At 42.6% G+C, this 72,089-nt stretch overlaps 1 protein-coding gene and 1 non-coding gene across 2 annotated transcripts; both read right to left on the bottom strand.

Annotated features, from left to right (window-relative positions):
* Positions 1-47,457: 47,457 nt before the first annotated feature.
* On the bottom strand, positions 47,458-47,512 carry LOC123724162 (U7 small nuclear RNA). The gene has a single exon (XR_006756842.1). It is a non-coding gene; the product is annotated as a U7 small nuclear RNA (small nuclear RNA).
* Positions 47,513-59,535: 12,023 nt separating this feature from the next.
* On the bottom strand, positions 59,536-61,716 carry LOC106611785 (small integral membrane protein 19). The gene is made up of 3 exons (XM_014212367.3): positions 61,456-61,716; positions 61,149-61,273; positions 59,536-60,301 (listed from the first exon to the last, which is right to left on the bottom strand). Exons 1-3 carry the CDS (start codon positions 61,584-61,586, stop codon positions 60,237-60,239), a joined length of 321 nt encoding a protein of 106 aa, XP_014067842.1. The 5' UTR covers positions 61,587-61,716; the 3' UTR covers positions 59,536-60,236.
* Between the last annotated feature and the right edge of the window lie 10,373 nt (positions 61,717-72,089).

Here is a 72,089-nt window from a genome sequence, read left to right as displayed (position 1 = left end):
AGAAAGGATGAAGAGGGACTAACATCAGAAGAAAGGATGAAGAGGGACTAACATCAGAAGAAAGGATGAAGAGGGACTAACATCAGAAGAAAGGATGAAGAGGGACTAACATCAGAAGAAAGGATGAAGAGGGGATAACATCAGAAGAAAGGATGAAGAGGGGCTAACATCAGAAGAAAGGATGGAGAAACATGCACATTCTTAGTTTCATATTTTTTGTACTGTATTGAGAGAAAAATAGATTGAAACAATATAACACCAGAGTAAAATAATGAGGCAAAGGCTGATTCCCATCTCATTTAATCAGCAACTGGAAGGTGTGAATTTAACTACGCTCTATAAACAGCAGCACATACAGAGCATTTCATTACAGTTTTGAAGCCTGAGTATATGGGCAAAAGGAGTATTTGTTCTAATATAATCCTGTTTCACTGAAGGAGGTTTTAGAGCGTAGAAATTGTGGAAATAATTGAGATTCTGAAGCAAGAGAGTAAAAGAGAGGGAAAGAGGGAGAAAGGTGGAGAGAGAGATAATTATAGAGCCAAATTGATCATCTGTATTACGGTGCCACTAAGTTGTGTAGCAGGTAGTCAGGCGGAGAGACAGGCTGGCAGGCAGGCGGGCAGGCAGGCAGGCTAGTGGGCTGGGAGATGAGTTTGGAGTGCCACTGGTCCAACTGATTTGCTGCTTGCCTTCAGCGCCCAGTCTGGGCAGACCAATCGCCCCCGAGTTTGCCCAACCAAGCTATCTATGTTTTTTCTCTCCCTCTCTGTATATATCTCTCTATATATCTCTCTCTCCCACTCTCTATATATCTCTTTAGAAAACCTAAAGACAGACGAACAGGGAGGGACACAGAGAATGATAGACAGTGACAGAATAGGAGAGAGTGATAGGGAGAGAGACAGAGAAAGAGTGCCTTGTATTTAGCTCCGTGCCTGATAAGTGAGGTGGACCCTGTACCCATGGTGCCTCAGTCCTGCTACAGGTCCATTACCCATCCTCCTTATCTCCCAGGGATCATCTGCACCTCCCACACCTGCCCCTTCCCTCTTCCGCTGTCCACAGGTTGAAATTAATTTCCTATGATGGAGCGGCTGAAAAGGCCATATTGTGATAGTGACAAAACTGAAGCGGCACCACATCTCCCACAGACATGCCTACTGCCACCCATGGCTACAAGCGGTTAACACTAAAAGAACAGTTCAGGGCCTCGCTACTAGGGACACGAGAGCATTCAGATAAACACAGCCAGAGAGAGCGAGAGCGACAGACAGACAGACAGACAGACAGACAGACAGACAGACAGACAGACAGACAGACAGACAGACAGACAGACAGACAGACAGACAGACAGACAGACAGACAGACAGACAGACTCCTCTATGCACTCGATATGTCCGATTTTAAAATAGCTTTTCGGTGAAAGCACATTTTGCAATATTCTAAGTAGATAGCCCGGCATCACAGGGCTAGCTATTTAGACACCCAGCAAGTTTAGCACTCACCAAAGTCAGATTTACTATAAGAAAAATGTTATTACCTTTGCTGTTCTTCGTCAGAATGCACTTCCAGGACTTCTACTTCAATAACAAATGTTGGTTTGGTCCCAAATAATCCATTGTTATATCCAAATAGCGCCGTTTTGTTCGTGTGTTCAAGACACTATCCGAAAGGGTAAATAAGGGTGACGAGCATGGCGCAATTCGTGACAACAAAATTCTAAATATTCCATTACCGTACTTCGAAGCATGTCAACCGCTGTTTAAAATCAATTTTTATGTAATTTTTCTCATAAAAAAAAGCGATAATATTCCGACCGGGAATCTGCGTTTAGGTAAACAGACGAAAGAAAATAAAGCATGGGGTCGACTCGGGCACGCGCCTAAGCCCATAGTACTCTGATCGGCCACTTGCCAAACGCGATAATGTGTTTCAGCCAGAGCCTGCCTCGATATCATTCAGCTTTTTCCCGGGCTCTGAGAGCCTATGGGAGCCGTAGGAAGTGTCACGTTATAGCAAAGATCCTCAGTCTTCAATAAAAAGAGCCAAGATGAACAACAACTTGTCAGACAGGCCACTTCCTGCATGGAATCTTCTCAGGTTTTGGCCTGCCATATGAGTTCTGTTATACTCACAGACACCATTCAAACAGTTTTAGAAACTTTAGGGTGTTTTCTATCCAAAGCCAATAATTATATGCATACTCTAGTTACTGGGCAGGAGTAGTAACCAGATTAAATCGGGTACGTTTTTTATCCGGCCGTGTCAATACTGCCCCCTAGCCCTAACAGGTTTAAGGCGGGCCGTATTCCATTCATTCAGGCTGTGGCTCTGGAAACATAAGGTGGACCGTTGATCCGTGGAACACATATTGTTGATGCTCTCACACACTGGTGTGGCTACTGACCGTGCAGATGGGTGAGCGTTCACGGTCGCCGAGTGTGGTGACCGTGGAGATGAATGTTCACAGTCTGTGAACGCGTTCCCTCTTTAAGGGTCTCGTTTCCCTCCCCGGCTGCCAAGCTGTGATCAGTGTCACTAAGATCAGTGACTACAGTAGCAAAGTGTGCCGCCCCACATCGTCACACAAAACGCCGCAGGAGACACAACCACCACACAACCATCGACCATTGCTTGCTAAGATTTGACCAAACAGAAAGAAGAGAAGGAATGAGACTTTTCCCCCCTCGAGGCCTTTTCAGATCTCATTTAACATTCGGTGTCATAATCAATGTGCTCCTTCACCTCAATAACATAATGGGAACATAAAGGCATTCATTCCTGCACTTAGGTTTTGCTGTTTGAGGCAAATGTGTTTAATAAGGCTCTGCCCATTACGATGCATATGGTTCATCCAACCATCCCGTTCTCCATCACGCAGACATAGTGGTTTCCCCGAGTGAAGGTTATGAAGTCAGACGGCGTCAGGTCACATCCTGTTAGCGATGCATCTTCCGGGAAACGGCACCTTGTGTAGATTGTGCTGTTAGCGCGTGTTTAAAGGGACTCATGAACACACCGACTACAGTAATCAGACTATGTTGAGAAGTAACATTGGATCACATTAATTGGACTATGACAAAGGCATGTTATCCAAGGCCATGTAAGCAGTGCACTTCAGCTTGGACTGTCCACCGAGATGTGAAGACATTTCACTCACAACCGGTTGAACATCCAGACAAAATCACTGAGAACTACACTGTACATGATTAGCTTCAATGGTCTAGTGTCCACATAAGGCTGAAGACTCCTAATCAGATCAGTCAGACTGGACTAGGTAGGTGTTAGATTCATGCTACTAGTGTGTTCTGTTCTGTGCTGTGTGTGTGTGTGGAGGGTCTTGCCTATAACTTGATTTGTTGCTGTGTGCTGACGATTTGCTACAGATTGAGATGGCTTTGACTAAATTCCACTCCTAGAGAGTGGAGGGCTGACGCATTTGGCAGGGACATTTAATTTAGCAGCTCCGACGCTTAACGGATGACACACATATGCATGCATGCCAACACGCACAGATAAATAAATGGCAGTGGTCCCTCTCTTTCCCTCTCTCCTTGTCCCTTGCTTTCTTCATTCCTCTTCTCCCTCTCTGCTCCTCTTCCTCTTATGTTTTCATCAGATTGTGTCTTCTCTCATCCCCTTGTTTGTCCAATGCTCCTTGAGAGAAAGATAGTTAGAGAAAGAAAGAGCATAGAAACATGAAGGAAGGAAAATCACAATATTCTATCCCCCCCGGGGATCCTGCTTCAGCCCCTTTGCCCCCCCCCAAATTCCCCTCACTGTCCCCCAGCCCCTGCGTTTCCTGCTTCGGCCCCCTAGCCCCCCAACTGCCTGGTTAAGTCTATCTTCCCTAAGCTCTCTTCATTAGTGACCGTCCAGGGGGGAGGTACACTAACAGTAACAACAGGACATGTAAATAACATATTTAAACACTGCCATTTCTTCTCCTCTTGTGGATGAACAGGCACAAAGGGAGGAGTCTCTCCCTCTGTCGTTCTTCATCTCCTCCTTTCATCTTTCCTTCTCATCTCTCCACATTTAAGCAAAAGGGCTTTGATTTGCTTTAAGGAGGGATTTTTTCTGTCTGTTTTGTGTTTTTGGCACCACAGTTGTGCTGGCACTGTGTGGATAGGGGCTCATTAGTTGCATGAAGTATACATATGTTGTAGTCTAGGTCTGGAGTACACCTATGGCACTGTTGATGGTTAAATCGATAAACACACTGAGTCAGCATGATTTAAAGTGATGAAAGTAAGAGTTTTTAATATGCTAATTTCCGCCATTCAGAACACACGCACACAAAGGCTTCATGCCCATAAGGGGTAGAGTGCACATGCCGCCTCAGATTTGTCCAGTTTAAAAAATAAATAAATACAAAATTGTTGTTGTTTCTCTGTAATACTATTAGCCATCTAGAAATTGAATGAAGTTGGCTTTAGCCCAGATAGGTTCCCAATCTTCCAACATCACAACTAGCAACCAAGAAGCCATTCTCCTTCTTGGTCAAATAGCCCTTAAATCAAATCGTATTGGTCGCATACACAGATTTAGCAGATGTTATTGCAGGTGTAGTAAAATGCTTGTGTTCCTAGCTCCAACAGTGCAGTAATATCTAACAATCCGCAACAATAGACACAAATCTAAAAGTAAAGAGTGGAACGCATTAAGGAAGGAAAGAAATCCCACAAATTAACAAGGCACACCTGTTCATTTAAAAGTATTTGAGGTGACTAGCTCATGAATCTGGTTGAGAGAATGCCAAGAGTGTGCAAAGCTGTCATCAAGGCAAAGGGTGGCTACTTTGAATAATCGCTTTGTTTAACACTGTTTTGGTTACTACATGATTTCATATGTGTTATTTCATAGTGTTGATGTCTTCACTATTATTCTACAAAAAAAAACAAAAAAAAATACCCTGGAATGAGTAGGTGTGTACAAACTTAACTGCAACTGTATATATATATATATATATGTACCCAGAGAAAGGGCAACGTCATGACAACTGTAAATACTATCCATGTACTGTCCATAACGTCTATACATCTTATCACACACACACACACACACACACATACATACATACATACATACATACATACATACATACATACATACATACATACATACATACATACATACATACATACATACATACATACATACATACATACATACATACATACATACATGGGTGACAGTGACAGTGACAGTACGTGGGTGTGTGTGTGTGTGTGTGTGTGTGTGTGTGATAAGATGTATAGACGTTATGGACAGTACATGGATAGTATTTACAGTTGTCATGATGTTGCCCTTTCTCTGGGTACAGAGAACACAGTTGAACCCCCTCCCTCTGCACCAGGCCTTTTCTATGCACCATCCCCCGACCTCTATACTTCTGACACTGCTATGGTGAGCGGGGTCGTAAATTTCTAAAGGAGAATGTCCTGCCGCATGGCCCAATTTTGAGACAGAGAGGGGTTTCATAGAGAGACAAAGGAATTCTTCCAACTCACAGAATTGGGGAACCGAACGACATTTATGTTCTGGAGAAGGTATAAAAGATCGGTGAAGAATCCAGCTACGAACTGGTCCGCTTGGTACAATTTTGTGATACTCATTAGAGACAATAGTGCCATATTACCATACTAAGGTTTATATAATAGCCTCAGCTATGGGACTTGCATCTAAATGGTTGTATACAATGATTTAACCTGTTAGAGCTAGGGGGCAGTATTGACACGGCCGGATAAAAAACGTACCCGATTTAATCTGGTTACTACTCCTGCCCAGTAACTAGAATATGCATATAATTATTGGCTTTGGATAGAAAACACCCTAAAGTTTCTAAAACTGTTTGAATGGTGTCTGTGAGTATAACAGAACTCATATGGCAGGCCAAAACCTGAGACGATTCTGAACAGGAAGTGGCCTGTCTGACAAGTTGTTGTTCATCTTGACTCTTTTTATTGAAGACTGAGGATCTTTGCTGTAACGTGACACTTCCTACGGCTCCCATAGGCTCTCGGAGCCCGGGAAAAAGCTGAAGGATATCGAGGCAGCCCCAGGCTGAAACACATTATCACGTTTGGATAGTGGCTGGTCAGAGTTCTCTGAGACTCAGGCTCGTGCACGAGGGCACGAGATGTTTTTATTTTCTCTCTCTTTGTACGTATACACGCTTTCCCGGTCGGAATATTATCGCTTTTTTACGAGAAAAATGGCATAATAATTGATTTTAAACAGCGGTTGACATGCTTCGAAGTACGGTAATGGAATATTTAGATTTTTTTTGTCACGAATTGCGCCATGCTCGTCACCCTTATTTACCCTTTCGGATAGTGTCTTGAACGCACGAACAAAACGGCGCTATTTGGATATAACAATGGATTATTTGGGACCAAACCAACATTTGTTATTGAAGTAGAAGTCCTGGGAGTGCATTCTGACGAAGAACAGCAAAGGTAATAACATTTTTCTTACAGTAAATCTGACTTTGGTGAGTGCTAAACTTGCTGGGTGTCTAAATAGCTAGCCCTGTGATGCCGGGCTATCTACTTAGAATATTGCAAAATGTGCTTTCACCGAAAAGCTATTTTAAAATCGGACATAGCGAGTGCATAGAGGGGTTCTGTATCTATAAATCTTAAAATAATTGTTATGTTTTTTGTGAACGTTTATCGTGAGTAATTTAGTAAATTCACCGGCAGTGCTCGGTCGGAATGCTAGTCACATGCTAGTCACATGCTAATGTAAAAAGCTGGTTTTTGATATAAATATGAACTTGATTGAACAAAACATGCATGTATTGTATAACATAATGTCCTAGGGTTGTCATCTGATGAAGATCATCAAAGGTTAGTGCTGCATTTAGCTGTGGTTTGGGTTTATGTGACATTATATGCTAGCTTGAAAAATGGGTGTCTGATTATTTCTGGCTGGGTACTCTGCTGACATAATCTAATGTTTTGCTTTCGTTGTAAAGCCTTTTTGAAATCGAACAGTGTGGTTAGATTAACGAGAGTCTTGTCTTTAAAATGGTGTAAAATAGTCATATGTTTGAAAAATTGAAGTTTTTGCATTTTTGAGGTATTTGAATAACGCGCCACGGGATTACACTGGCTGTTGAGTAGGTGGGACGCAAGCCTAGCCCATAGAGGGTTAATAAGATTAAAGCTATTTGGAATATGTTGAGAGGCTATGTACTGATGTTAATGTGATAGAATTGTATTTCTGTTCAAAGCTTAACTCAGTCATTGGCACGCCCCCAGGGACACAGACAGGACAAGGCGTCACGTGACAGTTTTTCTACGTTCAGTATATAAGCCCACCCAGGGTTACTTTCAGCAGACCACCTTACCTCAGAAGAGAAGAGCAGACCAGCTTACCTCAGAAGAGAGAGCAGACCAGCTTACCTCAGAAGAGAGAGCCATGGTTTGACCATGCCTTCCTCTACTGAAGTTTAACCATACCACGTGGTTAAACTTTTAGACAATCGATACCGACAGAATAATAACAAGTCTTTGATATTAATTAATAGTCTGCAGCTAGAAATTGGATATCATCGAACGCGAAGACCGACGAAACATCCATTCTATGACGACATTAATGAATGTCGCTTTGAAAGAACCGTTCTAACCGAAGAGAGAGAACGCGGACAAAAACTCTCCAACAAGACAAAAACTCTCCAACAAGGATCCCGACGACACACTGGGCGTAAATATATATTGATTGCAATTGTTCCCGAATGTGCAAAGGATTAGCATATCAATTGTTAATATTTATCAACTCTGTCGGGTCTTCTCAGCTGACCCCCCCTTGTTGGTTTAACAAGCCGCCATGCCGGTTTAGCCCACTAGGGCACATTACTCTACCAATTCTTTGTGACGATAATTACTGTTTGTATACTTTCTGTGAATTACTTTGTTTAGTAAATAAATGATTTTAAGACAGTTGATGTATGGATGATTTAGTAAAGGCTGGGTTCATGCAGATACAACAATTTACGACGTTTGGAATGAGACTGGACGCGAGGTAAAATACACCATTTAAACCAGAAGATAATCGGCCTATACTATAATACAATATAATGTTATAATATAAGAAAGTTATATTAGGAAAATTATAACTTTGTAATCTGAATATTTTCCTTGGTGCCCCGATCTCCTAGTTAATTACAGTTAAACGATTAATCAGTTTAATCGCTTAATAATAATAATAACAGGGAGTTATTTTGATAAACATGTCTTCAGTTTAATGGTGCCCAAAGACACGACACAGTGCATTCGGAAAGAATTCAGACCCCTTGACATTTTCCACATTTTGTAATGTTACAGCCTTATTCTAAAAGGGATTGAATGAAATGTTTCCTCATCAATCTACACACAATAATGACAAAGCGTAAACAGTTTTTTTGACATTTTTGCAAATGTATAAAAATAAACTGAAATATTACATTTCCGTAAGTATTCAGACCCTTTACTCTGAGACGCACATATCTGGGGAAGGGTACCAAAACATTTCTGCAGCATTGAGGGTCCGCAAGAACACAGTGGCCTCAATCATTCTTAGATGGAAGTAGTTTGGAACCACCAAGACTCCTCCTAGAGTTTCTGGTCTGATGAAACCAAGAATGAACTCTTTGGCCTGAATGCCAAGCATCACATCTAGAGGAAACCTGTCACCATCCCTGCGGTGAAGCATGGTGGTGGCAGCATCATGTGGTAGGGATGTTTTTCAGCGTCAGAGACTGGGAGACTAGTCAGGACTGAGGGAAAGATGAACGGTGCAAAGTACAGAGATCCTTGATGAATGCCTGCTCCAGAGCTCTCAGGACCTCTGACTGGGGCGAAGGTTCACCTTCCAACAGGACAACAACCCTAAGCACACAGCCAAGACAATGCAGGAGTGGCTTTGGAACAAGTCTCTGAATCTGAATGTCCTCGAGTGGCCAAGCCAGAGCCTAGACATTGAACATCTCTGGAGAGACCTGAAAATAGCTGTGCAGTGACACTCTCCATCTAAACTGACAGAGCTTGAGAGGAACTGCAGAGAAGAATGTGAGAAAGTCCCCAAATACAGGTGTGGCAAGCTTGTTACATCATACCCAAGAAGACTCGAGGCTGTATTTGCTGCCAAAGGTGCTTCAACAAAGTACTGAGTGAAGGGTCTGAATACTTATGAAAATGTGATATTTCCGGTTTTTATTTTTAAGACTTGCTAAAATAAACAATAAAAACTGTTTTTGCTTTGTCATTATGGTGTATTGTGTGTTTATTGATGAGGGGGGGGAAAAACATTTAATACATTTTAGAATAAGGTTGAAATGTAACAAAATGTGGAAAAAGTCAAGGGGTCTGAATACTTTCCGAATGTACTGTATCTGAAAACTACATGTACAGCAATAGTTGAATAGGATCGCCTTGACTAGAATAAAGTTCAAATTCGAGTTGATTTTGATTTGGTCGAGTTGCCAACTAATGTGAATTCAACAAAACATTTCAACCATGTCATTGGATTTAGGTTAAAAGTTGGGTGAAAAAAGGCTAAATTCCCTGACAATTAGTTTCCCACGTTGATTCATTGTCATCACATTGAATTTGTTGGTTGAAATGACATTAAAATAACGCTGATTCAACCAGTTTTTGCCCAGTGGGAAGTTGGAGTAGCTAGCTTGTCTAACTATCTTAGCTGGCATTCCTTCTGGCAAAATTGGTAGACTTTAGAAAAGAAAGCACTAAGTAAATGTTCTGAATAAGACTTACATTCCTTTCAATCTTTTATCCAGATTTTTGCATAGATGCAGAGAAGCATATTTAGCTTGTTTAAAACAATAACCACCAGTAAGGAGGAGGGGTCCAACTCAAGGTGTCATTAAAAAAAAATGCACACCCCAAAGGCTTGGCTTGACAATCTCCTAATGTCATTAAATGTTTTGGTGTTTTATAACAGATCTCTCTTTCCTCTTTCATAAAATGGCCGCTGCACAATTTGGATTGATTGATTGAAAGATTTTATTTGTCAGCTAAAATAAAATAAATAGACACAGTTCAAAGATTTTTAAAAGTCATGGACTAATTTCCATTGTGGTTCCTATTTTTTTACATAAATACATATATACACTTTTCAGAGATAAAGACACATTACAGAGATACAGACAAAAAAAAGGTTATACTGTTCACACGTTAGCCAGCTTTTTACATTCTTTTTAAAAGTGGCTATGGTTGGTACTGCTTTGAGTTGCTGTGGTAGTTTGTTCCACTCAACAGCACCGGTAGACTATATAAAAAAATGTGTTTTTTCCAGATAGAATATACAGAGATTGGAGTCTCTGGCTCTGGTACTATGCTGGTGGACATCTCTAACAAATGACAAATAGCTGGATAGGTACCTGGGGTTTGAGTCTGATAATTCTATGGACCAGACCAAGTTGAATTAATACTACTCTTTTTTTCCACAGATGCTCAACCTCCAGATGAGTATGAGGGGGGAGTTTTAGTACAAGCTTGTTTTGGCCGGTGTTTAGCTTATTCTTTAGATGCTTGGGTCTGCTGGTGAACCATGATGTGCAGGCATGATCAAAGTAACACTGGACTAGCACACTTGTCAGTCTTTAGGGCGTCTACAGCTAGCTTTTCATCCAATTGGCGAGAGATTGTATTCTAAAATCGGCAGAAAACCTTTTTGTGAGTTGTGTTTCCATCAAATTGACTTGTTACATAGTGCACATACAATTACTTTTGCAGTTAAATTCCCATGTACCGAATACAAAACCAAATTTTTAAAAAATACACATTTCCTCAGCATTTTCAACTCAAGGCCTACTGATGGTTTTGTCACAATTTTTTTTTGAGAAGGCATAGCGAATGTGCCCGCTCTGGTTTTGGCACGTGCACTCTAGCCAACAGCTTGCAGTTACAGTGCAGTATGTCCTACATGATGAGATTATTATGCTCAAAAGTGTAAGATTATCTTTATCTGTCAAACGGCAGCCAAGCATCGATCATCACGTCACCAGAATCAGACCTCAGTGTTTATTGAAAGGAGCATCAAGCTCACCAACGTGCAGTTTCACCACCCTGTAAAGTTCATCGTAACTTATTTCATCTGTCGCCTACTAAACTGTATGCTTTCCCATGATGCCGTCATTTTTTATCCAACATGTACTTTACCCGCAAAAGGTTTGATGGAAAACCTGGTTAATGTTAAGCCATTTTTAGGATGCTGGAATTATATTTTAGACAAACGTGCACATGGCTACAAGAGACTTCTGAAGTAGCCTAATCAGGTTAAAACATTGTGACTGGTTGTATTTATGCCGCTTATAAAAAGGCAACACATTTTAATATTTCAATGACAAATAATGAAGCTATATTGAAGCTACTGCTACTGTGCCTTTCTAGACCTTATAAACCGTCGAGAGTAGACCCACAACTGATCCAAATAAAATGGCAGGGCTTTCAAATCACAGGGCTTTTGCGTTGTTATTCAAATGACATTTTAATTGCAGCCTAGAGTATAATTCTGTCCTCACTTGATAACAACAATACAATTATTTATTGCATTGAGGCGTTGTAGTCCTGGTAGGATAATTGTATCGTCCCTAAACAAGATCAATAGGGGAGATTTCTTAGATGTGTGTTTCATGTCCTCACTGTTCTTTCATGTGCAGTGATGCACCTGGCCTCTCCGCTGTCTATCAGCTCCTCCTATTTGTTCTTGTGGATTCATATTTAACATCGACGCCGCTTTGAATGCTTTGAATTTTATATGTGGTATAATTGCTAGTTAGCCTGTTGCAGAGCTGGACAAACAATCCACCTACCACTAATGTCACTATAAATGGTGGATAGAGGGCAGGATAGACCGTTAGACTGGTAGACTATATTGACCTGTGGTACAGTAACACATGGAAAAGCATAGTGCATAAGGAAGTACCAAAACACCTTGATATAAAGGAGGTGCATGCAAGCAGATGAGGAAATTTGGCCAGAATGGAAAACATTATATAGCAAAACCTGCAAAAGAGCAAAAGTTAACCAGGAGAAAAATTCACTACCTTCCCCTGTGCCGGGTTGGCAGGTAGTCTAGCTGTTAAGAAGGTTAGGTTCGTATCCCTGAACCAGCAAGGTGGGAAAATCTGCTGTTCTTAACCCCCAACGACAACTGCTCCTCGGGCGCGGTAGATGTTGATTAAGGCAGCCTGCACCTCTCTTATTCAGAGGGGTTGGGTTAAATGTGGAAGACACATTTCAGTTGTGCAACTAACTAGCTTTTCCCTTCCCAATAAAAAAAACACACAACCCTCCCCAAAATAAAACAGTACATTTTGATCTGTCCCTTAGAGAAAAACAGACATATTATTGACATAGAGTTAACCTGTCTGGGAACGTGGGATGCTTGCGTCCCACCCTAGTCAACAGCCAGTGGAATCGCGTCGCGCGAAATACAAAACCTCATAAATGCTATAACTTCAATTTCTCAAACATATGACTATTTTACACCATTTTATAGATACACCTCTCCTGAATCAAACCACGTTGTCCGATTTCAAAAAGGCTTTACAGCAAAAGCAAAACATTAGATTATGTTAGGAGAGTACCCTGCCAAAACAAATCACACTGCCATTTTCAAAGCAACTAGCATGCATCACAAATACCCAAAACACAGCTAAATGCAGCACTAACATTTGACAATACATGCATTTTTTTGTTCGATAAAGTTCATATTTATATATAAAAACAACATTTTACATCGGCGCGTGACGTTGAGAAAATATTTTCCCTCAAATGCTTCCGGTGAATCAGCGCTACAATTTACAAAATTACTATTCGAAAACATTGTTAAAATGTAATATTGTCATTCAAAGAATTATAGATTAACATCTCGTGAATGCAACCGCATTGCCAGATTTAAAAATAACGTTACTGGGAAATCACACTTTGCAATAAACGACGTGGTATGCTCAGAAAAATAGGCTAGGCGATACATGTTAGCGCCATCTTGGAACCATCTAAAATCAAATATACTATTGTAAATATTCCCTTACCTTTGATTATCTTCATCAGAAGGCACTTCCAGGAATCCCAGGTCCACAACAAATGTAGTTTTGTTCGAAAAAGTTAATAATTTATGACCCAATAGTTCCTTCTTCTTAGTGCGTTCCGAAGGCTACTCATAATGTACTGAAGCGCGCGGGACTTGTCGTCGCGAATGTGCAAAAAATATATATTTACGTTCGTTCAAACATGTCAAACGTTGTATAACATAAATCTTTAGGGCCTTTTTCAACCAGAGCTTCAATAATATTCAAGGCGGACGATTGCATTGTCTTACTAAACGTTTTGGAACAAAAGGGTTCCCATGGGCGCCCGCGTCATAGTAGTAATGGCCCTCCCCCTGTGACCAACTTCCCAAGGCTCTCTTTGGGTCAGTTTCTACCATAGAAGACTCAAACCACTTTGTAAAGACTGTTGACATCTAGTGGAAGCCTTAGGAAGTGCTAAATGATTAATAAGTCCCTGTGTGTTTCAATGGCAAAGGCTTGAAGTGATTCCACACATCAGATTTCCACTTCCTGTTAGGATTTGTCTCAGGGTTTTGACTGCCATATGAGTTCTGTTATACTCACAGACACCATTCAAACGGTTTTAGAAACTTTAGAGTGTTTTCTATCCAAATATACCAATAGTAACCAGATAAAAAACGTACCCGATTTAATCCGGCCGTGCAAATACTGCCCCCTATCCCCAACAGGTTAACCTGTTAGGGCTAGGGGGCAGCATTGACACGGCTGGATAAAAAACATACCCGATTTAATCTGGTTACCACTCCTACTCAGTAACTAGAATATGCATATACTTATTACATATGGATAGAAAACACCCTAAATTTTCTAAAACTGTTTGAATGGTGTCTGTGAGTATAACAGAACTCAAATGGCAGGTCAAAACCTGAGAGATTCCTTTACAGGAAGTGGCCTGTCTGACCATTTCTGGAACTTCTTTGCCATCTCTATCATTTACTAAGGATCTCTGCTCTAACGTGACACTTCCCACGTCTTCCATAGGCTCTCAGAGCCCGGGAAAAAAGAGAATGTCGTCATTCCAGCCCCAGGCTGAAACACATTATCGCCTTTCTCAAGTGGCCCATCAAGAGACACTAGCTTATGCGCGTGACCCCGACCGCCCCCGCCTTTGGGATTTTTTCCTCTGTTTGCCGAAAAGGAGATTCCCTGTCGGAATATTATCGCTTTTCTACGAGAAAAATGACGTAAAAATTGATTTTAAACAGCGGTTGACATGCTTCGACGTACGGCAATGGAATACTTTGAATTTTATTGTCAGGAATTGCGCCAAGCGCGCGACACTTCTTTACTATTTCGGATAGTGTCTGGAACGCACGAACAAAACGCCGCTATTCGGATATAACGATGGATTATTTTGGACCAAACCAACATTTGTTATTGAAGTAGCTGTCCTGGGTGTGCATTCTGACGAAGACAACAAAAGGTAATGACATTTTTATAATAGTAAATATGATTATGGTGAGTGCTAAACTTGCCGGGTGTCTAAATAGCGAGCCCGTGATGCCTGGGCTATGTACTTAGAATATTGCAAAATGTGCTTTCACCAAAAAGCTATTTTAAAATCGGACATATCGAGTGCATAGAGGAGGTCTGTATCTATAATTCTTAAAATAATTGTTATGCTTTTTGTGAACGTTTATCGTGAGTAATTTAGTAAAATGTTAGCGAATTCCCCGGAAGTTTGCGGGGGGTATGCTAGTTCTGAACGTCACATGCTAATGTAAAAAGCTGGTTTTTGATATAAATATGAACTTGATTGAACAAAACATGCATGTATTGTATAACATAATGTCCTAGGGTTGTCATCTGATGAAGATCATCAAAGGTGAGTGCTGCATTTAGCTGTCTTCTGGGTTTTGGTGACATTATATGCTGGCTTGAAAAATGGGTGTCTGATTATTTCTGGCTTGGTACTCTGCTGACATAATCTAATGTTTTGCTTTCGTTGTAAAGCCTTTTTGAAATCGGACAGTGTGGTTAGATTAACGAGAGTCTTATCTTTAAATGGCTGTAAAATAGTCATATGTTTGAGAAATTGAAGTAATAGGATTTTTAAGATTTTGAAAATCGCGCCACAGGCTGCAAGTGGCTGTTACGTAGGTGGGACGAATTCGTCCCGCCGGTCCCATAGAGGTTAAGCATAATGATTATGGCTCTAGATTGCAGGTAAAAGTAACTTCCAGACAGGGGCTATGCCCCCAGCCATCCTCACGTACTTTGTGCCCCCTCAGATGTTTATGGGTGCATGACGCCCCTGCACGCACATACACACAAACCAGATCACAAGCACTCCTCACCAGAATGAAGTGGACCATAACACGAAGAAGCTGAAGGCTGATTAGACTGTATCGTATTGGGAAGCCAGAAATATCTCTTTCTTTTTTCTCTTTCATTTCTGTTTGATGACAGCAGGGAGAGAGCATAGTACACTTGTAACGACTGGAGTATCATCTAAAACTTTTATCAAAACGCCCACACTTCAATTACCATGAAGCCTTCTCTCACCGTGTGCTCATGTGTGTATGTGCTCATGTGTGTATCATCCACTATTTTAGAAATATTTTCAGTGACCTGGTCAATGAGTGTTTCCATGGCGACTCTATCAGTGATGTCATCGGTGGTGTATCACAGCAGCTCGTCACCTCGTTGACACATTTGGCCTTGGAGCTCCCAGCATTCATCATGTCAAACAAAAGCAGTTCTCTCTCAAGCACCGGTCACGGCCCAATACAACAGAGGCCATCACTCTCTGTGGGTGTAGCAACTTCATGGTAAAGGACCTGAGGTCAAAACACTATTTGAATAATGTTTTTTAAACCTCCATCTCTCCCTCTCTGCAACAAAAGAATGAGTGGTGCACCTGGAAGGTTGAGTGTTCTTTGGAGAATGAAAGCTCCCACTCAGAGATTTGTCACACTATCCAGCATTATGCGTTTTATGGAAATTAGTGATTTCAACTGGAGTATTTTTGTGATTTATGCTCTTTGAAGGGGGTCTGTGGGAATGTCAGAAAATACTGTACACCCCATTACAGCCTTCAAACCACCAGGGAGAGATTTTGCAATTACAACTGTATCACAAAACTCCTTTCGACCCAACATGCAGTGCAGTGCGTACGTTTAACAAGAAAGAGAGACATTTTCGTTCAAGTCCAATTCTTCTCGAGTGTTCCAGAAAGTAGAACAAATTGTTACATTCTTGGTAGTTGCGTTCTTAGCTTGGCCTTTGTTTCGTGCACCTTGGAAGAACTGAGAGGTAAAGAAAGATTACTCCCTCGTTTCTCGTTCAGTCTATCATTCACAAAGGTACATGTACAAACTTACATCCAAGACCCCCCTCCTAGACCTTGACTATTTCAGATCTCTACACAAGCAATCCCGCCAAAAAAATGGGCTATAAATGACTTCTCCATACTTTGTGAAAATGTCAGTCTGACAACCTCTAGCACTCTGTTTCGCACCTCCTCACAAAGATTGCAGCGTAGCTAACAGTTGGTATTATTGTTGAGTTTATTATTAACAACTATGTGGCTCTAGACATATTTACATTTGACATTCCAACAACACATGATATTTCGCAGGTTGACATTTATTGGGATGACTCATGTACTGGAGGCAGCACTGCAGAGTGATCACTAGCTGGCAGAGCCACAAAGAATTCAAATCGGATTTTAAATGTAACCCTAACCACACTGCTAACCATAATGTCTAACCTTAAATGAAGTCCAAAAGTTATTCTTTGTTTTCATGAATTTTAACCATGTAGCCAACTATAACTTTGCAGCTGGCCCATCTAGCAGAAACTGCTCAGTTCTGCCTCCAGGGCAAGACTCATGACAATAAATGTCAACCTGCTGATATTTCAGCAAAACACCAGACCAAACTCTCCAGTGGACGCATGAAGGTCCCAACTCTGGACATAAAGCTACTCTTTTCACAGGCTCAACCATCGAGCTCTCCTCCTCCCCAACGCTCCTCCTCCAACTCTCCTCTGCCCACTCTCAAATTAATCACTTTTTAAATAGACCACTGGAGAAAAGATAAGAGTGCAAATGCTATTCCATGTAACAGGTAAGTTATGACTTTCTGTCACAATTTTAGGAGAAAATTATTAAAACCCAAGACAGATGGCTTCTTTCATGTAAAAATATGCAGATAAATGTATTTTTATGTTACCATATATTAAGGTGCCAGAGATTACGTCAGAGAGAGCGTTTCTCAGAGGCTAGCCTAGCTCGGGCTCCGGCTCTGACGCTGGCTGGGTCTGTCGGCATGCCTTAATAAAATAATTACCTGTCCAGTAGCCAACAAATAATTAGGTGGCTACCGCCACTGCGACAGAGGGAGGGAGAGAGAGAAGGGGGGAGAGGGAAAGAGGTAGAGAGAAGATGCCAGGGTAAAGGACTCAATCCACACCTATGAGTCAGACCATCTCCAGTCTCTCTCTTTCTTTCTCCATGTCTGTCAGCAAAAGGGGAAGGGTCAATATGGTCGCTGTAATCAGATCATCTTAATTTAATGAAATGTAATCGTTAGCCTGGAACCCGTTGGCAGAATTATGTCATTTCCCCTCTTAAAGTGTCCTGTAATTAGGTACCGTTGAATTACGGATGGCACCAGGGTGGTATTACGCTTTCTTCAGAGATTGTTGAGTGTGTGTGTGGGAGTGTGTGTGTGTGTGTGTGTGTGCATTTCAAAATCTCCAAGCCGACTACGTGAAAAAAAGTCTGTCATGTTGCCCTTGAGCAAGGCACTTAACCCCAATTGCTCTGGATAAGTGCATCTGCTAAATTACTTAAATGTAAAATGTAAATGTGTGTGTGTGTGTGTGTGTGTGTGTGTGTGTGTGTGTGTTCGCTCACGCGTACTTGGGTCCGTCCTCAAGGCAGTCCATCACAAACATGCACCTGTTTCCTTTCACTAATCAACTAAAAACAACACTGTTGAAAGAGTCAGACTTTCCACTAATTCATTCATCACTTCATATTTTTACGATCTATAGTGTCTAGCTATCAAGACAGTTTTCATCTTTTCATACCAATAATTTTGTGTTCTTTTTGTTACTATTATTTGAGAACACACAGCCCAGGTGGGAGTAAGATGACTAGTGAGGGAGCAGCATTCCTCACTCTGATTTCATTAAGCTGTTCAACACAAACACTCCAAAGACTGAGAGAGAAAACGTCAGAAACAACTCAAGGATCCCAATTAAGAAGCACACCCATGCACGCCCTCACACTCGCACATGCACACTGACGGAATGGCAGAGTCATAAACTCAGAGTTTTTGCAACGGGGACATGTTCAAAGTGGGACTGTGCAGCCTGACTTTTTTTTCAATTTTTTTACTTTTTTTTAAAGAGGCAGTGCTCGGCAGAGCTGAACACCAAGCAGGCTCTTTCAGAGAGTTGTGTCACCCTGCTCTTTCACATTCAGCCACACAGCCCATGAGTCAGGAGAACAAAGAGGTAGAGACAGAGGGAGAAATGGAAAGAGCGGGATTTAAATGAAGACAGACAGATAGTGTGTTGGGAAGGACGGGGTGTGCGTGTGTGTGTGTGTGTGTGCGCGTGGTGTGTGCGCGTGACTGTGCGTATGTGTGTGTGGCTGTGCATGTGTGTCTGATAGAAAATAGATAATGACAGTTGCATTAATTAGCCCCTACTTTAGGGAGAGGGACAGAAATTAAAAAGAGGAGAGAAAAGAGGAGAGAAATAAAAGGATTTTTAAACGAGGGCACCTCATGCCTGTGAGAGGAGCGTCGCAACAAGGGCACACTAAAATTACCCCACACAAAAACTGACTTCAAGGAGAACATTTCAAACAACCTTTCAACTAGCTCTCACAGTCTCACATCAGAATTAGACATTCATCCATATTTCTTGAAGCGTTTAAATTTAGGCATTAACTCCGAAATCTTAAGGTTAGGCATTAACTCCGAATGGTTAAGGTAAGGGTTAAGGTTTGGGATATGCTTAAACCAAAAAAATCTAAAACATTATTATTTATTATTACGTAAATTTTGTGATATCCAATTGCGATCTTGTCTCATCGCTGCAACTCCCCAACGGGCTTGGGAGAGGCGAAGGTCGAGTCGTGTCCTCCGAACCATGACCCGCCAAACCGCGCTTCTTAACACCCGCCCGCTTAACCCGGAAGCCAGTCACACCAATGTGTCGGAGGAAACACCATTCAACTGACGACCGAAGTCAGCCTGCAGGCGCCCGGCCCACCACAAGGAGTCGCTAGAGCGCAATGAGCCAAGTAAAGTCCCCTATGTGGATATGTACTTCTCCCTCCGAACACACACCATACTTTACAGTCAGTTCATACCCAACATTAACATAGTATCTACTCTGAGTATATAAAACATTATGAACACTTGCTCTTTCCATGACATAGACTGACCAGGTGAATCCAGGTGAAAGCTATGATCGCTTATTGAGGTCACTTGTTAAATCCACTTCATATCAGTGTAGATGAAGGGGAGGAGACCGGTTAAAAAAAATGTAAGCCTTGAGACAATTGAGACATGGATTGTGTATGTGTGTCACACAGCGGGTGAATGGGCCAGACATAAAATGTAAGTGCCTTTGAACAGGGTATGGTAGTAGGTGCCAGGCACACTGGTTTGTGTCAAGAACTGCACCGCTGCTGGGTTTTTCATGCTCAACAATTTCCTATGTGTATCAAGAATGGTCCACCAGCCAAAGGACATCCAGCCAACTTGACACAACTGTGGGAAGCATTGGAGTCAACATGGTCCAGCATCCCTGTGGAACGCTTTCGACACCTTGTAAAGTCCATGCCCTGACTAATTGAGGCTGTTCTGGAGGGCAAAATGGGTGGGGCTGTTCCTAATGTTTGGCATTATATTAGGAAGGTGTTCATAATGTTTGGTATACTCAGTGTATAGCTTCAAGGTTGCACATTCAGATGTATGGTATCTATCAGAAACCCATTCAAATAAGATCCCTTGTTCTACTGGAGAGATAAGAGAAAGAACTGATTACAGCGGCATCTCTCTCTCCCTCTATTTCTCGTTCACGCTCTTTCACCCCCCTGTATTTCTCCCTCTTTTCTTCCTTCACCCTCTCTCTCTCTCATTCTACTATCAGCCATTTCATGCATGAGACCAGATAGTGATATTAATTGCTATCCGTGAGCTTTGGCAGAGTGCACAGTTTAACGTTTAAATGTAATCATTTTTCCAACAGACCCGGGGATGACAGCGAGCAACCCGCTTGCATATTTCTGCTTCTTCATTTCCCGGGGGGAACAAAAGGACAGACAAAGGGTCAAAGGTGGGTCAAGGGTGAGGCTGCATAAAAGGAAGAAAAAGGAACCACCTGACTCTCGGTGTTCTAAATGACACACCAGGGCTTCCCTACGTGACACGTACACACTCCTGAAACACAGCCGTATGTATGGAACGTTTAAACGTTAAAAGAGCTATTTGTACTGCATCAGGTCGAACAACATTATTAAGAGGTTGTCACTCACGTTGCGCTTGAAGCACAGCAGTTAGCTAGCCTTCGACCTCAAGAAGAACCCTACTATCGAACTTGATGTTCGGAAGGTGTAAATCAAAATCAAATTCAAATCAAAATCAATGTGCAATGTGTTAACTGCTGATTGACAGCCCGTGAGGTCAGGCACATACAGTAGGCAGAGCATTTAGCTGTGTACTGCGCTGTGCTGTTTACTGTGTGTCACGCCCTGACCAGGTGAACTCTTCTATTTTGGGTCAGGGTGTGGCATTTCTATAGTTTATTTTCTATGTTTTTGGTATAGCCTTGCTTTGGGGCGTATTTCTATGTTGGGTTCTGTCGATTCCCAATCAGAGACAGCTGTCACTAGTTGCCTCTGATTGGGGAATCATATTTAAGTTCCTTTTCCCCCCACGATGTTTGTGGGTTGTTGTCTCTTTTTGTTGGAGCAGTAGCGATACGTTTATTCTCTGTTTTGACCGTGTTATTTCAGTCTGTAATAAATAACATGAGTTCGCTCCCAACTGCGCCTTGGTCCACTTCTTCCTTCCTGCACGACGATTGTTACAGAACAACCCACCAAACCAGGACCAAGCAGCGGGAGGAAAAGTAGCGCGAGAGATGGGCTCGCGAGGGAAAGGAGTTCTGGACCTGGGAGGAGATCATGTCGGGGAAAGGACCCTGGTGGAAGGATTCCCAGGTCGAGGAGGTGATGCCAGCCGGTGGAAGGAGTCGCAGGCGGCGGTCGAGGAGGCCCGGAAGACACCCCCAAGAATTGTTTTTGGGGGGGGCTAATGGGGTGGTCCGGAAGGGCAGAGGAAGAGCCCAGACCACTGCTCTCGTGGGGGATAACGGCGAAGGAGGAGGCAGAGATGTGGCAGGTCCTGGAGGTCCTGCGTAGGGACAGCGTGGAGGAAGAGCCTTGGGTGGCAGAGGTGCGCACGGTATCGCCAGTGCGCCTGCACAGCCCAGTGCGCTCTGTGCCAGCGCCCCACATTTGCCGGGCTAGGGGGAGTGTTCAGCGAGGACGTGTTGTGCCGGCTCAGCGCTCCTGGCCTCCGGTGCCCCCTCTCGGTCCGATGTATCCTGCGCCGAGGACGCGCACTGTGTCTCCGGTACGGCTGCACAGCCCAGTGCGTTCTGTGCCAGCGCTCCACACTTGCCAGGCTAAGGTGGGTGTTGAGCCAGAACGGGTGATGTCAGCTGTGCACTCCAGACCTCCAGTGCGCCTCCTCGGTCCAGGATATCCGGCGCCGCTTATGCGCACTGTGTCGCCGGTGTGCGGTCACAGTCCAGTCCGGCCCGTCCCTGCTCCCCGCACCAGGTTAGTGGTGCGTGTCCTCAGTCCTGTCCGGCCCATCACTGCTCCCCGCACCAAGCCAGTGGTGCGTGTCCCCAGTCCTGTCCGGCCCATCCCTGCTCCCCGCACCAGGTTAGTGGTGCGCGTCCCCAGTCCAGTCCGGCCCGTCCCTGCTCCCCGCACCAAGCCAGTGGTGTGTGGCCCCAGTCCAGTCCGGCCCGTCCCTGCTCCCCGCACCAGGTTAGTGGTGCGTGTCCCCAGTCCTGTCCGCCCCATCCCTGCTCCCCGCACCAGGTTAGTGGTGCACGTCCCCAGTCCAGTCCGGCCCGTCCCTGCTCCCCGCACCAGGTTAGTGGTGCGTGTCCCCAGTCCTGTCCGGCCCATCCCTGCTCCCCGCACCAGGTTAGTGGTGCGCGTCCCCAGTCCAGTCCGGCCCGTCCCTGCTCCCCGCACCAAGCCAGTGGTGTGTGGCCCCAGTCCAGTCCGGCCCGTCCCTGCTCCCCGCACCAGGTTAGTGGTGCGTGTCCCCAGTCCTGTCTGGCCCGTCCCTGCTCCCCGCACCAGGTTAGTGGTGCATGTCCACAGTCCTGTCCGGCCCATCCCGGCTCCCCGCACCAAGCCGGTGGTGCGTGTCCCCAGTCCAGTCCGGCCCGTCCCTGCTCCCCGCACCAGGTTGGTGGTGCGTGTCCCCAGGCCAGTCCGGCCCGTCCCTGCTCCCCGCACCAGGTTGGTGGTGCGTGTCCCCGGTCCTGTCCGGCCCGTCCCTGTTCCCCGCACCAGGCCCACGGCGCGTGTCCACAGTCCGGCACGGCCTGTGTCCGGTCCACCGGTGACCAGTCCTGTTCCGGTCGGCGGCTCCGCTCCGGAGCCTGAGCATGCCGCTCCACCGTGGTCCAGTCCGGGCCAGAGGGGTAGGGCTAGGGTGGAGGCAGGGGGAGAAACACGCCCGGGGCCAGAGCCTCCACCGAGGGTGAGGCGCCCACCCGGGTCCCCCCCCCTAATAGACTTTAGGTTGGTGCGCCGGGAGTACGCACCGTTGGAGGGGGGGTACTGTCACGCCCTGACCAGGTGAACTCTTCTATTTTGGGTCAGGGTGTGGCATTTCTATAGTTTATTTTCTATGTTTTTGGTATAGCCTTGCTTTGGGGCGTATTTCTATGTTGGGTTCTGTCGATTCCCAATCAGAGACAGCTGTCACTAGTTGCCTCTGATTGGGGAATCATATTTAAGTTCCTTTTCCCCCCACGATGTTTGTGGGTTGTTGTCTCTTTTTGTTGGAGCAGTAGCGATACGTTTATTCTCTGTTTTGACCGTGTTATTTCAGTCTATAATAAATAACATGAGTTCGCTCCCAGCTGCGCCTTGGTCCACTTCTTCCTTCCTGCACGACGATCGTTACACTGTGTTACAATTCAATTGGTGCGTGCCGCACTGTGTGCTAACCGCTCCGTTGCTATCCTGGAAAATAACTTTGTTTTACTTGGATGAGAGCTCTCTCTCTCTCTAACGTACAGGTTCATCTGTGTCTTCTGATAGTTCACCTCTGTAAACAAGTCCGTTTTGTTTCTCTGTCATCTGGTAATCATATGGAAGCTCCTGTAGTTTGATGTTTTATTCTCAGAGAGAATGAGAAATCAATGGCACCCTTAGGCAGACCCGCACATGCATACTGGTAAATATACAAACACACTCCTGTGAAGTTAAAGGTAGATTCGTGTAGATCATGGGATTAATCCCATAATCTGAACACCATGTCCCCTGGATTTAGCTAGAGGATTATCAATTAACTATCTGTCTGTACTCGTGTGTGTGTGTGTGTGTGTGTGTGTGTGTGTGTGTGTGTGTGTGTGTGTGTGTGTGTGTGTGTGTGTGTGTGTGTGTGTGTGTGTGATCCTGTGTGTATGTGGGTTTGTGTCTGTCCGTGCATGTTTGTGTGCGCTTGTACTTGTGTGTGTGTGTGTGTGTGTGTGTGTGTGTGTGTGTGTGTGTGTGTGATCCTGTGTGTATGTGGGTTTGTGTTTGTCCGTGCATGTTTGTGTGCGCTTGTACTTATATATGTGTGTGTGTGTGTGTGTGTGTGTGTGTGTGATCCTGTGTGTATGTGGGTTTGTGTTTGTCCGTGCATGTTTGTGTGCGCTTGTACTTATGTGTGTGTGGTGTGTGTGTGTGTGTGTGTGTGTGTGTGTGTGTGTGTGTGTGTGTTTGTGTTTGTCCGTGCATGTTTGTGTGCGCTTGTACTTATGTATGTGTGTGTGTGTGTGTGTGTGTGTGTGTGTGTGTGTGTGTGTGTGTGTGTGTGTGTGTGTGTGATCCTGTGTGTGATCCTGTGTGTATGTGGGTTTGTGTTTGTCCGTGCATGTTTGTGTGCGCTTGTACTTGTGTGTGTGTGTGTGTGATCCTGTGTGTATGTGGGTTTGTGTTTGTCCGTGCATGTTTGTGTGCGCTTGTACTTATATATGTGTGTGTGTGTGTGTGTGTGTGTGTGTGTGTGTGTGTGTGTGTGTGTGTGTGTGTGTGATCCTGTGTGTATGTGGGTTTGTGTTTGTCCGTGCATGTTTGTGTGCGCTTGTACTTATGTGTGTGCGTGTGTGTGTGTGTGTGTGTGTGTGTGTGTGTGTGTGTGTGTGTGTGTGCGTGATCCTGTGTGTATGTGGGTTTGTGTTTGTCCGTGCATGTTTGTGTGCGCTTGTACTTATGTGTGTGTGTGTGTGTGTGTGTGTGTGTGTGTGTGTGTGTGTGTGTGTGTGTGTGTGTGTGTGTGTGTGTGTGTGTGTGTGCGTTTACCCCGTTCTTGTTCGCCTCATTACAGCCCTACATTAGCCAGGTCTTAGGCGATCCTATCAGTACCCCACGCCCCCAGACACACCACCATCAAATTAGCCAGTGTGTGTTAGCTAATGGGCTAGAGATGGCTGGTTGGATAGGGAGGGAAGGAGTGCCGCTGATAATCGCTTCTAGGGGGTGAAACACTTTGTACACCTTGCCTGTTGGCACCCTCCCAGTACTCTATGAAAACGTGCCCTCCTCAACTCAGCCATCCATTTTATTTTACCTCCACCTGAGAGGTCCAGGGGGTCCGGTCATAAAACACTCTGATCCATATCTGGGATGAGCCTGCTGTAAAGTTAGCTTGTTGTCTGATATCAGTACATGTGTTGGGTGCTTTAAAAGTGTTTTCTATTTTGTGCGTGTGTGGAGGGTCATTTTGGGTCTCTCTCCTCAGGCAAGATAATACGTTTGGGAGAGAACCAGAGAAAGACTCAGCCTATATGTAATCACTGAGACGGTTCTGTATTGTTCCCTGTGTTCTTCCTCAGAGAAGGAAATGTTTTGAGGCTTTAAAAAGTCATGAAGGGAATGGAAAAGATCATCCTTCTGTCATCCACATCTTTAAATATCGTCTGAGCGTTAGATGTCCTGAAGATGTTTACGATCCATAAAGCAGTGTGACTGGCTCACTGTGAGTCTTGTGCACACGTAAACAAACACACACATAGCTCGCCCCCTCCCACCCCCCATTTCCCTGTACAACAAATCAAATCAAATGATATTTTGTCACATTTTGAATACAACAGGTGTAGACCTTACAGGGAAATGCTTACTTTCAAGCCCTTAACCAACAATGCAGTTTTAAGAAAATACAAAAGAATTTAAAAAAAGAGAGAAGAATAACAAATAATTAAAGAGCAGCAGTAAATAACAATAGCATGGCTATATACAGGAGGTACCGGTACAGTGTCAATGTCAATATGCAGGGGCACTGATGTCGAGGTAATTGAGGTAATATGTACATGTAGCTAGAGTTATTAAAGTGACTATGCATAGATAATAACAGATAGTAGCAAAGGGGGGGGGGGGGGTAGAAGCTATTTTAGGAGCCTCTTGGAACTAGACTTGGCGCTCCGGTACTGCTTGCCATGAGGACTTGTGAGACTTGTGAGGCATCTTGCTGTGCTACTATCTCTAACCAGAATAGAAAGAGGAGTGGGAGGCCCCGGTGCACAACTGAGCAAGAGCACAAGTACATTAGAGTGTCTAGTTTGAGAAACAGACGCCTCACAAGTCCTCAACTGGCAGCTTCATTAAATAGTACCCGCAAAACGCCAGTCTCAACGTCAACAGTGAAGAGGCGACTCCGGGATAACTCAAACTAGACACTCTAATGTACTTGTCCTCTTGCTCAGTTGTGCACCGGGGCCTCCCACTCCTCTTTCTATTCTGGTTAGAGATAGTTTGCGCTGTTCTGTGAAGGCAGTAGTACACAGCGTTGTACGAGATCTTCAGTTTCTTGGCAATTTCTCGCATGGAATAGCCTTCATTTCTCAGAACAAGAGTAGACTGACAAGTTTCAGAAGAAAGTTATTTGTTTCCGGTCATTTTGACCCTGTAATCTAACCCACAAATGCTAGGCTCCAGATACTCAACAAGTCTAAAGAAGGTCAGTTTTATTTCTTCTTTTATCAGGACAACAGTTTTCAGCTGTGCTAACATAATTGCAAAGGGTTTTCTAATGATCAATTAGCCTTTTTAAAATGATAAACTTGGATTAGCTAACACAACGTGCCATTGGAACACAGGAGTGATGGTTGCTGATAATGGGCCTCTGTACACCTATGTAGATATTCCATAAAAAATCAGCAGTTTTCAGCTACATTTATTAATTTGATGTTATTTTAATGGACCAAAAATGTTATTTTCTTTCAAAAACAAGGACATTTCTAAGTGACCAGAAACTGTTGAAGGGTAGTGTAGTCCAGTCTTTGCTAGCAAAGCAGTCCTGTAGTTTAGCATCTGCTTCATCTGACCACTTTTTTATAGACCGCGTCACTGGTGCTTCCTGCATTAATTCTTGCTTGTAAGCAGGAATCAGGAGGATAGAATTATGGTCAGATTTACCAAATGGAGGGCAAGGGAGAGCTTTGTACGTGTCTCTGTGTGTGGAGTAAAGGTGGTCTAGAATTTTTTTTCTTCTGGTTGCACATTTAACATGCTGATAGAAATTAGGTAAAACTGATTTAAGATTCCCTGCATTAACGTCCCCGGCCACTAGGAGCACCGCCTCTGGATGAGCATTTTCCTGTTTGCTTATGGCGGTATACAGCTCATTGAGGGCAGTTTTGGTGCCAGCATCTGTCTGTGGTGGTATGTGGACAGCTACGAAAAATACAGATGAAAACTCTCTAGGTAGATAGTGTGGTCTACAGCTTATCATGAGATACTCTACCTCAGGTGAGCAAAACCTTGAGACTTCCTTAGACATCGTGCACCAGCTGTTTTTCACATATATGCATAGGCCCCCACCCCGTGTCTTACCAGAGGCTGCTGGTCTGTCTTGCCGATGGAGTGTATAACCTGCCAGCTGTATGTTCTTAATGTCGTCGTTCAGCCACGACTCGGTGAAACATAAGATATTACAGTTTTTAACCTGTTGGGGCTAGGGGGCAGTATTTTCACGGCTGGATAAAAAAACGTCATGTTGGGTACCCTCGTTCCAAAACGTTTTAAAAGAGAATGCATTCGTCCACCTTGAATATTATTCATGTTCTGGTTAAAAAAGGCCCTAATGATTTATGCTATACAACGTTTGACATGTTTGAACGAACGAAAATATATTTTTTCCCCTCGTTCATGACGAGAAGTCCGGCTGGCTTAGATCATGTGCTAACAACACAGATCTTTTTGGATATAAATGATGAGGTTTTTTGAACAAAACTACATTCGTTATGGACCTGTGATACCTGGAAGTGACATCTGATGAAGAGAATCAAAGGTAATGGATTATTTACATAGTATTTTCGATTTTAGATCTCCCCAACATGACGTCTAGTCTGTATCGCAACGCGTATTTTTCTGGGCGCAGTGCTCAGATTATTGCAAAGTGTGATTTCCCAGTAAGGTTATTTTTAAATCTGGCAAGTTGATTGCGTTCAAGAGATGTAAATCTATAATTCTTTAAATGACAATATAATATTTTACCAATGTTTTCTAATTTTAATTATTTAATTTGTGGTGCTGACTTGACTGCCGGTTATTGGAGGGAAACGATTTCCTCAACATCAATGCCATAGTAAAACGCTGTTTTTGGATATAAATATGAACTTGATAGAACTAAAAATGCATGCATTGTCTAACATAATGTCCTAGGAGTGTCATCTGATGGAGATTGTAAAAGGTTAGTGCATCATTTTAGCTGGTTTTATGGTTTTGGTGACCCTGTCTTTGAATTGACAAAACATTACACACAGCTATTGTCAATGTACTCTCCTAACATAATCTAACTTTATGCTTTCGCCGTAAAACCTTTTTGAAATCGGACAACGTGGTTAGATTAAGGAGATGTTTATCTTTCAAAGGGTGTAAGATAGTTGTATGTTTGAAAAATTTGAATTTTGACATTTATTTGGTTTCAAATTTGCCGCTCTTGAAATGCACCTGCTGTTGATGGAGTGCACCACGGGGGGGACGCTAGCGTCCCACCTAGCCCATAGAGGTTAATGTCCCGTTGGTAGGATATACGTGCTTTCAGCTCATCCCATACATTTTCCAGCGATTGAACATTAGCTAGCAGGATGGAAGGCAAGGACAGATTAGCCACTCTCCACTTGATCCTCACAAGGCACCCTGATCTTTTTCCACTAAATCTAATTTTCCATCTCTAGCGAATCACGGGCATCTGGGCCTGGTCGGGTGTCCTGTAGTATATCCCTCTCGTCCGACTCATTGAAAAATAACTATTCATCCAATTTGAGGTGAGCAATCGCAGTTCTGATGTCCAGAAGCTCCTTTCGGTCATAAGAGACAGTAGCAGCAACATTATGTACAAAACAAGTTACGAACAACGCAAAAAAACAAACAAAATAGCATGGTTGGTTAAGAGCCAATAAGACAGCAGCCCTCCCCTCCGGCGCCATCGAGAGCATCCTGAGCACCCCCTGTTGGTGCGTCTGACTGTGACTGTTTTATCTCTGTGTCATCTGGTTGGGCGATTTCTGTTGTTGTTTTAATTTGTTTTTTTGTTTGTTTGTTTGTTTATCTGTTTTTCTGTCTGATTTAAACTTCTTATGTTGAAAAGTGAAAATAAAGTGCTCAGTTCAGATGAGAGTGACTTTCTGTACTCACCAGTCATGTGCATGAAGAGTTGCTGTGTTGTTCATCGATGTTTCACTAGCTGGGTCTTTGGCTATGGGGACCATGGTTGGGCCGTGGACACAAAGCTGTAAAACTACTAGACTACACCATCTTGGGAGAACATATTCCCTTCCTGTCTTACACTCCATTACATTCAACACTATCTGACTGAGAATGCCATTATTAGCAAACACAGCCAATTCAGAATTCCATCATGCTTTGCATGGTGGTAATAAGCCTGATTAGGAATGTCACATAATCTGCCTGTGTTAGCTTAATAACGACTAAGTGACTTCTATTTCCTCCCGGTCCATACCCCAACACCACAACCTCAGCCCTATACCCCCATCCCTATCTCCAGCCTCAGCTCCCCTCAGTCCCATCAGAGAGAAATCAACACTTAAATAAATTAACTTCCATTCCCCGCCAGCACTATTACACAGAGCAGAGCAGGATGGGTTAAGCGAATTGGTTTTACTAGCTAACATTCTTTAAATTGCTTCAGCTAATGTCCGACGAAATTAGCAAGGCCAATGTGAAGGAGATACACTCACTTTCTCCATTCAATTCAATTGAAAGGGCTTTTTTGGCATGGGAAACATACACTTACTGTTCTATTGAACTATAGAACGGGCAAAATAAGTGGCCTAAGCGACGTGGAGCGTGGTATGATCGTCAGTTCCAGTATCTCAGAAACGCCCTGCCTCCTGGGATTTTCACACGTGACAGTGTCTAGGGTTTACCGAGAATGGTGCGACGAACAAAAAACATCCAGTCAACGCCATTCCTGTGGGCGAAAACCACTCGTTGATGAGAGGTCAAAAGGAGAGTGGCAAGAATCGTGCAAGCTGACATGCAAATAGCGGCGCAGTACAACAGCAGTGTGCAGAACGGAATCTCAGAATGCACAACTCGCCGGTCCTGGTCACAGACAGGCTATTTGCAGCAGACGACCACACTGGGTTCCACTCTTATCAGCTAAAAACAAGAAGAAGCGGCTCCAGTGGGAACACCATCACCAACACAGGACAATTGAGGAGTGGAAAAACATTGTCTGGTCCGACGAACCCAGGTTCCCTGTTGCGTCATGCTGATGGCAGAGTCAGGATTTGGCGTAAGCAGCATGAGTCCATGGATCCATCCTGCCTGGTGTCAACGGTACAGGCTGGTGGCTGTGGTATAATGGTGTGGGGAATGTTTTCCTGGCACACATTAGGTCCCTTGATATCAATTGATCAATGTGTCCATGCCCTGAAGAATTCAGTCTGTTCTGGATGCAAACGGGGGTACTAGATGGGTGTACCTAATAAACTGGCCACTAAGTGTATATTTACATTTACAAAGCAAGTAAAGATCTCTCTCTCATTCATACCAGCTGTATTTCTGCCTGCTTGAATAGCAATAGCTCAGATACACATGAAACATGAAATGACCCCAGGAATCGAAAGAACATCGCTAAGGGATATACAATATCACTTTCAAAATGGGTTAATCTTTCCTTTAACGCCAACCCTGTTATGTGAACTGAACTGTGGTTTTAATATGGTGAAACTATTTATTTTTAAAATATTTTTTCTAAAGAAACATTTAACGTCTAATAGTCAAATCATTGTGTAAAGGCAGTGAGCTGGTTCTACTCTTTTTGGCCATTTTCTGCTGTTTTGTGATGGGGGAAAAAAATGGGTTCGAGCATAACACGTCAACCTTGTTACCCATAGATATTCAGGCTAGAATTTATTTTACAATATTGTTTTTTTGAAGCTTGCATTCAATTGCCCCTCCCTGTTGCACACAATAAGATTCCAGTTCCCCTGCCACAAGGGGATTTATGGGATTTATGAAATCATCAACCCTGTTACGGTCAACCCTGTTAAGGTCAACCCTGTCAAGGTCAACCCTGTTACTTTATTGTTACTTTATTTGTCACTTAACAGGTACTTAACTTAGTAATTATTTTTATTTTTTACCTCTTGAGATGGGAAAACATGTTTTTTTATTATTTTAAACATGTGCTCTTTTTAATTTTTTTATTTCACCTTTATTTAACCAGGTAGGCTAGTTGAGAACAAGTTCTCATTAACAAATGCGACCTGGCCAAGATAAAGCAAAGCAGTCCGACACAAACAACAACAAAGTTACACATGGAATAAACAAACATACAGTCAATAACACAATAGAGAAAAAGTCTATATACAGTGTGTGCAAATGAGGTAAGATAAGGGAGGTAGAAAATAAATAGGCAATAGTGGCGAAATAATTACAATTTAGCAATTAAACACAGGAGTGATAGATGTGCAAAAGATGAATGTGCAAGTAGAGATACTGGGGTGCAAAGGAGCAACAAAAAAAAAATAAAAAAAATAACAGTATGGGAATGAGGCAGTTGGATGGGCTATTTACAGATGGGCTATGTACATTTTACATTTTTACATTTTAGTCATTTAGCAGACGCTCTTATCCAGAGCGACTTACAGTAGTGAATGCATACATTTCATTTCATGCATTTTTTATATTTTTTAATTTTTTTTGTACTGGCCCCCCGTGGGAATCGAACCCACAACCCTGGCGTTGCACACACCATGCTGGCGTTGCAAACACCATGCTCTACCAACTGAGCCACAGGGAAGACCATGTACAGGTGCAGTGATCTGTGAGCTGCTCTGACAGCTGGTGCTTAAAGTTAGTGAGGGAGATATGGGTCGGAGATATTGGTCTCCAGCTTCAGTGATTTCTGCAATTTGTTCCAGTCATTGGCAGCAGAGAACTGTAAGGAAAGGCGGCCAAAGGAGGAATTGGCTTTGGAGGTGACCAGTGAAATATACCTGCTGGAGCGCGTGCTACAGGTGGGTGCTGCTATGGTGACCAGTGAGCTGAGATAAGGCGGGGCTTTACCTAGCAAAGACTTATAGATGACCTGGAACCAGTGGGTTTGGCGATGAATGTGAAGCGAGGGCCAGCCAACGAGAGCATACAGGTCACAGTGGTGGGTAGTATATGGGGCTTTGGTGACAAAACGGATGGCACTGTGATAGACTGCATCCAATTTGCTGAGTAGAGTGTTGGAGGCTATTTTGTAAATGACATCGCCGAAGTCAAGGATCGGCAGGATAGTCAGTTTTACGAGGGTATGTTTGGCAGCATTAATGAAGGATGCTTTGTTGCGAAATAGGAAGCCGATTCTAGATTTAATTTTGGATAGGAGATGCTTAATGTGAGTTTGGAAGGAGAGTTTACTGTCTAACCAGACACCTAGGTTTTTGTAGTTGTCCACATATTCTAAGTCAGAACCGTCCAGAGTAGTGATGCTGGACAGGCGGGCAGGTGCGGGCAGTGATCAGTTGAAGAGCATGCATTTAGTTTTACTTGCATTTAAGAGCAGTTGGAGGCCACGGAAGGAGAGTTGTATGGCATTGAAGCTTGTCTGGAGGTTAGTTAACCTCCCTTGAAATCGGACAATGTGGTTAGATTAACGAGAGTCTTGTCTTTAACCTCCCTGGGCAAGGTGGGACGCTTGCACCATTTTAAAGACAAGACTCTCGTTAATCTAACCACACTGTCCGATTTCAAAAAGGCTTTACAGCGAAAGCAAAACATTAGATTATGTCAGGAGAGTACCCTGCCAAAAATAATCACACAGCCATTTTCAAAGCAAGCCTATATGTCACAAAAACCAAAACCACAGCTAAATGCAGCACTAACCTTTCATGATCTTCATCAGATGACATTCCTAGGACATTATGTTATACAATACATGCATGTTTTGTTCAATCAAGTTCATATTTATATCAAAAAACAGCTTTTTACATTAGCCTGTTGATGTTCAGAACTAGCATACTTCACCGCAAACTTCCGGTGAATTTACTTAATTACTCATGATTAACGTTCACAAAATACATAACAATTATTTTAAGAATTATAGATACAGAACTCCTATATGCAATTGCGGTGTCAGATTTTAAAATAGCTTTTCGGGGAAAGCACATTTTGCAATATTCTGAGTAGATAGCCCGGCCATCACGGCTGCCTAATTTGACACCCACCAAGTTTGGCCCTCACCAAACTCAGATTTACTATAAGAAAAATTGGATTACCTTTGCTGTTCTTCATCAGAATGCACTCCCAGGACTTCTACTTCAACAACAAATGTTGTTTTGGTTCGAAATAATCCATAGTTATATTGAAATAGCTCCGTTTTGTTCATGCGTTCAGGTAACTATCCGAAGGGTGACGCGCGAGCGCATTTCATGACCAAAAAATTCAAAATATTCCATTACCGTACTTCGAAGCATGTCAAACACTGTTTAACCTCTTGGGGCTAGGTGGGACGCTAGCGTGCCACCCGTGGTGCACTCCATCAACAGCAGGTGCATTTCAAGAGCGGCAAATTTGAATCCAAATAAATGTCAAAATTCAAATTTTTCAAAAATACAACTATGTTACACCATTTGAAAGATAAACATCTCCTTAATCTAACCACGTTTTACGATTTCAAAAAGGTTTTACGGCGAAAGCATAAATTTAGAGTATGTTAGGACAGTACATTTACAAGAGTTGTGTGTAATGTTTTGTCAAGTCAAAGACAGGGTCACCAAAACCATAAAACCAGCTAAAATGATACACTAACCTTTTACAATCTCCATCAGATGACACTCCTAGGACATTATGTTAGACAATGCATGCATTTTTAGTTCTATCAAGTTGATATTTATATCCAAAAACAGCGTTTTACTATGGCATTGATGTTGAGGAAATCGTTTCCCTCCAATAACCGGCAGTCAAGTCAGCGTCACAAATTAAATAATTAAAATTAGAAAACATTGGTAAAATATTATATTGTCATTTAAAGAATTATAGATTTACATCTTTTGAACGCAATCAACTTGCCAGATTTAAAAATAACCTTACTGGGAAATCACACTTTGCAATAATCTGAGCACTGCGCCCAGAAAAATACGCGTTGCGATACAGACTAGACGTCATGTTGGGGAGATCTAAAATCGAAAATACTATGTAAATAATCCATTACCTTTGATTCTCTTCATCAGATGTCACTTCCAGGTATCACAGGTCCATAACGAATGTAGTTTTGTTCAAAAAAGCTCATCATTTATGTCCAAAAATCTCCGTCTCGTTAGCACATGATGTAAGCCAGCCGGACTTCTCGTCATGAACGAGGGGAAAAAATATATTTCCGTTCGTTCAAACATGTCAAACGTTGTATAGCATAAATCATTAGGGCCTTTTTTAACCAGAACATGAATAATATTCAAGGTGGACGAATGCATACTCTTTTATAACGTATTGGAACGAGGGTACCCAACATCAACTCGCGCGCAAGGTGTCTAATGGGCCATCATCGTTCCATGGCTCTTGTTCGGTCAGATCTCCCTCCAGAAGACTCAAAACACTTTGTAAAGGCTGGTGACATCTAGTGGAAGCAATAGGAAGTGCCAAAATATTCCCAAACCCCTGTGTTTTTCAATGGGATAGGTTTAAAGTCAATACAACACATCAGGTATCCACTTCCTGTCAGAAAATGTCTCAGGGTTTTGCCTGCCAAATGAGTTCTGTTATACTCACAGACACCATTCAAACAGTTTTGGAAACTTTAGAGTGTTTTCTATCCATATATAATAAGTATATGCATATTGTAGTTACTGGGTAGGATTAGTAACCAGATTAAATCGGGTAAAAAAAATTTATCCAGACGTGCAAATGCTGCCCCCTAGACCCAACAGGTTAAAATCAACTTTTAAGTGATTTTTCTCGTAAAATAGCGATAATATTCCAACCGGGCGACGTTGTATTCGTTCAAAGACTGACACGGAGCCTAGCCTCAGTGCAGTGGGCAGCTGGGAAGAGGTGCTCTTATTCCCCATGGACTTTACAGTGTCCCAGAACTTTTGGAGTTTGTGCTGCAGGATGCAAATTTCTGTTTGAAAAAGCTAGCCTTTGCTTTCCTAACTGCCTGTGTATATTGGTTCCTAACTTCCCTGAAAAGTTGCATATCACGGGGGCTGTTCGATGCTAATGCAGAACGCCACAGGATGTTTTTGTGTTGGTTAAGGGCAGTCAGGTCTGGAGTGAACCACGGGCTATCTCTGTTCCTGGTTCTAAAGTTTTTGAATGCGGCATGCTTATTTAAGATTGTGAGGAAAGCACTTTTAAAGAATAACCAGGCATCTTCTACTGACAGAATGAGGTCAATATCCTTCCAGGATACCCGGGCCAGGTCGATTAGAAAGGCCTGCTCGCTGAAGTGTTTTAGGGAGCGTTTGACAGTGATGAGGGGTGGTCGTTTGACCTTCGACCCATTACGGATGCTGGCAATGAGGCAGTGATCGCTGAGATCCTGGTTGAAGACAGCAGAGGTGTATTTGGAGGGCAGGTTGGTTAGGATAATATCTATGAGGGTGCCTGTGTTTACGGATTTGGGGTTGTACCTGGTAGGTTTATTGATCATTTGTGTGAGATTGAGGGCATCAAGCTTAGATTGTAGGATGGCTGGGGTGTTATGCATGTCCCAGTTTAGGTCAGTTAGGTGAGCACAAGCTCTGAAGATAGATGGGGGGCAATCAATTCACATATGGTGTCCAGGGCACAGCTGGGGGCAGAAGATGGTCTATTGCAAGCGGCAATGGTGAGAGACTTGTTTCTGGAAAGGTGGATTTTTAAAAGTAGAAGCTCAAATTGTTTGGGCACAGACCTGGATTGTAAGACAGAACTCTGCAGGCTACCTCTGCAGTAGATTGCAACTCCGCCCCCTTTGGCAGTTCTATCTTGTCGGGAAATGTTATAGTTAGGGATGGACATTTTAGGGTTTTTGGTGGCCTTTCTAAGCCAGGATTCAGACACAGCTAGGACATCCGGGTTGGCAGATTGTGCTAAATAATCACTAACCAAAACAGCAATGGACAAGGCATATTGACATTAGGGAGAGGCATGCGTAGCTGAGTGATCATAGGGTCCAATGAGTAGCTGGACGGGCTGAAGACACGGCGATTCAGATAGCTAGTGGGCCGGGGCTAGCAGAAGGGCCTTAGAGGGACGTCGCGACGGAAGAAGTCTGTTGTTGTAGCTTATTGGTGCTTGCTTCGGGACAGGGACGTTAGCCAGGAGAAGCCAAATCGGATAGCAGCTAGCTAGCTGCGGTGATCCAGGTGAAGAGGTTCAGAGCTTGCGGTAGGAATCCGGTGATATGGAGAAAAAGGAGTCCGATAAGCTCTGGGTTGAAACACGCTGTACAGACTGGCAGGAGTTGTCCTGGCTAAAAGTTAGCTGATGACCGCTAGCAGTGGCTAGCTGACTACTAGTTAGTAGGTAGTTAGCTGGCTAGCTTTTGTTGGGGGTTCTGGTTCTGAGGTAAAGAAAATAGCAGATCCATACCACATTGGGTGAGGCAGGTTGCAGGAGAGTATGCTGAAGTTGTGGTTAAGAAAATATATATATATTGGCGGAATGACCCATTTGACAGCAGCGAATTCAAGGGTTTAGTACTAAGTAAATCAGGCAGTTTTATCTCTGAAGGGAAAACACACATTTCTTTGACCAGGAGATAGGTCTGATAATTGGAATTAAATGAAAGGAAGTGGAGAGGAGATACAAACTGTGGAATGATATCTGTATCTGATTTTTTTAACAAACTGTGGATAATGAAACATATTCTCAGTTATTGTTTGAACTGAGACTGCATCAAGGCCTTGCGGTCTAAAATGCTGAAATAAACCATTCAAATGTATTTACTCTTTACCTGTGCAATGTTATCGGCAAACCACTCATGTTTTGAGTGGCTATTCAAACTCGGGATAATCAAAACTAGAAGAGATAGATGGATATTATGAGAGGGACTATAATGATGGTGTACTGTTATAATATTCTCATAATTTCCTTCAATCTAGCAATCCATCAATCTACTCAGTCCCCCCTCTTTAATCTCTCTTTTCAACACCCTATCTCTGTCATCCCATCTCCATCTGCTCCTTTGTCTTTGTGTCCCTCCCAGCATTTTTATATTCAAATGTCTGTTTCTGTCCGTTGCTATAGAAGTTGCGTTCAAAAGCGCCGCTAATATAGAAGTTTCCAGACCGTTTGAAGATTTGCCCTTGTCATTACTGAAGGACCTCTATCTTCTCTGTGAAGATTCCCTCCAGAAGCCTTTCTCTGATGTGATAGGAAGGCTCCTCTCTCGTTTAAGGTCGACTCCTTTGCCACACACCAAAGACTGAGGCTGTCTCCCAAACGGCACCCTATTCCCTTTGTAGCGCACTACTTTTGACCAGAGCCCAATGTGCACTCGTCAAATCTAGTGCGCTAAGGGAATACGGTTCCATTTGGGACACAGCCTGACTCTCAAGCTTTGTTCCAGCTATCAGCCTCTCAACTACTGTGCCCAATCTCACCTGGATTGTTTTTAATGTTCTTTCCTCCACAATCTATGAGAGAGAGAAAGTATTTATGTGTCGAGTGTTTTTTGAGATGGTGGGTAGGGAGGGGTGTACATACTATAAAACACTTTTAATTAGATCCGTTTTTTAAGCCAAAAGAGGTGGGTGAGATTGTCACCTCCCTTGTTGCTTTTTGAAAGCAGTTGTTTGTGTTGCAATAAAACGTAGTGTAATAATGTAACGACCTCATAAAGAGGCTGCCTCTGTCTGCTGGAGCTGTTTATAGTGCAAGATTTCCCACTGCTCCTCTCTCTCTCTCTCACTCTCTCTCATTGTGGTGCCCCCTCTTTCTCTCTCCCTCCTTCCCTGCATTTTAATATTATCATTATTATCCCCCCCTCACCCCCTCTTCCCAGGGGAGTTGGCAGTTTAATGGTAAGCACCAATTATACTCTCCAAGATTACAGGGCCAAAATGGTGCTCTTATAGCACCCTTAACGTGGTTAACATACACACACGCATGCGCACACACACACTTACTTACAAACACACACACACACAGCTGCACTGCCCATTGAAGGCCAAAGCGTTCTCCAGAGAAACTGGATTGTGTTTTACTTTAGTATATTCAGGCCATGGGTTGACTGTCTGTTGGTGTGAAGCCAAATTCCATTGTTCACTCTGTATTCTGTTTACATTACAAAACAACCTCCAGTTCAAGCCCAGTTTTAAAGCTTGAGGTGGACAGAGAGGTTCTCTACAGTGTGAAAGGAGATCATTGGTTTTAGTTGTTGTGAATCTCAGAAAAGCGGCTCTCATGTCCACCCCCTCGGTGAGAAACCCACTTGTTGTGGCCCTCACAGCTAGAGAGCAAGGCCAACTGATACAGCCAGTGAACCAAGCCTTGCTTTGAGGAACTGCAGTTAGCAAGCATTAAAATGGGTAATATTGTCCCCTTCACAGTGTCATGTTTACACGCTGAATGGTTGGCCAAATGATCACTGCAGCAGATTGCTGTGTTGAGAACATCACAACAACACGCTGCCTGAGGGGAAGGAGATACAGAAGCAATGTACCATCCATCTTTCTATTCCACAGTCTATCCATCTACCCATCCATCCCACTCCTCCGCAGTCTATCCATCCAGTCATCTATTCTTGAATTCCTAAATCCATCCGTACAGTTGCCCATTCTTTTCCCCCTACAATCAACCCATTCCTTGACCATCCGTCCATATATCCATCAATACATCCATCCATGCATTTATAGGAATCCTAGCTCTCTCAAATCTCTCCAGGCCCAATATTATGCTGTTCATATCATTAACAAGATGCTGAAAGAATATAATATTAGGTATCACTTATCCACACACAGGCACACACATTCATCTGTAATTCCCTCTCATCCCTGCACCCCAGTTCCTTTTAAAAATACATAGAATATTTTGAACTTCTCTTATCTCCTTTTATTCTCAAATGAGGCCTTTTCTTTTTGGGTTATCATTGGATTTCATCACCACCACACTTTCAGTGGAGCAGCCTTATTGAGGTGCTACACTGCCCTCCTTTGGTCTGATTGAGAACTACACTTGTTTGTATGCGTAGGTGCAGGCCCATAGTAAGTGGGTCCGTATGTGCAGGGCGATATGTGCAGAGATGTTCACTAATCTTTGAGGTAGAGTCCAAGTCAAGTCTCAAGTCTTTTAGGGCCAAGTCTAAGTCAAGTCTCATGTCCCTTTTGGCAATGGCTTCCTGCCTGCTGTGGGTTAGGTCTATAGACCTTGTCAATTATTTGAAGAGACTCCCTTGTTCATTAGTCCGTACTTGTATTCAAGAAAGCACATCAGGCGCTATTTAAATCAAAATACATTTCCTTTTAAAATGTAGACTGTTTACATTAATACTAATAGTAATTGTACCAGATATGAAAAAAAGCAAACACAACATTTTAAAGTGCATGGTGTTTTGTGGAAGACATTGTCTATATTTTACATCATTCTGTCACACAAACAGAAAATCTGTTGGTGACGGAAGATAAATGACAAGTATGAATGTAAGCCCCTAAAGAAGATCTGGTGTAACCAATTACCTTCAGAAGTCACATAATTAGTTAAATAAAGTCCACCTGTGTGCCATATAAGTGTCAAATGATCTGTCACATGATATCAGTATATATACACACCTGTTCTGAATGGCCCCAGCGTCTGCAACACCACTAAGCAAGGGGCACCACCAAGCAAGCGGCACAATGAAGACCATGGAGCTCTCCAAACAGGTCAGGGACAAAGTTGTGGAGAAGTACAGATCAGGGTTGGGTTATAAAATAATATTTGAAAACTTTGAACATCCCACAGAGCAACATTAAATCCATTATTAAAAAATTGAAAGAATATGGCACCACAACAAACTTGCCAAGAGAGGGACGCCCACCAAAACTCACAGACCAGGCAAAGGATGGCATTAATCAGAGGCAACAAAGAGACCAAAGATAACCCTGAAGGAGCTGCAAAGCTCCACAGCGGAGATTGGAGTATCTGCACCGCTGGTCGAAGCGGCCTTTCAGACGATGGACAAGAGTGCAGACACGGCACCCCTATCTAGAGGAAGCACCGATCCTTGGTCCTGAATCCTATGATGTACTCAATCATGTCACTTGCCACAGTGTTCACTGAGAAAAATTGAAGAAATTGTTTTTTTTCCCCCTTTTTAATAATGCCACCTAGACCAGTCCAATAACCTATTTTTAAAATAAGTCAAAACTGAATAGTTGCTCTTTAAGTTTACTAAGAAAGTTCACTAGGTCAACAGTCAATGTGAAACCATGTCCCCTTAAAAAACAAACAAAAAATAAACAGACATTTCCTACATTATTTTTTGGACAATTTCATGAATTTAAAGTTAGTTGCCAAACACTGTCATAATTATATAATTTACAGCATATTATTTAAATATGACATGATTTCACATACTATGATAAACGATAGCTAACTTGTGCCCGTCCTAACAAGCTTAAGTTAAGATAAACGATAGCTTGACTTTTGCTTGCGTCTTAATGTTCCGATTGATATAGAAATAGCATACACAATGTCCACTTAATCAAATATGACGAAGTGCAAATATGAGTAACCACAATCCTCCTATTGAAATAGGTAGGTCCTCGTCTGCATATTTTTTTCTAGAATGCTTTTCAGCCCTCTGTATTAAACTACTTTCTCTGAGTTACAATGCCACCTGTTCCATCTTATCTGACAGAATGCACAACAAAAACTTATCCCAGTACTGAATTGTTCACGAGTCTCTCATCTAGAGTCCAAGTCAAGTCTCAAGTCAATTGATCACGAGTCTAAGTCAAGTCGCAAGTCATTTTCTTTGCGACTTAAGTGCGACTCGAGTCCAAGTCTCAGACTCGAGTTTCCATCTCTGGATATGTGTGTGTTGATGTATCTGTGTTTGTCTCCAATCCCAAGATGTTGGAGTTCTGTGATTTCTGCACCAGCACTGAAGCACTTTGAAAAAGTAATGGCTGGACTACATTCTGTACATGCATGAGCTTTTTTCCCATACTCCTCTGGGCTTCAAAAGGTCCAATGCATTCATTTCTATCTCAATATTAAATCCTTTCTGGGTAACAATTAAGAACTTTACTGTGACTGTATTTATTTTTTATTTTAATTGAAAACACACACACACACACACACACACACACACACACACACACACACACACACACACACCACACACACACACACACACACACACACATACATATACATATAATATATAAATAATATAAATCTTCCTAGCAAAGGGCAATTTCTCACCAGTAATTTTGCTAGCACTCTCTGGGAGTGGTCTGAGTTGGGAAGGGAAAACTGAAAGTTAGCTGTTATTGGCAGAGGTTTGGAACTCTCTTATTGGTCTATTAACTAATTTACCACATGGTGATGTCACCATGGAAGGCCAAAACAGGTTGAAATGCAGGCAGTCTTTTCAAACAGCTTACACTAAAAGGGCATTATTCCAATTTTCACAGTTTCACAGTATTATTCTAACCTCATAGAGTGGAAATATATATAAAACACAGGAAAATCCCATTTTTGACTGCCCTGGGCCGTTAACTGGGCCCCCTGTGTTTATGTGATGACATTAGCAGCCGGTCATAAGGGAACTTGGCTGTCCTCTCTGTCCCTCTGTTTGATTTTCTTTCTCCCTCCCGGTCCCATAGCTCCCTCTCTCTTTCACCCTCCTCCACTCTCTCCCTCTTAATCTCTCTCTACCTCTACCTTCCTCCCATTCCTTCATGGATACGGTTGGCTCAGGTGACCTTGACGATGGGAAATTGCGCTGAAACCAGAGAACGGAAAAGTCATTTTTTTCCACCCAGAATTCTGCTGACAGTTCATCTGTGAATGGGCTGTGGAGTCTGAAGCAAGGAAAATACAGTGTCACAGTTAAGCAGACAGATCTGGAGAGAGAGGAGGGTAAAAGAGAGAGAGAGGGGGTGAAAGCGAGAGGGGGTGAAAGAGAGCAAGAGCAAGAGAGAGGTCTTTGATGTTGCTGTGCCTCTGAAATGGTCTACCTCCAGGTGCCTTCAGCAGCATCCAAATGGGAATCCAAGACTGGCAATATGACACACTCTCTCTCTCTCTCTCTCTCACACACACACACTAGATGCACATAGACGCATGCATACACCCCTACACATGCATGTATAAAGCCTTGTGTCACTGTAATTGGTGGCACACATGCATCTGTGTGTGTGTGTGTGTGTGTGTGTGTGTGTGTGTGTGTGTGTGTGTGTTTGTTTATGTAAAGTATGTCATTAGAGTGGCCGGTATGAGTGGTAGAATGACAGAGCCATATGTTCCTGACATCCACAGTCTTGTTCTGACTGGGCCACCTGCGGTGTGGAACACAGATATATGAAATAGGCTTATTAGACATAGCACACTTTTTTCAGCTCAAATCTGGGCTTTAGCCCCCACACTGACAGGACTGCTCATTACACACACATGCATACTGGTACAGACAGACTGACAGAGGAGCCAACCAACATTACAGAAAGAGACATTGATGTAAATAAGATGAACATAACAGCCAGCAGTGATGGATTTGCATACGGTGGCTCTCACACGTCACCCCTGCATGGGTCAAACACCCACTCACACACAACCAGGCTGTGGTGTTGTGCTCCAGTGCGCGCGCGCGCGCGCGCGCGCGCCCACACACACACACACACACACACACACACACACACACACACACACACACACACACACACACACACACACACACACACACACACACACACACACACACACACACACACACACACACACACACACACACACACACACACACACACACACACACACACACACACACACACGGCAGGCAGTGACAGTTTTGCATAGCGGCGGCTGGCGGATCAGGCCTTCACGGGTTCACGCTTCCAGAATGTTCTAGTGGGCAGCGGACCTCAAAGATCAACCACAACAGCGCTTGTTTCCCCCGACAACCTTAGAGCCAACTTGACCGACCTCCGACACCAAACGCAAACACACACACACACACACACACACACACACACACACATTATGAACACAGGAACATACTAACACCAAAAAAAGACCACATACACAAACATTTTACTCACTGAGACACAGTCTCTCTCTCTTTCTCCATCTCTTAAAAGCTCCATTAAAGTCTTCAGTCACCCTTTCAAAGGCTTTCGCTTTACATTCTGTCGTCTTGGTGGGTAAGTGTTCCAGGCACCATGCATTTTCTCTCTCTATCTCTGTCGTGTGTGTGTTTGTGTGTGTGTGTGCATGCGTAACAGTTAATTGCTCCAGGGTTTTTCTGCCCCGCAAATTGAATTCAGTGACATCTCTCCATTGCCCCTGCACTCCTCCGAGCCCACTGCACTCACCACCCTTCCAACCCTTGACCTCCGGTTGGCATGGCAACCTGAAGCCTTAATCATTTCTGCCCTTTGGTTAATGAGGAATCCGACACACACACACACACACACACACACACACCTACGTCAGAGAAGTTTGACTCATTGAGCTGCAAATCTACCGGTTAAGCAGCACTCTGATGGAAACAAATGGAGAAAAAAACTTAGCAAAAAAAGAAACGTCCCTTTTTCAGGACCCTGTCTTTCAAAGATAATTCGTAAAAATCCAAATAACTTCACAGACCTTCCTTGTAAAGGGTTTAAACACTGTTTCCCATGATTGTTCAATGAACCATAAACAATTACTGAACATGCACCTGTGGAATGGTTGTTAAGACACTAACAGCTTACAGATGGTAGGCAATTAAGGTCACAGTTATGAAAACTTATGACACTAAAGAGGCCTTTCTACTGACTCTGAAAAACACCAAAAGAAAGATGCCCAGGGTCCCTGTTCATCTGCGTGAACGTGCCTTCGGCATGCTGCAAGGAGGCATGAGGATTGCAGATGTAGCCAGGGCAAAAAATTGCAATGTCCGTACTGTGAGATGCCTAAGACAGTGCTACAGGGAGACAGGACGGACAGCTGATTGTCCTCGCAGTGGCAGACCATGTGTAACAACACCTGCACAGGATCGGTACATCCGAACATCACACCTGTGGGACAGGTATAGGATGGCAACAACAACTGCCCGAGTTACTCCAGGAACGCACAATCCCTCCATCAGTGCTCAGACTGTCCGCAATAGGCTGAGAGAGGCTGGACTGAGGGCTTGTAGGCCTGTTGTAAGGCAGGTCCTCACCAGACATCACCGGCAACAACGTCGCCTATGGGCACAAACCCACCGTCGCTGGACCAGACAGGACTGGCAAAAAGTGCTCTTCACTGATTTGGTCTTTTTGATTTTTTTTCACTGATTTTGTTTTGTCTCACCAGGGGTGATGGTCGGATTCACGTTTATCGTCGAAGGAATGAGAGTTACACCGAGGCCTGTACTCTGGAGCGGGATCGATTTGGAGGTGGAGGGTCCGTCATGGCCTATGGCGGTGTGTCACAGTATCATTGGACTGAGCTTGTTGTCATTGCAGGAAATCTCAACGCTGTGCATTACAGGGAAGACATCCTTCTCCCTCATGTGGTACCCTTCCTGCAGGCTCATCCTGACATGACCCTCCAGCATGACAATGCCACCAGCCATACTGCTCATTCTGTGCGTGATTTCCTGCAAGACAGGAATGTCAGTGTTCTGCCATGGCCAGCTAAGAGACCGGATCTCAATCCCATTGAGTACGTCTGGGACCTGTTGGATAGGAGGGTGAGGGCTAGGGCCATTCCCCCCAGAAATGTCCGGGAACTTGCAGATGCCTTGTTGGAAGAGTGGGGTAACATCTCACAGCAAGAACTGGCAAATCTGGTGCAGTCCATGAGGAGGAGATGCACTGCAGTACTTAATGCAGCTGGTGGCCACACCAGATACTGACTGTTACTTTTGATTTTGACCCCCCCTTTGTTTAGGGACACATTATTCAATTTCTGTTAGTCACATGTCTGTTGAACTTGTTCAGTTTATGTCTCAGTTGTTGAATGTTGTTATGGTCATACAAATATTTACATATGTTAAGTTTGCTGAAAATAAAATGCAGTTGACAGTGAGAGGACGTTTCTTTTTTTGCTGAGTTTACAATGCAACACAGCATGGTTTGGCGGCCAATCATCATCAATAAGAATGCTTAGAGACGGAGACCCATTCCCTGAGGACAAAATCAACGCTACGCATCACTTTAGTAAACACATCTGCTTAAGATCAACTGATAGGTATTCTCTTGCTGTCAATCAGACAGATAACACAGCAAAGATTTTCAAAACCTACAAATGTGTGGCTTTACCGTACAGTCGCAGCATTTTATCCAATGGATGTGCACTTCCTTGCATTGATACAACGTCTGAAATGTGAGATCCGTGTCTCAGTGTGTGTGTTGAATCGGGAGTGCTGCCGCTACAGTGTTTGTGAAAGGCCTGCTGCTCTGTGCTCTTGTGTTGTAATGTAATTAACTGAGCAGTGTGGGCACCCTCTGAAGAGTCACAGTGACCCCTACAGGGACCTAGTGGAATAGCATGGACAGAGCACCAATCACTGCAAAGCAATGGAACCTCCCACATTAATTATTAGTGTTGTTTATATACTATAGCAGGGATCATCAACTACATTCAAACTGCGGCCAATTTTTTACTTGAGTGGATGGTCAGGGGCCGGAACATAATTACAAATCATTTGTAGACAAAAAATTGACTGCAAGAAGGCCATACAGGCATATTTGAGTAAAACATAATAATTTCCAAAATTAAAATCACTTGGAGCTGATTTTACAGTCTTTTATGTACAACAATATGCTCAGAAAACTTGGGGGAAAATCACCCACAGGCAGTGATGGAAAAGAGTACCCAATCGTGATACTTGAGTAAGAGTATAGATATCGTAATAGAAAGTTTCTCAAGTAAAAGTTAGTCACCCAGTAAAATACTACTTGAGTAAAAGTCTATAAGTATTTGGTTCGAAATATACTTAAGTATCAAATGTAAATGTCTGCTAAAATATACTTAAGTATGAAAAGTAAATATAATTTACAATTCCTTATATTAAGCAAAGCAGATTCCATCATTTTCTTGATTTTTTAATTTTCAGATAGCCAGGGGCACACTCCAACACTCAGACATAATGGACAAATTATGCATTTGTGTTTACTGATTCTGCCAGATCAGAGGCAGTAGGGATGACCATGTGTTCTCTTGATAAGTTCTCTTGACAATTGTTCTGTCCTGCTAAGCATTCAAAATGTAATGAGTACTTTTGTGTGTCATGGAAAATGTATGGAAGAAAAAGTACATTCTTTTCTTTAGGAATGTAGTGAAGTAAAAGTAAAAGTTTTCAAAAACATAAATGGTAAAGTAAGAGATACCCCCCAAAACGACTTAAGGAGTACTTTACACCAACGCCTGCAGGCCGCAAGTTGGGGAACCCTGTACTGTAGTATTCACTGTAGTGTTTTTTCGCAAAAACACTACGGTGAATAGGCCTACTACATAAAGTCTGCAAAAACATTACAGTGAATACTATATAGTATTTACTGTAGGGTTTTTACAGACACAAGTGTTTTTGCCGACATTACTGTAGTATTTAACCTACTACAGTGTTTTATTTTAGCAGATCACTGTAGTATTCTATAGTAGGCTATTTAAAGTTTACTATTAGTGATGGGCAGTTCGCGAACTATTGGTTATTTTTGAAAGATACATTTTACTGACTCGAGAGTCATGATTCGTTTTTCCTGAATGACTCGTTATTTGTTGTCGTTCGTTTGACCTGCGTGTCGCAATGAATCCTATAGCAGGGTTATGCGCTCCCCCGGATCAGCGGCTCCCGAGACATCCTCCGACCACCAACTGGAAAATAGATCATGCTGAAGAGAAGAAAAATATATGTTTAGAAAACTGATAATTGATCGCATGGTGCAATAGTTAATGCAATGCATTGATTCTTTAATGTTGATGGACACAGCTTTGTAGAACCCAAACGTACACAGCTTGCCTCAGCTAAACACCAGAGAACGAATCGTTTGCGTGACTGCTGCAGTTCGAGAACGATATTGTGCTCATCTCTCACGCAGCAGTCAAGCAATTGGATTCCGCCAAGATTCGTTCACAATCTAGTCCGGTAGCGCACGCAACTGAAACTCGTTTCAAATGTATCAATAAATAATGTTATTTGTATGCCTAGCAATCACAAACGTACATTGTTTGAATCACACTATCATAAGTCTCAGTCAGAAACGACAGTTCCAATAAGCCTCCTATGATGAACAAGAGGCTTGTAGATTCATGACTCTTTCGAGTTTATCGCTCGCCATCATTCGATAGCGCTGGAGATTACTGTATGAAATGAACGAAATGAGTCGAAAGGTGAGTTCCTTTAACTGAACGAGTTGAACAGATCTGAGTCAGTAAACAGAGCCAAACTTCCCATCACCATTTATATATCATCACTATTACTGTAGTGTTTTTAGTGACATTACTGTAGTATTGTTTATGTTTTATTATCTTTGACATAGAAAATGGAGGCTTTCTTAAATCAGGAAACCTACTGGAGAAATACTAAAAGAGCAAATGTCCCATAACCTGTAGGTAGGTAGAACTGTGGTCCGAACAGATAGGAAAGAGCAGAAGCTCTGAACTATAACCTGTAGAGAACACAATATATGGTCTATCCTTGGCATGTAGGTTTCTCACTCATGGGTGGCACACACTGGTATATGTGGGAGAGGAATGGTTTGTGTATATGCAAGTAAATTACTGTAGTATTACTATAGTTTAAAAAACTATAGTGTTTTTTGCAGACATTACTGTTGTATTTACTACAGGTTTTTTTATAATACTATACTATTTACTATAGTATTCTACAACATTCTATAGTAAGGACTACACATGATCGAGGAATACTACAGTGTGTAGTATAGTATTCTATAGTATACTACAGTTTACTACATAATTATAAAGTAAAGTACTGTAGTATTTTTGTTCCTGTGGACTGGCTAGAATGGTATTAATGACAGACGACTAGCGACAACAATGACACAGACAACACTGTGTTCCCAGTTTGGTTTGATGTCCAAACCTGTACACAGTGTATCTTCCTCCTCCCCAGCCATCATTAAGATCGGAGAGAAGACAAGAGTGATGCTATCAGACCAGGGAATTGGGTTTGGTGGGTGGGGGGTGCTTTTTTAATTGAGTGTGGTGTGCAATAGCGGATTGTGGAGTGTTGTGTGACAGGAGGTTAGCAGTGTTATCTCCGCTGATCTAGGAAGTGATATGGAGCTGTGGAGATATTAAACCTCTTGTGTCTTATCGAGAGAGACGCACACACACACCTAGGTTAACGTGACATCCTGTTGTAGCACCCTACACAACAGGTACGGCTTAACACTCTGTCCAGCGTTGTTTCATTGAAATTAGATCATCTCTCTCCTGGGCAATGTTTTTAGCTTTTGAATTACATCCCCTATCAGAAAGGAAGGAATTGTTCGTTGAGAAGTTAATCTTTCCTTTTCCCCGCTCAGTTTTTGTTATGTGGATTGGTGATTTAACACCGCTGCGTATGGACAGACTGCCCACTGGGCATGGGCGTCAATTCAACGCCTGTTCCACGTTGGTTCAGCGTAATTTCATTGAAATGCCTCGCTCCAACCCCAATTCAGTTCAGTGCAATTCAATTCAATTCAACTTTATTATTCTATTGACGGGCAATCAAACAGAACGGGCATAGCACTGTTTCTGTATTTCCCCATGAAAACACTACAGTTTAATGGAGGTGAGGCAGAGCGTTAATGCCATAAAAGTCCATAAAAGCCTAAAAGTGGTGTCTCCATTTGGGCTTGGGAAGCCAATTGCCGCCGGCGCCGTCTTGGCTCCATCTAGCCAACCTGTTACCGTGGACTCCACTTTGAAACGATTAAGCCTGTGATGCCTTTGTTCAGTTTGGCTTTGATAAGCCTATGAGAACAGGGGCAATTTTGGCTTTGTAAAGCCTATGTGGAGTGGGTCCATGTTGGCTCTGCAGAGCCTTAAAGCAGGGCTCCACGTTTCCCCTGATAAAGTGATCATCATGGTGGCAGTGAACCATCCTTGGGGAGAGGAGAGGTAGTTACAGAATCATAATGGTCCCCTTTTGTCTCAAATTACCTCCTCCACTCTGGGCATCGTCCCCCTTTATCACATGTAATTGAATCACGGTGGAGCCAGAGGGATTCTCCAAAAAACAGTGACAAAAAAAACAGAGCCACAGTAGGAAGAAAAGAGAACAGAGGAATTGTCTTTATATATATAAAACAATCATTACCACTAGTAAATATAAAAAGGGCCAAGTTTTAATCCCTGGGATAGAAAAACTGAAGCATAGTGATATGAGATCTTTTCAGGTACATTACATAAGATCCAGGTTGTGTCGGAAAAACTTTTACCTTTATAGTGCAATACTTTCAACCAGGGCCCATAGGTTAGTTGTGTACTATATAGTTCACTATAATTCATGTGTGTGTCATATATTGAAGCTATGCTGCTGGAATCTGGGGTTGTGAAGAAGACAAAACAGACAACTCTATTCCAAACAGAGCCATAAGATGTTCCCTTGGAGTGAATAAGCTTGCTCCAAGCCTTGATATTCAAGGAAACATGGGAGCATTGTGAAATAAGACAGAGGGGGGAAATGATTTGATTATGGAACCATCTTATCAATATGCCAGAGGGAAGGATAACAACCCCAAAAATATATACTGGGATAAAACATAACTACCTTGGATGAAGGAAGTCAATGACAAGTATGTGGACACCTGCTTGTTGAACATCTCATTCCGAAATCATGGGCATTAATATGGAATGTAACTAAGGGGCCTAGCCCAAACCATGAAAAACAGCTCCAAACCATTATTACTCCTCCGCCAAACTTTACAGTTAGCACTATGCATTGGAGTAGGTAGTGTTCTCCTGGCATCCGCCAAACCCAGATTCGTCTGTCAGACTGCCAGATGGTGAAGCGTGATTCATCACTCCAGAGAACGTGTTTCCACTGCTCCAGAGTCCAATGGCAGCGAGCTTTACACCACTCCAGCCAATGCTTGGCATTGTGTATGGTGATGTTAGGCATGTGTGGCTCCTCACCCATGGAAATTCATTTCATGAAGCTCCGACAAACAGTTGATTCCAGAGGCAGTTTGGAACTCGGTAGTGAGTGTTGCAAACGAAGGCAGACGATTTTTGAGCAACCCGCTTCAGCACTCGGCTGTCCCGTTCCATGAGCTTGTGTGGCCTACCACTTTGCAGCTGAGCCATTGTTGCTCCAAGACATTTCCACTTCGCAATAACAGCATTTACAGTTGACCGGGGCAGCTCTAGCAGGGCAGAAATTTGACTAACTGACTTGATGGAAAGGTGGCATCCTATGACGGTGCAAAGTTGAAAGCCACTGAGCTCTTCAGCACCGGCCATTCTACTGCCAATGTTTCCCTATGGAGATTGCATGGCTGTGTGCTCAATTTTACACACCTGTCAGCAACGGGTGTAGCTGAAATAGCCAAATCCACTCATTTGAAGGAGTGTCCACATACTTTTGGCCATGTAGTGTATTTAAGGAAGCTGATCTTCAACATATATTTAGAAACAAGTTATGATGCAATGTCAACCTGATCAAACACAAGTTAACCATTAGCTACAAAGAAAAATTGCTGATACATGGCTAAAACCAAAACTCAGAACTTACAACCAGATCAAAAATAGCTATGTTCCAGAACCCTATGTCACCTCTCACCTAACAAGAAGTCAAAGGTTCTTGTGTGCCCAGTTGAGAACAAGTATTGAAGTAGGTAGGTTCAATGTCATAGATGAAGAAGAGTGGCTGTGTACAGTCTGCAATTTTACGGGAGATCGAGAATGAACTGCACTTTAAACATTTTATTGTACTTCATATGAGGATGTAAGAGTAACATGTTTGAAAAAATGCAGTGACAGAAACCAGAACTATTCTGGAGTAGTGATGAAGAAAAACTTGAATGGCAATTCAAAAAAGAAGTGTTCCTGGTTGCAGATTTTGTTTCCAAAGCGTGGAAGACAAGACAAGATAAGTTGTATAACTGAAAGGTTTTTGTTTTTTGTATTTCAATTGTATTCATTTCAGCAAGAATGCAAATGTGTATGTACACTGCATAATACATGTACAGTGCGAGTCAAAAGTTTAGACACACCTACTCAAGGGTTTTTCTTTATTTTTACTATTTTCTACATTGTAGAATAATAGTGAATACATCAAACTATGAAATAACACATATGGAATCATGTAGCAACCAGAAAAAAAGTGTAAAACAAATCAAAATACATTTTAGATTCTTCAAAGTAGCCAAACTTTGCCTTGATGACAGCATTGAACACTTTCGCATTCTCTCAACCAGTTTCACCTGGAATGCTTTTCCAACAGTCTTGAAGGAGTTCCCACATATGCTGAGCAATTGTTTGCTGCTTTTCCTTCACTCTGCAGTCCAACTCATCCCAAACCATTTCAATTGGGATGAAGTCGGGTGATTGTGGAGGCCAGGTCATCTGATTCAGCACTCCATCCCTCTCCTTAGTCAAATAGCCCTTACAGAGTCTGGAGGTGTGTTTTGAGTCAGATGGGATGGCGTATCGCTGCAGAATGCTGTGGTAACCATGCTGGTTAAGTGTGTCTTGAATTCTAAATAAATCACTGACAGTGTCACCAGCAAAGCACCCCCACATCATCACACCACCTCCTCCATGCTCCACGTGGCAACCCCACATGCGGAGATCATCCATTCACCTACTCTGCGTCTCACAAAGACACAGTGGTTGGAACCCAAAATCTCAAATTTGGACTCATCAGACAAAAGAACAGATTTCCACTCGTCTAATGTCCATTGCTCCTGTTTCTTGGCCCAAGCAAGTCTCTTCTTATTATTGATGTGGTTTCTTTGCAGCAATTTGACCATGAAGGCCTGATTCACGCAGTCTGAACAGTTGATGTTGAGATGTATCTGTTACTTGAACTCCGTGAAGCATTAACTCTGAGGTGCAGTTAACTCTAATGAACTTATCCTCTGCAGCAGAGGTAACTCTGGGTCTTCCTTTCCTGTAGCGGTCCTCATGAGAGCCAGTTTCATCATAGTGCTTAATGGTTTTTGTGAATGCACTTGAAGAAACTTCTAAAGTTCTTGAAATGTTCCAGATTGACTGACCTTCATGTCTTAACCTGTTGGGGGTAGGGGGCAGTATTGACACGGCTGGATAAAAAACGTACCCGATTTAATCTGGTTACTACTCCTGCCCAGTAACTAGAATATGCATATAATTATTGGCTTTGGATAGAAAACACTCCAAAGTTTCTAAAACTGTTTGAATGGTGTCTGTGAGTATAACAGAACTCAAATGGCAGGTCAAAACCTGAGAGATTCCTTTACAGGAAGTGGCCTGTCTGACCATTTATTGGCTTTCTTTGACATCTCTTTCCAAAACTTAGGATCTCTGCGGTAACGTGACACTTCCCACGGCTCCAATAGGCTCTCAGAGCCCAGGAAAAACCTGAATGTCGTCATTCCAGCCCCAGGCTGAAACACATTATCGCCTTTCTCAAGTGGCCGATCAGGGGACAATGGGCTTAGGCGTGTGCACTGGCCGCCCCCGTCTTTCTGTTTTTTCCTCTGTTTACCGAAAAGGAGATTCCCAGTCGGAATATTATCGCTTTTTTACGAGATAAATTGCATAAAAATGTATTTTAAATAGCGGTTGACATGCTTCGAAGTACGGTAATGGAATATTTAGAATTTTTTTGTCACGAATAGCGCCATGCTCGTAACCCTGATTTACCATTTCGGATAGTGTCTGGAACACAGAAACAAAACGCCGCTATTTGGATATAACGATGGATTATTTGGGACCAAACCAACATTTGTTATTGAAGTAGAAGTCCTGGGAGTGCATAGCCCAGCCCAGAGAGGTTAAGTAATGATGGACTGTCATTTCTCTTTACTTATTTTAGCTGTTCTTGCCATAATATGGACTTGGTCTTTTACCAAATAGGGCCATCTTCTGTATACCACCCCTACCTTGTCACAACACAGCTGATCGGCTCAAACACATTAAGAAGGAAAGAAATTACACAAATTAACAAAGCACACCTGTTATTGAAATGCATTCCAGGTGACTACCTCATGAAGCTTGTTGAGAGAATGCCAAGAATGTGCAAAGCTGTTATCAAGGCAAAGGGTGGCTACTTTGAAGAATCTCAAATATAAAATATATTTTGATTTGTTTAAAGCTTTTTTGGTTACTACATGATTCCATATGTGTTATTTCATAGTTGTGATGTCTTCACTGTTATTCTACAATGTAGAACATATTAAAAATAAAGAAAACCCCAGGAATTAAAACCCCAGTCCAAACTTTTGACTGGTACTGTATGTATGTAGGTATGTGCATATATTAATATGATAATTTGATTTGTATACACCAAATGCATTGTTTTATAAGCCCACGTGGGCTGGGCATCATGAAGATGCCTGACACTATTCTTTTTTTCAGTTGGGATACAGCCTGAATTCAAACCAGGGTGCCTGTGGTGACGCCTCTAGCACTGAGATGCAGTGCCTTAGACCGCTGCGCCACTCAGGAGCCCAAGAAAATAAATACATCTTAGAAATGAAATAAGGCTTAGGTGCCATTTCAGACACAGCATGGATTGATGATCCTCACCTCTCAGATTATGAGACAGTTAAAGCCCTATCCCTCCGCCACCAGGACGCTTACAGAGATTAAATAGGACCTAAGGGATTACACAGTCGGAGGATGTGTTACCGTGACGATGAGGAGGTGGTGTATCATGTCATCGCAGAAAAGGTCATGAGGAAACAGGCTCAACTGGCTAATGGGACGACGCGATCTATGGCTCTGGGTGGATTTATCTTGTCTGGTCTGTCACGTTCAATGCACTATGGCTCCTCTATCTAGTGACTAAGGCTGTTTTTGATCGTCCACTGATGAGGAAAATGGAGGGAGAGGTGGAACTGTTACTGACACAAAAGAGTGAGCAGCAGTGAATGGATGAATGAAGTAGATCACAACGGCTGTCTTTACACAGCCACCCTATCCTTTCTGACTGTCCACACTCAGTCGTGTGACCCATATCAGATTTGCGCATTCATACTGATGTATCCTCTGGAGTAGCACCATAGAGAATGATAGAGGCCTCTAGTGGCCAAAAGGCCATTTTAGCATGGGCAGTGCTATTGAGGGCTTCTTTTTTTAGTTTATTAATTTAATTAAACCATTAAAAAAAAAAATAACAAGTACACATAAAACTTGAAAAAGCCATACTTGCACATGAGTAATATCATTTTAATGTAGTCAACTGGGTGGGACTTGCAACTTCATCGGTTGATCCCTCCTGATGATACTGTTGGAGTCATGTCCAAACAGGTCACCAGGAGGGATCAGCCAATCGTGACTACTTCAAAATGGAGATTGCCTCAATGGCACCGCCCGTGCGCTAATAGACACCATAATTGGTAGTATGTAAGGATACACTCTCTATAGCTGTGTTCGAATACTCATACTAACCATACTATTTGTGACATAAATTGAGTATATAGTATGCTTATTGGTCATAGTATGGATATAGTTAGTATGCCAAAAGTTCCCAGAATGCTCTGAGTTTACAAACGGACAATCTGACAATGCTCTGAATTTACGAACGCCCAGAGTGCACTCTGAGCGCTTCTGGCACTCCAGATTGAATTTAAGAACACACCCTAAGTCATAAAATGTCTAGCTAGTAAGTTATTATGCTAACAAGCTAGCAAGAGGTTGCATAGCAACAGCATCAACTTCCGGTAGACAGACGAAGCGCTAGTATGCTAACCTGAAAGGTTACCGTTCGTTTACAATATACTAAAATGAAATAATAGTATGTAGTATATACTCATTAAGTATGTAGTATACAGTATATTAGTATGGGTATTCAAACACAGTTTATTAGTAGCACACAGATACAATCAATCTCCCAAGTGGCGCTGCGGTTTAAGGCACTGCATCGCAGTGCTAGAGGTGTCACTACAGACCCTGGTTTGACCCCGGCCTGTATCACAACCAGCCGTGATCGGGAGTCCATTAGGGCGGAGCACAATTGGCCCAGCGTTATCCGGGTTAGGGGAAAGTTTGGCCGAGGTAGGCCGTCATTGTAAATAATTTGTTGACTTGCCTAGTTAAATAAAGGTTAAAATGCTCATTTCCTGTCACTGTTCCTTTAAATTTTGTGGTGGTTGTCATGGTAACGCCAGGTCATGTGCAACTCCCCCCAAAGAAATCGCTTCAAAGCATAAAAATCTGACCTGAGCATCCAGACAGATGTCGCATATGGAGGATGGGGTTTGTGTCAGGATTCTGATCCATATATGGAAGTGGTATAAATCGGAAGTCAAAAGATCAGATTCCATGTTGTTTTCAAGCTGTTTACACATGAGGGAAAAGAGCAGACATGCAAATAATGGCACTCAGGTTGCTGAAACATGTTGTGGGCATAACCATAACATTGAACACACTCTTATAACACGTCATAGGATAATACCCTATTCAGCTACGGAAGAAAAGAACGCCCATCAGTATAACTCACCTCTATTCAATAAAGCTAATTGATAGACCATCCATAGAGCATAATAACCATAACATGTACCACCCATCATATGATGCACACTACCCATAAAACACCAAGCTCCTTCCTGTCGCAGCCCGCGGCTGACGAGGCTGTCTGCTTTCTCTGGCTAATGAAGAGAGGAGCGGAGAAGACGAACAATGTCCAGTTAATCTGGAAGACATTTTAAAGGGGCTCAAGTTAAGGCTTGTTATATTACACGATAAATCACCTTACAGTAATAAAGAAGAGAAAGGAGAGATTGTCCCCGCTGTGTTGAAGAGTGGGGCCTCGTTCTAAGAGATATCCTCTGTCTATGTCCACTCCAGGTCACACGTGTGGGTGCCTGTAGTGTGTAAATGGGCATGTGCATGTAGGCTTGTGTGTTTGCATATTACTCCTAGTGTTGCATAGAAAAGGCTAGAAGACGATCATCTTAATTCATGACAAACATTTCTCAGAACTAGTACATTGCAAAAGTCCTGGGAAACTAGGAACATAATGTACTTAATGCATGTCCCTGGGAGAGAGATTGTCTTGAAAGTCCCTTTCAGTTTGAAGAGGGAAAATAAAGAAAGTAATTCTCTCTGAACTGGCTCTCGGATGTAGACAGTAGAGAGAGTGATCGCCCTAGGCTCTGGCCCACTTCCTGCTTTCAAAACAAACCAGAACCACCCATCTTTATTGTATTGTGAGAGAGAATGTTGCAAACTAATACAGCCAAAACACCCAGAGTTTTTGATCAGCTGCATTTGTTCCTGACTTTTTCTTATATAAAAACTAAATTAGAAAGCTGTTTACTTTTCTCGTATTTTTCAAGGCGGCTGCTGTGGAGGTGGAATAAGAATGCGAGCTCGTGTATAATATGCTGATGTCCTGCAATACCATGATAACCATCACCATAAAAACAGTGTCAGGTGAGATTAAAATAGACCAAACCGTGCTGTCTATTTCTCTTTAATCATAACATCTCCACATATATGAAATGTTTATAAAGGAAGTGGGTGAGAGGGGAGGATGAAGCAGGAGCAAGGCAAGAGAGAGAGCAAAATATTGAAGTCTAACTATTCTCCCACTTGCTGTATGATGCAGAGAGAGGGGAAGAAACAGAGAATTCATTGAGATGAACTAGAATCCCTCGAAGGGCTCTTTGGCTAACAGAAACAGATAGCATATTTCATTAGCCTCTCCAGGTGATGTATAATCACGGTGGCTCTTCACTTTTTCACTGTGAGATTACATTCATTTATCAGCTGGGTTTCCTCTCCCTCCCTTCTTCTCATCCCCAACCCTCTCTATCCCTTAATTCCTCTCCTTTTCCTCACACTCACTTTCTCCCCCCCCCTTCTCCTCTCTCTCAACCCTCTCCTCTCTCTCGCTCTGTTTCAGACTGGTGTTTATTAATAGCTTTCTGCATGGTTGGAGACCATTGCTGGGAGATTGAGTCGCTGTGTTATCCCAAACCCAGTGATAAACTATTTTTAATTAAACCTTATGAAACAATATTGAAAACTACCGAGCTGTGCCTAATTTTTCCACCACCTAGCTAGCCACAAACGCCCAGTATGTGTGCACACACACACACAACGTCATTCTAGGTGACATGCTACCCTCCAAGTGTATTGACATGCAGGTAAACCACTCTCTCTTTTCTATCACTATCATACTTTGCTGAATGTCAAGGATACAACCCTACCGCATTTTCCTTCACAGAGGAGAAACAAGAAATGAATTTAATACGGTGACGTTTTAAAGAGCGGTGTGGATGGAACACCTTGGTCCTGGTATCGTTCGTCCACTCCTCTACTCTCCTTCTCTTGAACCCTTTCATTCTCAGAATGAAGTAAAGCTTCTGAGTGGTTCATTTAGACCTCTCCCACTAACGACCTCATTAGTCCATTTGGTAATTAAGCAATTAACTCCAGATTAGCTATTGATTAATGTTTTCTGTGAATAATGTTTCTCAATGGGATAGTACTGGTTAAATATTAAACCTCTGGTAATGAGAAACTGATTGATTACATCAGCAGATTAATTAGAAAAGCACATGTACAATGGCTCATTATCTCGTTAACACACTTGTTCACATGATATAATCTTTCTTTGGTACTAGCCTAATACTATAGGCTAGGTGGCATTTGGGGTTTGTACCTTACGGCTCATGATAATACAGCAGATGACTCATGGGCATGGATTATCTCTCTGTTGATAACGTTGAGGCGGGGACATGGATTTAATAACTGCAAGACCATACACCCATATTTGCCCAATGACTGTCAACTCACTTATTCTCATTTAAAATGGACACCGATGTTGATATAAATACACTATATATACAAAAGTATGTGGACACCCCTTCAAATGAGTGGATTCGGATATTTCAGCCACAGCTGCTGCCGACCGGTGTATAAAATATGCACAGCTATGCAATCTCCATAGACAAATATTGGCAGTAGAATGGCCTTACTGAAGAGCTCAGTGACTTTCAACGTGGCACCATCGTAGGATGCCGCCTTTCAACAAGTACATTCGTGGCCTGCTAGAGCTGCCCCGGTCAACTGTAAGTGCTGTTATTATGAAGTGGAAACATCTAGGAGCAAGAACGGCTCAGCCACGAAGTGGTAGGCCACACAAGCTGACAGAACGGGACTGCCGAGTGCTGAAGCACGTAGAGCATAAAAATTGCCTGTCCTCGGTTGCAACACTCACTACCAAGTTCCAAACTGTCTCTGGAAACAACGTCAGCACAAGAACTGTTCATCGGGAGATTCATGAAATGAGTTTCCATGGCTGAGCAGCCTCACACAAGCCTAAGATCACCATACGCAATGCCAAGTGTCTGCTGGAGTGGTGTAAAGCTAGCCGCCATTGGACTCCGGAGCAGTGGAAACACCTTCCTGGAGTGATGAATCACGCTTCACCATCTGGCAGGCCGACAGACGAATCTGTGTTAAGCAGATGCCATGAGAACGCTACCTGTCCGAATGCATAGTGCCAACTGTAAAGTTTGGTAGAGGACGAATAATGGTCTGGGCTGTTTTTCATGATTCGGGCTCGGCCCCTTAGTTTCGGTGGGAAATCTTATTGCAACAGCATACAATGACATTCTAGATGATTCTGTGCTTCCAACTGTGGCAACAGTTTGGGGAAGGCCATTACCTGTTTCAGCATGACAATGCCCCCGTACACAAAGCGAGGTCCATACAGAAAAGGCTTGTCGAGAACACTTTTTGGATGAATTAGAATGCCAAACACGGGCCTAATTGCCCAACATCAGTGCCCGACCTCACTAATGCTCTTGTGGCTGAATAAAAGCAAGTCCTAGCAGCATAGTTCCAACATCTAGTGGAAAGCCTTCCCAGAAGAGTGGAGGCTGTTTAATTACAGTGGTACAATAGTAGAGTATCCTGAAGTAGTCTCTGCTCAGAGGTACAGCAACAACAAAGGGGTATGCACACGACAAAACTGAATAAGCAAAGATTCAATACGCACGCACACACACAGCCCTATTTAGAATAGGTAAGGATCTGGCCCTGCGCTCTGGTCGTTGATGTATTGATGCGTTTAATCAGTGTGCCATTTCGCCGCCGCGAGGAGTAATCATTTTTCCATTACACTACCTCCGAAGGACGTCCACACACATTTGTTTGGCCTCTTTTGGGTTGTGTTTCTGGGCCACAGCTTTCCTCTGACTCATGTTTTATTTATTTATTTGATGGATTAGAGGCCCAGCTTTTCTGCTAGGCCCCTGATGCAAAATGTCACCTTCCTCAATCACTGCCTCCCAAACACATACACCATCTTGCTCTACAACACACACACACACACACACCAGACCTAACTTTCTGCTCTGAGAATTGTGCTATTAAATGAATTATTACAAAAGAAGTGGAGTGAGGGAGAGGGTGAAATCAAGCAAAACGTTAAAAAGAATTCCTTGGCGCTTCATTGGTCCCTTGTTTTTTTTTATTATTTTGAACCAGAGTAATAATAGCAATTCATTTCCTTTTTAGAAAAAGCAATTGGATTGGGTAAAAGTCAACTTTGACCCTCTCAACACTTTTAAGCTTTCCCAGCAGTAATGCCATAATAAGGAATCTATAGGAGGATCAGAAACTGGGAAATGAAACAGTTCTTGACAACCAAACATTTATATAGATATGCTAAATGAAATAGTTATTGTTGTAATATACTTTTGTTTTACAAGTTTAAGACTTATTTGAATTGTCACTGTAGAGGATGTACCGTGAACATTGGATGTAGGTTCTCCTACAACCACTATGGGGAGACAAATCCACACATAATCCAATAAGGCATTGAATAAAATACAAAAATGACTAATAAAATACATAGAAAAGGCAAAACAAATGCGAAAACAACAAACAGATTTTGTAGGGGGAACATCCAGTAATTCTTCATATCCAAATCCATTATAGTCCTTGTTTCAAATCGTACAGCAACAATTGTGCAAACACAAACGATTTGACGACAGTCAATCACAGAAACCTTTCTTGAGCCTTGACTTCTTCCTTCTTGGTAACCATGCCCTCTTCAGGAGTGTAGTAATGATCAGACTTACCAAAGCCAAAGAGGCCTAGGGATGGAGAGACAGGCATGATGATGGGCCATGCTACCTTGTTGTTGTAGTCTCATTCCATAGAGAGCTGAACACTCTCACTCTGGCCTTGGTGTTGATGCTGGTCAAACTTCCTCGCTGTTAAGAAGGCATAAAGAAGTCAGAATTATACCAATTTAAACAGTGGGATTGATTTAGATATTTTAGAAGTGCTGTGTGAGCTAAGAGTTTACTAGTGAATGACACAGAGCTATTTGATAAACCAGAAATATATTTGACTTGAGTGATTAACAGATTTGAGGTCAGTTCCTAATCATGGACAGAAATAGAACAATTCTTCTAGATACATTTTTATATGTTAAATATGCATTTGACCCCAAGCTCTATCATAAGTGAGCACAAGTCTAACATTGATTGACGCATTATTCTGCAACAGCACTGAGACCAGGGCCGTTCCAGGCATAAGCGGTCGCTTGGTTGTACATCAGCCATCTTCCTCTTGATATGTCAGGCACTGACAGTCACTTAATTAGCCATGTCAGCTAACAATGTTTGGATTGATAGTCTAGCCAGGTATCTAAATGTGTAGTAATTATGGTCAAATTCCATGCCCAGAGGCCCTGACCTCCAAGGGGTCCCCATTGATTTTGTTAGTCATTCTCCCTTAAATATCATATTAACATGGCTTAAGTCATTACAAAATGTGTAGAATTGCAGAAAATGTTTCCTAAAATGGCAAAAATGTCTCTCCACCTCATGGCAAAATAGGAAGAATTGCAGGAAATGTGCTGTAAAACCACAAAAAAAAGTATCTCTGCCTGATAGCAAAATGAGTAGAATTGCATGAAATTTGTAATAAAATTGCAAATCTTTCTCTTCACCCCATGGCAAAATGTGTAGAATTCCCTCCACCGTAAAATGTTTGCGTCTAGCTTAGGGCCCCAAAAAGGCTAGAACCGGCACTCACTGTGACTGACAAACTCACCAAGAGAGTACATCTCCAGCTGCTGGCGGAGTCTCACTTTCTGCAGACTATCATAGAAGTTGGGTTCGGTCGTTACTCCAGCTGTGGGAGGTAGAGCGAATATCCTCATGATCTTCCTCTTATTTCTGATGGGGAGAAGAGGAGGAAAGCGAGTGAGACCCAACAGTAAACTGTCATTCATGTGCACTAGCTGGTTGGAAGCATTGTAACAGCAAAGTGTATCAAAAACATGTTATTAAGCACACATTCAGTTCAAAACACTCATATGTATTAACAGTCGGCCGCAAAATACAAAGGAGCCTCTTACTTTCTAGCATACATTAGCAGTCCGAAGCTAACCAGAATGACGAGCAAATAGACATTGGTGGCCTCATTCCACGCCTCGTGCACGGAGTAATCCAAAGATTCCTCGTTCGCCATGACACCATGACCGCCCATTGCGATCAAACAAATTGTGAAGTATGTTTCTATTTGTATAAACGTCTCTAAAAAATAACATTCAATAGACCGAGATTTATCTGAATACGACTCCTACGACGTAAACAGAAGTCTGACGTCGTTTCCGGAGTCGAACACTAGACGGTGATTGGGTTTTCATCCTCACAAAGACCACCCCCGCTTACTTTTTCAAAACAGGAAGTAAGTGCATTGCTTATATATTATTATTAATATTATTTTCACTTCTCTTATTTTTTTTATTTTTTTTATTATTATGAACACAACAAATACAAAAAAATACTGAAATATACAAACAAGTGTACATAAACCTAACAGACAGGGGTATTACATACCAATATTCATTTTCAATTTGTTAAATGCTTTTATGGTGCGTATTGCTTTTACATTTACTGATCATTTCAAAATAATATTTAAATTCTATCTTAAATAACGTGAAAAGGGGTTTGTTCTCTGCCCACTTCATTTTATGGATAAAGAATCTTCCATGAAAGATAAACAAATTAACAATGACAGATAAATCAGGGTCCATATCATTTGGATCAAAATACAACATAATATCAGTCTCTCAGATTAACATTAATAGTCGCTTCTTTTAAAATAAAATATTCTAAAATTCCAAAATCTTCTGACATAAGAACAGTCCCAAAATAAATGTGATTATTGGTGTCTAAAAATGTTGGCTGTTTAGCAATTAGCATGTTTGACATTTGAGTGGAAATACTTCTATCACCTTTTTGATAAGCAGTTTAGAAGAAAAAAAATACTTACCATATTATCGGCATACGGTTCCCAGTTATTAGCTATCTTAATATTTTGTTAAATTACAAGATATATCCGTTTAATTTTGTAAAAAAAAATAAAAATAGATAACCCACCCTCAAATCCGAAATGTTTACTAGATAGTTGACTAGCCTTCCTGTTAATTTTGTTTTATCATTACTTGGCTGAAATCCATTAGCTACATTTCAGAGGTAAAAAGTGGTCTGTCGTGCAGTCAAATTTTACAATATACAGCATGGTTGGAGTCATTAAAACTCATTTTTCAACCACTCCACAAATGTCTTGTTAACAAACTATAGTTTTGGCAAGTCGGTTAGGACATCTACTTTGTGCATGACACAAGTAATTCTTCCAGCAATTGTTTACAGACCGATTATTTTGCTTATAATTCACTGTATCACATTTCCAGTGGGTCAGAAGTTTATATACACTAAGTTGACTGTGCCTTTAAATAGCTTGGAAAAGTCCAGAAGATTATGTCATGGCTTTAGAAGCTTCTGATAGGCTAATTTACATAATTTGAGTCAATTGGAGGTGTACCTGTGGATGTATTTCAAGGCCTACCTTCAAACTCAGTGCCTCTTTGCTTGACATCATGGAAAAATCTAAAGAAATCAGCCAAGACCTCAGAAAAATAATTGTAGACCTCCACAAGTCTGGTTCATCCTTGGGGGGAATTTCCAAACGCCTGAAGGTACCACGTTCATCTGTACAAACAATAGTATGCAAGTATAAACACCATGGGATGATGCAGCCGTCATACCGCTCACGAAGGAGACGCATTCTGTCTCCTAGAGATGAACGTACTTTGGAGCAAAAAAGTGCAAATCAATCGCAGAACAACAGCAAATTACCTTGTGAAGTTGCTGGAGGAAACAGGTACAAAAGTATCTATATCCACAGTAAAACGAGTCCTATATCGACATAACCTGAAAGGCCGCTCAGCAAGGAAGAGGCCACTGCTCCAAAACCGCTATTGAAAAGCCAGATTACGGTTTGCAACTGCACATGGAGACAAAGATCGTACATTTTAGAGAAATGTCCTATGGTCTGATGAAACAAAAATAGAACTGTTTGGCCATAATGACCATCGTTACGTTTGGAGGAAAAGGGGGGAGGCTCGCAAGCCGAAGATCACCATCCCAACCGTGAAGCACGGGGGTGGCAGCATCATGTTGTGGGGGTGCTTTGCTGCAGGAGGGACTGGTGCACTTCACAAGATAGATGGCATCATGAGGGACGAAAATGATGTGTATATATTGAAGCAACATCTCCAGACATCAGTCAGAAAGTTAAAGCTTGGTCGCAAATGGGTTTTCCAAATGGACAATGACCCCAAGTATACTTTCAAAGTTGTGGCAAAATGGCATAAGGACAACAAAGTCAAGGTATTGGAGTGGCCATCACAAAGCCCTGACCTCAATACTATAGAACATTTGTGGGCAGAACTGAAAAAGCATGTGCGAGCTAGGAGGCCTACAAACCTGACTCAGTTACACCAGCTCTGTCAGGAGGAATGGGCCAAAATTCACCCAAGTTATTGTGGCAAGCTTGTGGAAGGCTACCCGAAACGTTTGACCCAAGTTAAACAATTTATAGGCAAAGCTTCCAAATACTAATTGAGTGTATGTAAACTTCTGACCCACTGGGTATGTGATGAAAGAAATAAAAGCTGAAGTAAATCATTCTCTCTACTGTTATTCTGACATTTCACATTCTTCAAATAAAGTGGTGATCCTAACTGACCTCAGACAGGGAATTTTTCCTCTGATTAAATGTCAGGAATTGTGAAAAACTGAGTTTAAATGTATTAGGCTAAAGTGTATGTAAACTTCCATCTTCAACTGTGTATATATAATGATTGTCATGTCCTGACCAGCAGAGGGAGTAATTGTATTATATTTGGTCAGGACGTGGCAGAGGGGTATTTGTTTCATATGGTTCAGGTTGTGTGTGTTATTTAAGTGGTGTTTGGTTTATGTAGTCTGGGGTTTGAGTAATTGTTCTGGTGTTGGTTTTCTATGGTTTTCTAGTATGTCTATTTCTGTGTGGTTTGTGTGGCTCCCGAACAGGAACAGCTGTACATCGTTGTTCCTGATTGGGAGTCCTATATTAGATGCTTGTTTTCACCTGGGGATTTGTGGGTAGTTGTATTTCGCACTGCTGTTATTATTTAGCCTGTGAAACTGGCTGTCTGTTGTTCTCTGTTTTCTTGTTTTTCTCGTGTTCACAATAAATAATATGATGAACATGCAACCCGCTGCGCCTTGGTCCTCTCTCTCCTACGACAGCCGTTACAATGATGGACAACTATATGATTATCCAGAATTTATGAGAACACACACTGTTACGTTCACTCCTGAGGAGTATCAAATTGTTGTTAGAGCTGTTCCTAAAGGTGCTATTCTTCTTTTAGGAGAATATAACAATACTCCAAGTGCAACTGTTGAGGATTTTGTAGCCTCAATACAATTAGAAGGAATTGACATTTTAAACTCTAAATGTAATAACATGTATATAAGGAATCTATGTCAATATGTTACTATTCCCTCTGCTAAAATGTACTGGAATGCAGCCCTAGGACAATTGAACTGGAATAAAGTTTCGTTGTCTGGTCAATATTGTATATCTAATAAGGTGAAAGAAGTATCATACAAACTCATTCATAGATTCTACCCTGTAAAGACCTTTATTATACACAGATTTAAAACAGCTATTGATAACAAATGTGTATTTTGTGGTTGTGACCCAGAAACTCTTGGCTATTTATTTTGGGACTTTTCTTATGTCAGAAGATTTTGGAGTGAGTTAGAAGATTTTATTTGAAACGATACGACAGTTAATGTTAATCTGAGAGACTGACATTATGTTGTATTTTCATCCAAATGATATGAACCCTGATTTATCTGTCATTGTTCATTTGTTTATCTTTCATGGAAGATTCTTTATCCATAAAATGAAGTGGGCAGCGAACAAACCCCTTTTCACGTTATTTAAGATAGAATTTAAATATTATTTTGAAATGATCAGTAAAAGCAATACGCACCATAAAAGTATTTAACAAATTGAAAATGAATCTTGGTATGTAATACCCCTGTCTGTTAGGTTTATGTACTCTTGTTTGTATATTTCTGTTTTTTGTATTTGTTGTGTTCATAATAATAAAAATAAATACATTTTTGTGCATGCGTACTGTAGTATGTAATTCAACCACTAGGGGGAGGTGTACCTCTATATTTGATCAACAGGACACATCAATACATCAAGGCTTTGAAAGGAGACTATTCAAGGTCTGTTAGATGGTCAGAACTATTTCACGACTGAAAGAGCAGGACAGTGAGGAAGTGTAACCATTGCTGCATTCTCCCAGGGAAATCAGAACCAGAGGTACATGAGTAGTACTGTTGTAAGGTGAGGTCTAGCTCTGGTATACTCTATGGTCTGGTTAGAACCATAGGTCTACAGGAGAAGCCAGTCCCCTCCCATCAGGCCGGTCAAACAGTGAGGTATGGCGTGGGAGCAGAGCACCGTACCAATCGCTGTATTTGTTTAATCTCATCACACGCCCGTTGGGTAATGTTCCTCCAGCCCACTGACATCAGACAGGACACAGGTGTGTGTGTGAGCACAAAGTACACCCATGAGGACCCAGCCCAGCCCAGCCAAGGGTGTTTAGACGCCTGCTAGCAGGAAAATGACGGGGAGGGGAAAAGAGTACGTAGAGAGGGAGTGGTTTTCTTTTTAAAGGAGCCTCGAGTTAGGCCTATGTCTTGAATGGGTAATTGTGATTTTTAGCCATACCTTGACAGATGAATTCCTTCCGGGGACGATGTGAGTCAAGTCCCTATGTATGTCTGTGGTTTTGTTGCGTGTGCTTGATGCCTTGTTTATTTTCAGAGACACTATTTAAATGTCTCATTTGCACCTGCTGCCACATCTAGTTACCTAAGGTGAGGCAAGACCAAAGAGGTGTGTGTGTGTGTGTGTGTGTGTGTGTGTGTGTGTGTGTGTGTGTGTGTGTGTGTGTGTGTGTGTGTGTGTGTGTGTGTGTGTGTGTGTGTGTGTGTGTGTGTGTGTGTGTGTGTGTGTGTGTGTGTGTGTGTGTGTGTGTGTGTGTGTCTTCCAGCTCCAATCACCTCAGTGTTTGTACTGAAATGTTCTCCTCAGTAAATGCAACTCACTACCACAAGTGTTCAATGCATCATACTATTATTAGCAACTCTATCCTATGTGCCCTATCACCAAGATCAAAACGACTGGAGAGTAGGGAGATGTATTATACCAGTTATATAGTACCAAAATAAAAATCCCTCTGGTTCACAGATAGACTTTAAAAACTGCTTGAAAGGGGACTGTTCAGAGTTCACTCTCGGACACCTTCCAGTTCTGTCGCCATACAGGAGATCGCCAGACCCAGATGTAGGATCATGATTTGAGCCAGTTTGTTACAGCAGGAAAATAATCCTGCAGCAACAGTAAATGTGGATTATGGTTAATGGGCATTTGTGTAGGGGTTGCTAAATTTTTCGTGAAGGCAAATTAAGTCAGAAATGTCCAATGGGAAATGATAGAAGCCTTTAGGGAAGCCAGGCCCCTCACAACTACACATTACTGATAGTCTTTAAACCCCACCTCTTCACCCCCATCTTTCCATTACAGCACAAGGCTACTGTACCCACATCTCACTAATAGGGATTAATGACTATATGCATCTCCAGTATTTCCCATTTTTCCAACTCACCCATTCCCTATTCAATTTAGTTTATTACAAGCAGTATCTGACTCATGACTAGGGACATGTATGGATGCTGATTGATGTCATACTGTAAGCAGACACTATTGTCCCTCAGGGCAGAGGTTTGGCCCCAGCCTACAGTGAAACCCTCAATTTAATGTGTTTCTCCATCCACTGACAGCCAGTATAAAACAATGCAGCCATCATGGCGACATGCAGTCGATTCAATCAATAGCCTTTATCCACGGGCCCGGGGTCAGGGTGAGAGGGGCGACAGACAGGGGAGCCAAGGCGTTGACTGTCTTCATTCTCGTCATTCTCCTGAGGAAGATAAAACCACATATGTCGATGGGGCCACTGTTTACGAGGCAGAGAGAAGGAAAGAGGAGATGAAACTATCAGCAGTCCAGTGTAGACATAGATCACCTCTCCTCAGTGAGTCTGTCTGACAGACAGGGCCACGCTATTGTAAGCGACAGTGGCAGATCAGTACTGCCTCCGTTGCACGAGCGACTGACAATGTTCCCTTGAGAACGGGTGAGCTTGTGGGTCATGTCATGGTAGATTTGTATGGTTGATTGTGATGCTGCCTTCTGGCCTGGGCTCCTTGTAACATCAATCTCAATGAGTCTTACCTGGATACATGTATTTAATACAGAACATTTGAGAAATCTGGAGCTAACTGATCTTTTTAACAGATATGATTTTTTTGGGGATTTAATACAATTCTAGTTCTGGGATGTCTGTTCCCTATTCCTTTCTGTAAGTGTGTGAACTGCCCAGAGACCCAGTAGACTGGAGCTAGCCTCTGAGTTAGAACAGAAGGGTTTTTGGGAGTGCTTTTATAATGCCTCTTCTGGGGGTTCTGGGACTTGTCTGTTCTCATTTAAGAATATAACTTTTAGTCTCTTTGGACAACTCTCCCACTTTCCTCCTTTGGTAGAGGTGGTGAGGACAGGGTTTGGGTGGGGGATGGGGGGGGGGGGGGGGGTCTGCTACTAAAATTGAGAACAAACCCTCCCCATTCTGTCCCAAGGTTTTAAACTCTGTTAGCTTGGTGTTTTTGCTTGTGTTTGTTTATTTCCTGTGTGTGGCAGTTGGTTGTACTGTGTGTTATTGTGTCCCACCCACCCCTGATCAGGGCAGACAGGCAGGCAGACAAGCCTCTAAGGGATATCAGGGCTGACAATCAGTGGGGTTCTGACAAGCATATCGTCCTGTAAACAGTGTACAGTATACACACACACACAAACATTCTGCAGAGACATTGCTCAGATTGGTCTGTGAGCAATAACAATTCAGGTCATTTGCACCAGTAGGTAATTTCATGTGGAACAGAGAACTTGACAGAAGCCTACCTGTTTTCTGTCTGAGATAGCATTCCCAAAGGGTACACAACATAGATGTAGCTACATGTACCAGGTCAGCTGCTTCAGTCAGGGGTTAACACTGTCAGGAGAGGAATCAACCCAGGAGTGTTTTCTAAAATGGTCCAGAGTGATAATCCAAATGCACATCCACAGTTGCCCTAATTCCCAGAGATGATCTGTGTACAGTCAGTGTGTGTCTGTCTGTCTCATGGCTGCTGCTCTTAGAGGGAGGGCTCTGTAAAGCCCAGCATGTCATTCCATTAGAGTGCTGCTCCTGCTGTTAAAGCTGACTGCCACAGTGAACGACACAGTAGGTATGGGCATATGACGTTATGCAGACCACAGATTACTACTAAAGATTTTTAGAACTAAACCAAAGATAGACCACAGCTCGTCGTTTCTGATGGGAACAAATGAGTCATAGTGGGCAGAACAAGCAAGGAGGTGGACAGAGCCAAGCACGAGCTAGCGAGATCCTATTGGCATGTTGTAGCATCATCTGCATATTTCAGTTAGGGTGTGCAATAACTCCATTCGCCTTTGCGCATCTTCTAAACAATGTGATAAAAAATATATAAATATTTTTTGCAAAGTCTACAAAACTTACTGTACTTTGCTCTTAACATATTCTAGTTTTGGGAACAGAAAACTGTGTTGAGATCAAATGTTTCATCGATAAGAACATTTGTAGAATGTCGGGGCCAAAATCCATCTTGTTCCATCGTCTCCCACTGCTGGACACTGGGCTTCCTTTCACTACCATATTTGGAAGTCAGTGGAAACGCCAAGCGGATGCTTCACAATTTATACATTCAGTGAAATATCTGTCTCATTGTTCTATCCATGTTATTACTATGGCCAGGTGTCATTTTCATCTGAACAGAAACGATTTGGGCTTGGCTGCAAACACATCTCACTTTAGATCTAGTTACAGCATTAGAGATGTGTTAGATAAAACCATATGGATGTAAAGTGCATATAAACATAAATCGACCAATATAATTAGTGTCATGTCTTTGCACAGGGAATTTCCCGCTCTCCTGCGATAACCTCGTATCCTGTTTAGTTGATCTCGGCATCCAGAATGTGTTGTATGTAATGTCATCTCTATTACACTCTCCTCCGGCCCGCTGGGAGGTGTCAGAGACCCTGGCCTGCATGAGTACCCAGAGATGAGACACTGTGGGTGGGCATGATGGATGACAGGAGTCCCTACCCACCCCTGGTTCTCTATCTTCTCCCATATCAAGTCTTCATTTACCTTCCTATTACGTCTGCCGTCTACATGGTTGTCAGGGATGGTATAATGGTAGGTCAGTAATTATGTTCGGCAATGTGAGCCTCCTGTGGCAGCCATTACTGGTGACAATCGCATGAAATTACAGGTGTGTTATGTTCTGGTCTAGACACATTCAAATTCAGCGGTTGATCTCAGACCACACATAAATCCATGTCTCAGACAAATGTAAACGATTTATGGGTAAACACTGACATTTTCAAAACAAGCATCCACAACAGTTGACAGCTTCTTACTTTTCTCGTTCTCTCTCTCGCTCTCTGCTCACAGTATGTGTAGGACTGCTCTGTTGGAGGTTAGACGGCAGGGTTTCACACTGATTTACACACTGCTATAGACACACACCAGCCTGGTCTAGAAGAGCGGGAGAGGGCTGTGAGGAAGGTTAATAATGTGTATGCGATGGGATGAGAGAGTGGGGTGTGTGAGGCTCTGTCAGGGTGAGAGGACTGGACAGATACTCGGGCAATGGGAGGCTGCACTCATCTCACACCTGGCTGAGCCTGCAGCACCCTGGGTGGTTTTTACTGTGTGTTCTCGAGGGAGGGAAGGAGGGAGGGAGGGAGGGAGCTTGATGCACTCTTAGAAAAAAGGTTCCAAACGGGTTCTTCGGCTGTCCCCATAGGATAAACCTTTTTGGTTCCAGGTAGAACCATCTGTGGAAATGGTTCTACATGGAACCCAAAAGGATTCTTCAAAGTATTATCCTATGGGTACAGCCAAAGAACCCTTTTAGTGTCTCGATGGCACCTTTTTTTTTGTAAGGGAAGGATAGATAGGGGTGGGAGCAGCAGGGGGTAAAGAAGAGCAACAGAGATGAGAGAATGTGTTTACTATGACAAGCCAATCACATGCCATCCGTTACTGATGGAGCTAGCCATGAAACATTCCCCAGAACACCACCCATACAAACATCAGATATCGCACTTACTCCGTACATAAACATAATTAAAAACATATGAACTACTCTCAAAAAAAATAATATGTACCTAATTGGAAATTCAATCAAACTTGCTCTTTTATCTGATCTGAAGGAGCTGTTTTCCAACGCAGGCATTAATATTGCATCGTTAGTTCCAGAATTAGTCAAACCATGAAAAATAAATATATTTTTCCCTTCTGTTCAAATAATTTGGATGTCATTTGGCTGAATTTTCCCCGTATTGCAGACCTTAGTTTTGGTACAGTGGTCAGGGCAATTTGTACGCTGAGGTGGGATGGAGGGAGTTTGTGGTAGGTCTCTCTCTTCCCTCTCTCTTTCACACACAGACACCTCCATTTCTACTATTTTCCTCATATCTCATATCTGCCGACCCAGCACTTTACCAGGTATAGAGGTCTCTGCCATATTATACCCTGAAAGGACATTTAATTGGATTTCAAAAGCATGACTCATTTATACAGTTGTATTGCTTTACCCCTAGTGCTTCAGCCAGGGGCGCAACTTTCACTGGGGACGGGAGGGTCGTGTCCTCCCCACACAGCTAATTCCCTACTTTTCACACTGGCACAGTAATAAACAGCTCTAATGTTACAGGCTTCACATGGCCCTTCTATTGTATTACTGGGCTAGATCAGCCACTGTGCCAGATGTTGTTTGAAGAGAGCAGATTTGGAGAGACTTTGTAACGGTCGTCGTACGTAGTGGACCAAGGCGCAGCGGGTTGAGTGCTCATAATGACTTTTATTGAACACAAAGATAACGATCATGATTGCAGCCTAAACCACACAGCTATGCAAACAACAACTTCCCACAAAGGGACAGGTGAAACAGGGCTACCTAAGTATGACTCTCAATCAGCAACAACGATGTACAGCTGTTCCTGATTGAGAGCCATACCAGGCCAACACAAAGAAATACACAACATAGAAAACCATAGAAATACTAAACAAGAACATTACCCAAAAACCCCAGAACACATAAATCAAACACCCCTCTTACATAAATACATATCCCATAAACCCCGAACCACATAAAACAAATACCCTCTGCCATGTCCTGACTAAACTACAATAACCAATAACCCCTTATACTGGACAGGACGTGACAGACTTGCACTTTCTCTTTAGCTATTTTTATAGTTACCTTTTTAGAAGTGGGAAGATTTTCAGACGGTAAAATATGGGTGATCAATAATTTAGGCCTATTTCTAGGCAATGTAGTAAACTATAGCCTTATCATAGACCTATTTAGGAAGTACATTACCTTGAAAAGAACTGCCCCGTGCTTCTCCGCCCATGCATAGGCTATAGCCTACTCTATTTAATTAAGACCACATGCGCACCTGATCTCACAGGTA

Source organism: Salmo salar, chromosome 09, assembly GCF_965601325.2.
Source record: "Salmo salar chromosome 09, fSalSal1, whole genome shotgun sequence".
Lineage (NCBI taxonomy): Eukaryota > Metazoa > Chordata > Actinopteri > Salmoniformes > Salmonidae > Salmo > Salmo salar.
Note: the sequence above shows the minus strand (reverse complement) of the source record. Positions and strands in the feature narration are given on the sequence as shown.

Coding starts and splice junctions, on each gene's coding strand:
- LOC106611785 (XM_014212367.3), bottom strand. CDS start 61,586: ATGGGCGGTCATGGTGTCATGGCGAACGAGGAATCTTTGGATTACTCC. Junction 61,274..61,455: donor CTGCTAATGTATGCTAGAAA/GTAAGAGGCTCC, acceptor TCTCCCCATCAG/AAATAAGAGGAAGATCATGA. Junction 60,302..61,148: donor GCTGGAGATGTACTCTCTTG/GTGAGTTTGTCA, acceptor CCTTCTTAACAG/CGAGGAAGTTTGACCAGCAT.